The sequence below is a fragment of the Hemicordylus capensis genome, chromosome 4 (assembly GCF_027244095.1).
Source record: "Hemicordylus capensis ecotype Gifberg chromosome 4, rHemCap1.1.pri, whole genome shotgun sequence".
Taxonomy (NCBI): domain Eukaryota; kingdom Metazoa; phylum Chordata; class Lepidosauria; order Squamata; family Cordylidae; genus Hemicordylus; species Hemicordylus capensis.
The window spans coordinates 87,791,925-87,864,013 of NC_069660.1; the positions used below are offsets into that span (position 1 = coordinate 87,791,925).

Sequence of the window (72,089 nt, forward strand, 5' to 3'; positions counted from 1 at the left end):
TAGGCCCGTTAAATTAACGGGCGCTAGGAGAGTTGTGCGCTCTGGGGCCCCCGCCGCCATTTTCCCTCCCGCCACCACCAGCCTCCATGCCGTGGCCAGTCTCCCCGGCTGGGCAAGGGCCCCCCGCCACCACCGGCCTCCCCTTTCCGGCTTCCCCCACCGCCTCCTCACCCTGTCCGGCGGCCGCGGCCGCAGCAGCATCTCTGCAGCCGCCTCGCCTGGCTTCTTCCTCTGCCTCTTCCTCTTCCTCTGCGGTGGTTTCGGGTGGGGGGGGTCCTCTTCCCCCTGCCCGGCTTCGGCGGCTCTGCCGCCGCCTCGGCCGGCTTCCCCCGCCACCTCTTCCCCCCGCCCGGCTTCGGCGGCGCAGCCAGGCCTTGGCCACGGCTCCACCGCCGCCTCGGCCAGCTTCCCCCACCGCCACTTCCCCCCGCCCGGCTTCGCGGCGGCCGCTTCTCCTCGGCCGTCGCTTCTCCTCCTCCAACATGGCCGCCGTGTCTCTGCGGCCGTATCTTTCTCGGACGTTCTGGGCATGTGCTCCGCGCATGTGCTCCGCGCATGCCCAGAACGTCCGAGAAAGACACGGGCACAGAGACACGGGTAGACACCCAAGGCTTTTATTATAGAGGATATGCCAGGTGCCTCCAAACCCAGTAGACTTTAAGGATGTGCACAGAAGTGGTCCGGAGGCTAACCGTTTATGGGTTTCTGAACCAGTTCAAAGAACTGATGGTTCTGCCAGTCCGACGCCGGGGGTGTGTGCCTTGTTAAGGGCGGGGAAGGGTGCACTTACCCCTCCCACCACTTTCCCCCACCGGCGCTCCATTATTTCCCAAAATCCATGGGGCGGCAGCGTACCTCCCTGCCACCCCTTCCCCATTGTTGTCCAGATATGAAGAAGTACAGTCTGCGTGTGTGCTTGCTGTTGCGCGCACAAGCACGCCACACACGTCACGCGTCATGCACGCACACATGCTGCACATCAGCTCCGGTGGGAGAAAAGTGGCAGGAGGGGTAAGTGCACCCTCCCCCACCCTTAGAGAGCCACACACACATGGCGTTGGACCGCAGCTCCACGGTTCTGTGCATATCCCTAGTAGACTTGGCAAGATTGCTTTATACAGTTACAGATCTTAATAAAAACATAGGCCCACCAATCAGGGGCCTACAGCACACTGTCTGAACCAACCATGATAGAACAAAGTATCAGCATCAGGCAAAGTAAGGATTGTAAAGTTTCCCCCAATCAGGAGCTTATGACATAACTAGTGACCCAATTACAGTAAAGGTCAAACATCAGACCATGTAACGAATAACATTGAGAGTATGCACCAATCACCATTTACCAGCAGTTCTTAACACTCCAATCTGTATGTTGTTCCAATTCCCCCAATTCACTCCAAACAGTACAGTGATACATTATGTTACCATAGCAACCCTTGCAGCAGTACTGAAGTTCATAACTCACAGGCCAAGTTTAGTTACTTGACTAGGCTGGAACCAGACCCAAATAAAGGTTTTCTTCATCAGGTGCAATGATGGACCAGGACCCGGGAATTTTGAATAGGTTTAAAAGTGTTGTAAACTTCCAGTGGGGTGTGGGGTGTTTACTTATGAGCAGGGCCAGCAGGATCAGGATCAATCCAGTTTTTGGAATGAATCTTCCTCTGAGATGAGGATGGGTACCAAAGCCCATGCAGACTATGCCCGCTCACAATAGTGTCAGGCCATAAGCGCTCTAAGTAGAGCTGTGCTGTGCTGCTGTGTGTTGGGAAGGAGTGGGCAGGGGTATCCCAGAGACTGCTTTCCTGATCCTGGGTATGGCGGCCAAGCTGCCATGGAAACAAGCCTCCTGCCTGGCTGTCTGCACCTGTGCACAGCTGCACCCTCGCCAGCAGCCCTTGCAGTTGACCCCATTTATCTGCATACGGTGCACAGATGGAGCAGACCCAGGATTTCTGAATACATGTAAATGTACGTCCCATTGGCCCACTTCACGGGCAATGGCACATGGGGTGTCTGGATATCCTCTGGGGTGCACACAAGGATTCAGAGGGATTCAGGGGGCGGGTAGTGGAGAACCAGTTCAATTTTTTACCATAGAGAGTTGGGGGCCCCACTACAGCAGGGCTCCCTTGGGTTCATTGGTGGTTAAGTGGGCTGGCTCAACTCGTGAGCTCACCATCCATGGGCTGGGAATTGCCCTTCAGCATGCACAGCACAGCTCAGCCATATTCCCGATAGATTCATCCTCTCATGAGAAGGCTACCTGCTCAGCAGCAAGCTGCCAGACAGCAGATTTCAGATTGTTCTGCATGGACTGCTTATCTGGGGTCACCTCTTGTGACATCTTCCCTGGTTATGATGGGACAGATAGACCAGCATCCTTAGGGACACACAGACCAGCATCTCCCAAATGCCTATCCCATACTTGCAAATATGGATTTCCCCCTCCCCTCCCATACTGAAAGTGGAACCCCCACCCCGGTCCCAAAAACGACCCATGAATTCATGCTTGTGTGGTGCTTTCAGGGTGCTGGGCTACTTGAGGGGGGCAGTGCCATTGCTGGCAGAAGAAGTGCTGGCATTTCAGGGCATTTAAAGGGCTCAAAAGTCCCTTTCCCTGGTGCAGGTGGGCAGAGCGCTCCAAAAATGCATGACTATGCTCGGCACACCCCCTTCGAGAACGTGGCCAACCTGCTGATGAGGTGACGCTTTACCCACAGTCTGGCCGTGGAGCTGGCAAGGATTGGCCTCAGAGGCCGAGAAACAGAGAAGGCCCCCTCTCTCCTGAAACTGGAGTTTGGTGTGCTGTGGTTTGGTGAATGTCTGCAGCACGATTTGGAGGTCAAAATCAAAACCTTGGCCACCGTTAACCATGGTTAGCCATTATGTCTGAATGTAGCCATAGAGGGGAGAGCTGCATAGTTGGCCTTGTGACACAGTCAGGAAACATAGCAGGACTATAAGTCTTCCACAGCTGCTATTTTCACTTTAAAATGCACCTCTGACTATACATTTAATGTCACATCTAGTTTGGCCCTCAGTCTGGTAGCAGAAGTGTTTCTAGTTGTAGAAACCCTTTTTGGTTATTATTTGTGCTGCTCATGCAGCTGGCAAGAGCTTAATGGACCTGGTGTGGAAAGGTGACAAATGAAATATCAAGACTGGCAATCCTATATAATAAAAGGCTAAGTGAGTGGCCGTGGCTTTGGAATGTTGGGGATCTGCGTCCCTGCCTCCCTGGGCTGTTCTGGGCCTGCGCGAAGCGCAGGCCCAGAAGAGCCCAAGGGACACAGGACTGCAGACACCAGTGTCCCACAGCCACGGGCGGCCATCAGCTGGTGTGTGGCGGCAGGGGGAAGTGGCCGAGGCGGCGGCAGAGCCGCCGCCTCGGCCATGAGCTGCGGCACGGCGAGAGGAGGCCGAGGCAACCAGAAGCAGCCGCCCTGAAAAAGGCGAGGGCAATGGCGGCGGGGGAAGACCGAGACGGGGGACAGGGAAGCTGGGCGAGGTGGCGGCGAAGCCGCCAACGAGGCCCACGCCCGCTCACAGCCGTCGCCCCCGCCTGCTCACCCGCCCTCCCAGCTGCCCAAAATCACCTTCCCCGCTCCCCCCCAAAAAAGATTAAGGGCCTAAATGGCCCATGAGAAGGTCGCCGCCCCCGCCTATCGCCCTCCCGCCCACCCAGCTGCCGAAGACCACCTTACCCGCTCCAGCCCGAGGGAAAAGAGAGGAGCTCACGAACAGAGCTCCTCTCTGTGCTAAGTCACTGCTCAAACTGCCGCTATGGACGCAAAGGACGCCTATTGCGTCCATTGCGACAGTATGGGCAGCAGCTTAACACAGAGAGTAGCTCTGTTCCCGAATTCCTCTCTTCTCCTTCGGGCTGGAGCGGGTAAGGTGGGCTCCGGCAGCTGGGTGCGCGGGAGGGCGATAGGCGGGGGCGGCCACCTTCTCATGGGCCATTTTGGCCGTTATTCATCCACACACACACCCCAAAAGTATAAGCAAAATAAGGAAGAACAAAAACAGAGACAACAACAAAAACAAAAAGAGAAAGGGGACAAGGGGAAAAAAAAGAGACAGAAAGAGAGAGAGAGAGAGACAGAAAAGACGGGATAGAAAGCTAGCGCCCGTTATCATAACGGGCTTAAAAATACTAGTCAAAGATAAATGTGTATCATGCATTTCTTAGAAATAATGGAATTACCCTGAATTGCACCAACAACTTAGCTACGGGAGAGAAACATCAGTAATAAGTACATTTTCATGAGCTTTATGCATTGCTATGTTTATATGGCTTTACATATCAAGTTAGTCAGGAGAAATTGAATAAAAGCATCTCAGGTCTGTGAAATGAGAGAAGATTATGAAAAGCAGATTTAATACAGTACCAGTTTTGTGATGTTTATGGCACATTTCATCATGTTGCTGAGGACACCCAATTACACAGTTTGCCAAGTAATCTCAAGTGGAGTGTAGACAGAGAATTAATGCCGATTCTCCCCTATACCTTACCCATTATATACATATTTCTTTAGGTGATCTGAAGTTTACCTGTATTAAAATTATCTAAATCCGCTGTTAAACCAAGCTGAGAAATTCACAACAATCTTCTTCTCATTTCTCATAGCATCATTCTTCGCCCCCACCCATCCCCCTCTCCGGATGATTTCTGAGGATAGTTGTGGTTTTGGCAGACAATTTGGTGGCTTTTCATTATAGCAATTCAATATGAATGATCTGATTCAAATCAACTTGTCTGTTGCTCACAAACTTAATTAGTGTTTATTTTTAAAGAAGGTGCTTTACAGCATGATTTTTTTTACGATGTGCTACATACAAACTAAGAGCTGAGCATGGGAAATGTTTTCACATATGCACAGAAGGAAAGGGCAACTTTCCCACAAGCCTCAGAGACATATATTTTGGGAGGCATAGACAGCTGCAGAGGGGAGGGGAGACTGCTGAAAATCCCTTCTGTGCATGTGAGGAAGTAAGCATCCCCTATGCGCAACTCTTAGTTTAGATGTAGGCTAATATTTTTATTACTCATCTTTCAGATTAGTGTCCTCTGTGTTCTAGAGTTTCAGTTGGGCTTTGTAGCATCAACTGTTAAGGAGAGAGGGAACTGGGACTTTAGAAAAAGAAGCAAAATTTATGCTTGCAAATAATGAGAAATGTAATAGTCATTTAGGAACTCTAAAATATGAACGTTTTAAATAGTTGATTGCCCTAAAATACAAGGGTTTTTTCCAATTAAAACAGCAACTTGGAATACATTTCGAGGCAAGCGACCTGGGGAAGTCCTTCCTTCCTGTTGCAATAATATACCATCCTGCATTTCCCAGCTCTACAAATGTATTCTAATCTTCAGTCAACATGGAAGCAGATAATTCCACTGAAGTACAACTTGTCCTGATGAACAACATGCAAACAATTTTTCCTCACATTGTTTTATTTTCTGAATATGTAAACAGGCAATTTTACATAAAGTAAGACTGACACAAGTTGGGTACACACGGCATCATGCTGCAGCCTGCTTCAAAATGAATACAATTGTATGTATTTTAAAACGATCAGAATAAATAAATATTATACATGTTTGCATTGCCAGATAGTGAATCTACGGCACAAAACTGTTACATTACAGCTTAATTTTTACAGAAAATTTATGGTACATAGCTTTGATTCCCCCCACCCCCCTGAAAATGCTTTGTTCCTTCTCCAGATATGGCAGACATGCATATCAAGTTGGGTTAGTAAAATGGAATGACTCACATAGCGGATTCAAAAACCTTATTAAACCCCCAAGATATCTCTAAACTGGTTGCCCTGGCTCCTCATTAGTTACTAAGAGTTTCGAAAGACAAAGAGGGCCATTCAAATTTCATATTCCATGAATATTTTATTAAATGTGTCCTGGTTACATTACATCTCTAGAAGGAATATTTATTCTTGCCTTTAGTACCACAAGTAACAGGGAGCTTTGCCACCAGGCCAAGAAGCTGCACTCGGTTGCCAACTCGGACTGAAGCGATTGCTGGAAATTTGGGCTGACATTAATACTAGTCCTCCACGGATGCACCAGATTTTCCCATTGCAGAGCAGCGGGGGCAATTTTCAATAATCCCCACTTCCTTCTACGGTAGCCTGTGCCTCCCAAAACTGAGAGTCCCCCAAAGGTCATAATTTTGGGAGGCAGTGCTGGAAGTAGGTGTTTTTAGGTAACTAAGGTTGCCATTCTAGAAACGTTCTTCTGGGAGTAAGCCCCATTTAAGACAATGGGACTTACATCCAAAAAAGAAAAAGAAAAAAAGCCAAAACCCTCAAATAGGAGTGTTTTGTATGAGTTACACAACTTCTTCGGATTCCTAGTGCCATTGACTAATTTAGAAATTCATGAGTAACTTTGGGAGCCTATTGCCTTGCCTTGCTTAGTGCTCCAGGTAGGAATAGGGGCCTTATAAATAGGGATGTGCGTTTCGGTTTGGATACAAAACATTTTGTGCACAAAACAGGCCATTTTGGCTGTTTTGTAGCCAAAACAAAACACCCAATGCTCAAAACAGAAAATTTTGTAGCCAAAACAAAACGTCCCTGTTTCGGATACAAAATGTTTTGTTCTTTTGGCTGTTTCGGAACTCCATTTTGCTGTCAGGAAAAGTCTTTCTCCTTCAGTCTCCATTTTGAGTTTTGACATCTGTTTGAATTTCCAGCCCGCAGATTGGCCAGCGAAAGCATGGGCTGATCTGCTGGCAATTGCCTCCTTATTCCTTTTAAGCAAATTTAAGGGTAAATTTTATCCTCATTGGCTAGTGGGGCAGTGCGCATTTACCCTCATTGGCCAGTGGGGCAGTGTGCATTTCATTGGTGGTGTTGTTTTACCCTGTTGTGTGTAGATCAATTGCATTTCAGGCGGTGGGGATGTGGATGTGCATGACCTTTGGAAATCTGCCTGATTTTTTCCCAAAGCTCTGCTGTTGTTGATGTGTGATGATGTTATTTTGGGTGGATTCAGGGCAGAAAGGGGGCTTTGGGGGCAGAAGAGTGATTCAGGTGGTAGTGCCCCAATGGGTGCCTGCTGCCAACCAGATTACAAAGGAATTGGGAAAAGGGCTGGTTTTTAAAGGATTTCTGAAGTTGACATGTCTTTGGGTCAGATTTGGGGCAGAAAGGGGGCCTGAGGGGCAAAACAGTGGGTTGGGTGGCAATGCCCCAAGGGGTGCCTCAACCCAGATTCCAAAGGAATAGGGCAAAGGGCTGATTTCTTAGGAATTGTTGAAGTTTATGCTTCTTTAAGGTCCCCCCCCCCGGAATAATGGAGGTTTCAGCAGACCCATAACTCCACCTGCGGGGCACTGGGGTGACCAGGAGCAAGTGGTGGTGTAGTGCACACAGGATGCCAACCACCCCCATGGGTTGCTAACCCATGGGGTGCTGGGTTCTGTTGTTTCTGAGGTGTTCTGAGTGTAGATTCTCTGGTAGCATATGAGAGTTTCAATGACAAACCATGAATCCACTCTCATTTGCTACCAGAGAATCTGAATCTACACTCAAAACATCTCAGAAACAACAGAACCCAGTACCCCATGGGTTAGCAACCCATGCGGGTGGTTGGCACCCTATGTGCTCTACACCACCACTCGCTCTGGGCCACCCTGGTGCCCCCCAAGTGTAGTTATGGGGCAGGAATTATGGAGGTCCATCATTCCCTATGGGGAAGAACTTTACAGACGCGCAAACTCCATTACATCTTTAAAAATCAGCCCTCTGCCCAATTCTTTTGAAATAATTCTGGCAGCTTCCTTGCCCCCACTGGGCACTACCACCCACCCTACTCTGCTCTGGGCCACCCCTTTCCCCCCAACATGAAGCTATACTTTTGCTGAAACCTCCATTCTTCCCTATGGGAAAAATCCTATACTTCAAAAATTCACCAAAAATCAGCCCTTTGCCCAATTCCTCTGAAATTTGGGTGGTAGTTTCCACCCATCGGGTACTACCACCCCCACCCACTATTTTTTTCCCAGGGGCCAATTTTTTAAAATCCAAAACGTTTCAGATTCAGATTTTGCAATTTCGAACAAAGAACAAAATGGGGGTGTTTCGGATTCGGGCCAAAAACAAAACAGGGGGGGGGGAACCCGCACAACTCTACTTATAAATCAGCTTAAGTTACAAAGAAGTTGATATCTATATATATAATTCTCCTGGGTGTGCCCAGGAGAAATGCGTCCCGGCAGCCCAGCTGATTGGCTGGGCTGCAGGGGGTGCCTGATTGGCTGGCAGCACACCCAGGAGAATTCGCTTGCTGGGCGGAGGCAAGGTGGCGGGCCCAGGGCCGTGGCGGCGGAGCCCAGCAAGGCGGTGGGCCCAGCAAGGTGGCGGCGGCGGCCCCGGCCGTGAGGCGGGGCGAGGCGGCGGGCCCAGCGCGATGGCGGCGGGCCAGGCCGTGGTGGCGGGGCCCAGCTAGCGGCGGGCCCAGCGAGGCACGGCAAGGCGGCGGGGCCCAGCGAGGCGGCGGGGCCGGGCCCAGCCGTGGAAGCGAGGCGGCGGGACTGGCCGGGCTGGGCCCGGCCGCGGAGACAAGGCGGCGGGCCTGATGGCGGCACTCTGGGGCCGGCCGCGGCATCGGCGGTGGCACTCTGGGGCTGGCCAGGCCCGCTGGCGGCGGCGGCCTCACTCTGCCCCGCCGGAGACGGGGGGCGGGAGGAGAGAGAGAGGTAGCCTGGCCTGGCTGGGCCCGGCCGCGGAAGCGAGGCGGCGGGACTGGCCGGGCCGCGGAGGCGAGGCGGCGGGACTGGCCGGGCCTGCCTGCGGAGGCGAGGCCGCAGCGGCCGCACTCGGCCCCCGCAGGGCGGCGGCGGCCGCACGGGTCAGCTAGTACCAATGTATTCCGTTTATGTATACTTGAAGACCACATATCCTTGGTAACCATTATATAATGGCCACCCACATATGTACTTCACATGGCCAAACAAAGGCAGCCCAGGTTACACTGTAATAGCAGAGCTTTTTACTTGTGCAGAAAGATGTGGGCTGTTCTTCATCTTTGGCTGTCTTGGGCTATCTGTCTTTGGCTAACTTTTCTCTATGCAAATATAGAGAAAGTCCATTTTAATTACTACAAGTTACACCTTTGACCAGAGAGCAGTGTGGTCCTTGTTACACATTTTCAATGCTTTTTGAAGCAAGCAAACAAGAGAACCTGTCGTGGGGGGGGGGGACAATAATCTTAGCCTTTTTTATTCACAGTTGAGCTTAACATGGGCACAAAGTATACCTCCAGCCTTAGCATGTTTACTTGGAAGTAAAGCCCAATTCTCCCATGCAGCAGCTGAGGTTATTTTCACATTGGTTCACTTTAGCCTGTAACTGGGAGCTCTCATTGAATGAGTCTCCATACACGTCTATTTCCTGCACATAAAAAAAGAACCTGTAAGGGAGGAGTCGTCCAGTCTAGCCTTCTCCTTCATATTTAGCTTTAGATGTGCAAGGATTTTTTAAAACGGAGGAATTCAGTCATGTGAATAAATTCAGTCATGTGGTACAATCCAAAAACCATTTTACATTCTAATCTGCTGTTTGTGTGGACTAGTGCCACTGACTGACATCTAGAGTAGCATTCCAAAGATGCAGCAGGAGCTGCATCCTCTCAAGGAGAAGTTGCTCCTAACTCAACCAGAGTCTTCCCAAGCAGCAGAGCATGTGCATGAGAGGAGGGATTTTTGATGCTCTCCCCTGCAGCCATAAGTGCTCTTTGTCTTCCAGGAATATGTCCCTGAGGGCTGTACAGCCTTTAGGGACACATATCTGAAAGCTAAGGAGCACATACTGAGGCAAGGAAGATCAGCAAACATTGCTCTGCTCTCCCCCTACACATGTGCTCTGCTTCTTGGGAAGACTCTGCCTCTTGTATCCTTGGAATGCTGCTCTGGATGTCAGCTACTGCATTTAAAGAAATGTTAATGGTAAGCTTAAGGTTACAACTATGATGATGAAGAACCCACTTCTTTTAGATTTGGATCTGATCCTTCAAGTGCTCTCCAGTTAAACTTTAGGATGGGATCTCTGCATTGTGCATGACCCTGCTTTCATGACAGTCTAAAGCATTTATTGATGATCCAAGCAGCAGCCTCCACTTGCAAATACTCAAGCAATGGCTCTACTAAGTTTACAACTTTTAAATTGTACAAAATAGGACTTGTTATTCAGATTGATTATTTTCCAAGCATGGTGGGAAATGTCTATCTAGATGATATCGTGAGAAATGGTCACTTTATTTTGAAATGCAATCTTTTTAAAATAAATCTCAAAATTGCCTGTTTCTATGGGAAACCTGATTAATGTATATTAGAATTTACTGGTTAATTTTTTTCTTCCCAAATTCAAACAAGTCTGTAACAAAATTTGTACATACAATTTGATAGTTAAATAACTCTTTTAAATGTCTTACTTTGGGGCTTGTGGCTAGTGTGTGTATGTTTTCTTTCTTTCTCTGTACCAATATTCAGGAAATTTGTGATTCAATTAAAGCTTTTGGACCAACAGAAGTTTTACTAATTTGGCTAAGTAGACCTTGAGATATAAGAGAAAGGAGTTAATGCAATAATTGCAGGACAGAAAAACAGTTCATACTTTGGAGATCATAAGAAAGAACTAATTGCATTGTTTGCCACTGAGCATTAATTTTGCAAGGACAAGGCCACAATCCTATACACACTTACTTGAGAGTAAGTCCCATTGAACAATGGGATTTGCTTCTAAACAAACTGGCATAAGAATGTGCTTGTTATGATTTTTGTTGTGTTTACAACATGTGGCTATTCTCACATGCACCCTAACCCAGGCTAGAGAATCCCAGCCTGGGTCAGGTTGCACATGAGAATTGCTGGGAGAACCACTAGGATTGGGCCTTATCTCAGTGAGGCAGTGCCATCTAGAACAGCTTTTAAACTCAGCTCATTGCTGCTGGGGTTAAGGGCTCAAGTGAGCCCTTAACCCAGGCTTCGGGATAGTGTGTTCACTGGGGCTACTTTCAGCCCCAGGGAACACAGAAATAGGCGCCTAGAGCACCCATCTCCTGGGTAGCTTTTCCTCCTACCTTGCTTCCACACAATCACTTCTACCCAGGTTTCCCTCTAAACTTGCTTCCACACAACTGAAAATTGGGAGCACACAGAGCCCCCAAACCCGGGTGGAACACAGTTTTTGATAGTGTGAATGACTTCCATGTGCAGCACTTGCAGCAGTTTCCAAGAGTTCTTACTCAGAGCAAGTATTAATTCCAGAGTAAGGGATGCTGTGGATTCAGCCCTCTATCTGTTTTTAAAAGATATAAGGATTATACAGAAATATGATGACAGAAATGAGAATTTTGCACAAAATAAAAGTGGTAGTATGTTTACGCACCACAGTATCAGCCCTGCAACAGACCAATCAGAGGTTTTTCGAACACGTTGGACGAAGTGAGACTGGAAACACAAGGCAAGATGTTGCTCATGGAGCTGGTTCAGGCAACTGGCTGTCTTAAACACGAAGCTGAGATGTGTGGTCATGCACATTCCTTCCACAGGCATTTAAGGGTCTGAACCGGCCCATGCAGAATGGAAGGGGAAACTTATTTTACAGCAAAGTAACCTACAAGTTCATGCAGATTTTAGGCAACAGTACTGCCTACATTTGAAACAATGCTAGCAAGAAAAACAAACTCACAGTTACATTCTTTTAATGATATAAAGCTAAAACAGCTTCAGTGCTTGGTCCTTTTTAGAAATAATGAATATGTTCATTCCAGTATCTATACTTCTGTGCACATGTCTTATCAACTTTCCTCATTTCCAAACAATTATATGAAAATGAATAAGACAATTTATTTTTGATCATGGTGAATGGCTAAGGAAAAGCAGTTCCTAGAAGGAACTGAAACAAAAACATTGGATTTCCAAGGCAATTCCCATCTTAAAATGTCAATACTTATTAGGCAGATGACTTGTTTACTTACTGTATGCTGATACAGAAGTCTAGCATTTTCTTTTAGTTGACACAAGCATAGTAGAGAGGGAAAGATCAGTACTGTTAGGAGAAATATAGCAGGGTGGAGGGAAGTGAAACCACTCTTTTTCTCTCTTTTTGTTTTAAACCCTAGAAACAAGTTGAAAAACAATGTGTGTTTTTAAAAAAGGAAACCAAACAAGTGAATCCCTGTACAGATTAATTACTTGTAAAGTTGCACAGGTGTATTGCTTCTGCTTTACAGAAATGATGAGTTTGCTACACTGACAGAATAAATTGGAAGCAACATGTAGTCATCAATGTTGACCTGTCTGGAATCAAGTGAATTTAGAGGTTTCACCACCCTGGTCACTGTTCACTGACACAATATTAATTTAATGCCTATTGCTAGCCTCCTTAAAAAGTCCTTCCAGAGCAATTTTAAAGGAATTCTGACATTTCTGCCCTTCTGTGTTTAAATCAGTCTCCCATCTCCATGTTATTGTGAAGTCATAAATCAGGAACTTTTGTGAAGCATCGGTCTTAAGAAGGTACAGTCTTTTGCAAAGGCCTTTTGGGATATGATATATAATGAGTTGAAGAAAATTTTTTAAATGACATTTCCTAAGAGGCCAAAATCCTTCCTGCTGGGAATAACGCAAGGAGAGTTTTCCAGAAGAAACTTAACATTTTTTATGTATGCAACCACGGCGGCCAGAATAGTATATGCGCAGAAATAGAAGGACAATAAAATGCCCTCAAAAGAAGATTGGTTGATAAAAATTTTGGAATATGCTGAGATGGCAAAACTTACAGCGCTGATAAGGGATGAAAACTTGGAATGTTTTAAAGAAGATTGGAAACCATTCTTACTATACTTAAAGAACTATTTTTCTAATATGGACCTTTCATCAGGGTTTGAAATTTAGTAATAATAGCAGGTTGGGTAGAGTAAAATCAAGTTTGCAATGTGTAGGATATATGTTTTGAATTACTATAGCAAGGGTTGACTTGTATAGTTAATGAATCGCGCAGATTGGTGAGCGGGAAGTCAATATTTACTTAATTAGATGTAACGGGATTGTTAAGATATTGTAAAAACCAATAAAAATTTTAAAAGGAAAAAAGAGAAGGTACAGTCTTTTAAAATGATGAGCAGGTGATACTCCTACATTTGAAAAAAGTTGATTACTGAGATTATTCTCAAGGATCACATAGGATTTATATATCTTGCATGTGTGGAGAGGGTGGAAAAGACAATACTGCTTTGCTATGTGCCGTCTACTGGAAGGGATAGCAGCTGCAGTTCAGCCTATAATGTATGTATCAAGGAGAACACTTAGTTCTCCTTGATACATCTTTGCCTGAATTCCAGCTAATCAGAACAAAATATAATAGAAAAATGTTCCTGCCTTGCAGCTCTAATAAATGTTCTAGCTGCCTTGGAAGTTGTTCCTGTCTACCTTTAGAACCCAGTAATGGTTGGTAGGCATAATGTATTACAAACCCCAAACAAAAGCAGCCTTGCTCTTGGGTATCTTTCTGTTCAGCTTTGTACAGGCATTTTAAGGTGGCCAAATTAGTTCCTAGCTGGTTTCCAGTTAGTATGTAATAGCAGATATCACCATTCACTTACTAGCATAAAATAAATGCTGAAAGTGTTATAATGAAATTCAGCCAGAACTTTCCCCTTGAAATTGTGTTGTAAACTTGGGGGGCGGGGGGGGGGCGGGGGAGTTAATGTAAAGAGCGAAATTTTTAAGATTTGCTTGGGGATATTAATCTTTCAGAAAAGTGACCTTAGACTGTGAAAAAATGAAGCTCAAGTGTTCACTGAACAAGTTTTCATACAAGTTTTTACAATGTTGGTTTGGTTTTAACTTTAAAAACACACCCCCCAATGTCCTGTTTTCAGCTAACTCTCATTAATGCTATTTAAGGTGTAGGAGATACACTTTTTTTAAAAGGACCACAAGACTAATTAAAGTACAATTAGGATAACAGAAAATAAAATCGCTTATTAAGTGCCCCTTGATGTTTATCCCAATGTCCGTTTCTGTCCTACAAGCATGGGGGTAGATTTTAATTACTGGTTTCCACTCACTCCCCCCTGCTCACTTTTCACTTCTTGGTCCCATACTTATCTTAAATCTATCCTTCTGTTCAAAGAACTGTAACTTGCAACTAGTAGGAAAGCACTGGGAAATGACAAGTACAACCTTTTAATTCATTGTCCGAATTAATCTCAAAGGTTTTACACAAAATTTATACAGTGGAATGTGTGTACACTTCAGAAGACAATAAAGGAGAGAAACTAGATTTAAAAAATCTTTGGAATTTGTAAAGGAGGTTTGTAAAGGAAGTTCTAGTGCTTTCATTTCTCTCATTCATTTCATTTGAAGAAGTGCTCCAGCAGTGGATACCTTCCTGCTACAAGTGCTTAGGCAGGAAGAAACTCTTAATAAGCTCCTGGCATTGATAAAATGTGGCTACTATGGAGAACATGGGGAGAACATGGCATTGGGGGTTCAGAATATTTTTCTGTTAAACCACACCTGCAACACTGACCATATAAAATCAGCTGACAGAATTTGGCTTTTTTTATTACAGTGTTGATTCTACCTAGTATATAAGAATAAATGTAAAAGAAAAGGGAAGGGACGTGCTTCACAATTCTGCATAAGGCAACACTGACGTCAACACACAAGTGAAGGAACGTTTCCGACATTATATAAACTATATACAGTATGAAGCAGGTCCTTCTCTCCCTCCCCCCACCCCAGAGAAACAATTCAATCAACACATTTATCATGGCATCATCTAAAGAATCTTTCCAAATATTACATATTTGACTCAATTTCACATTTAAAACATCTTTCCTTTCTGTAGGTTATTTTTAAATAGGTCAGTGGAAACAGGCAGAGTAATACCCCAATATGGAAACCAGAACTACAGGAGACGTAAAAGGAGTTAATGTTTCCTTATGAGTGGAAGCACCTTGATGCAGGGCAAAGTTGAGAACATGTTGCATGTCAAAGGGCAACCCGTCCAGTGGCAAAGACATGGTGCGTTTCCTTGTGGTCATCCATCAGTTGAACTCTTACCATGTTTATGCCTGCCACTCAGTTTGGTAAAGTGTCCAGTCCCAGAGAAGCAGCATGTTGCTTTGCTCGCAGCCGTAGGTTCTCGATACTCGTAGTTTTACTGTTCAGGCTTGGAAGGGAGGAGGAAGCCTGCAGGATAGGAGAGGACCACACCTGCTGGGCATGGGAAAGCGACTGGTAATAGGACTGGCAGTGCAGTGAACTTAGGGGTGCCATGTTGACATTCATGCCCAAATAAGGCATGGCAGAAGGGTTCCCCATTTCAAAGGAGGAGTAATGGACCAAGTTGTTTGTGGCTGCCATGTGCTGGCGGAATTGCTCTTGTAGGCGGAAGAGGCTGAGTGGTGAGGAGGAATAGGAGTGGGTCTGAGATACACTGCTGCTGGAAGATGGTGTGGCTGTGGCACTGAGAGGTGAATCTGTTGTTTTTTTAAAGGGAGAACAAAACAAAGTCAACAAAACAGAATTGTACTGGGAAATAAGTTTAGCTCCAGAAAGAATTATTTCATTATTATTACTCCAAATTACTCTAAATTCAGGGCAGCTATGAATACTGCAGCATGCTGGGGCGGGGGCAGGGGCAGGGGGAGCAAGGAGAGAACCATGAGTGTGGGAAGGCAGTACATTACTCTTCTTGATCAATGTAAAACCTAAATTCTAAATGTCTTCAGTTTGTTCTGCGCTGTCATTTACACGTAGTACAAAGCGTATGAAGATGTCCTTTAACGTCACATATGAAAACTGTTTTATCTTTTCCAGTTCTGGACATTGTTGTCCAGATTGCAGAATAAGGCTGTCATAAAGCTAAACTGGAGGTTGGCTATTTAAAGCAGATATCAGAGAATCATAGGGCTGGCCAGGGCCTTGGAAGCCATCTAGTCCAACCCTGCTCAATGGAGGAAATCAGAGCTAAAACATTCCCAGCTGAGTTATCAGTTCTTACACTAAGGATAGAATCCGATAGGCCGCTGGGTTGGTAAAATTTCTCACTGTGTTGTACAGAGATTTCATATGCTCTTTTTGCTGCTGCTGTTATTAACTGCTTCTGCATATGTGATACGTATCTACTGAGAAAGGCTATATTGTTGTTGTTGTGTGTGGAGGGTCTTTTACAAGAAACAAAAATAATCCCTGTTGCCTAGTCAGAGCTGGAGGGGATTTTGGAGGTCATTTTTTTCAAGCTCTTGCTTGATGTAGAAAATTCAGAGCTTGAGCATCCCCAACAAGTGACTATCCAGCCACTGCCTGAAGCCTCCAGCAAGGGCGAGCCCAGCACCTCACTAAATACACCCCCCCTCCCAATAAATGTATGTATTTGTCAATTGTCAAAAAAATGTTTCTTCTAATGTTCAGCCGAAATCTACTCTCTTGCAAATTAAGCCCATTAAATCTATTCCTGGAAGCTATTCTCATGACCAGAGTGGGTAGGAGAGGGTTATCCCAGGTAGCTCTGGTTGTTTGGGGAATCGGGAACCCTCCTGACCCAGACACTCCATCCCTGGGTAGCAGTAGCAGACCAGCTCCTGGGTGGTTGGTGGCCACGTTAATTAGAGAATCAGGGGCAATGAGGGGCCAGGCAGAGCAGAGCGGCTGTAATCATGACGGCAGCCACTCCACTGCTCACACAGTGCATTGTGGGATCCTGGAGGACCCAGGGCAAGTTTTCCCACTTCCGTTTGAGCTCTGGAGGTCATTGCCATGCTGCTTGCGTGGGTGTAGGAGGCTCATGCCATGTGGGAGCAGGAAGATAAGAGCCTACTCATGAGTAGACCCCCAGCTCCAGGGGGTCTCCCCAGTATGCCCTGCATGCTTGCGCAGGGCATACTGGGACTTGTGGGGGCCACGCAGCCCCCGCTCCCCCCACCCCTGCCGGCTCCGTCACGGAGCCAGCCATCGTGTGGGCAGCCGATCCAGCCTCCCAGGACTCCCTGCCCACTCGTAAGCGGGGAGAGCGGGCTTAGCCCGCTCTTCCCGCTCACCCAAGGAAAATGGGTCTCACTGATCATGAGACCCAATCCAACAAGTCTTTGTCTACACCTATGATACCCCCCCACTTCTCTTCTCCAAGCTAAACATACTTCAGTAAAAGGCAGTCTTCTCACATCTCCCGAAACTCATTGCAAAAATATCTCCCACCCCCCAAAAGTGATATTTGTTAGCTGCCTTGAAGCTTATGTGAAAGATGGGATATAAATAATACACAAATGCTGATCTGTGAAATTGAGAATGCCACAAATTATTGCCGATTCTCTTTTCTCTAATATAAGGGTATTCACATGCACAGCCTTACTCAAGTTAAAATAGCCCAGCCTGGGTTAGGCTGCACTTGTGAAGTGCTGGGAGTGAGGTCCCTCGCCAAGCCCCACGTTTTGACCTGGCATTTAGCAGAGACTAAGCGGACCTGTGGTTCGCATACTTGTGGTTCACTTAACCTCGGCCAGCGATCTTCTGGGAGATCACTGCTGGGTTAAACGGCTCCCCTCCCAGCCTGCCGCCACGTCCAGCAGTGAGCTGGGCGGGTGGCGGAGCGGGGGAGAGCAGCAGCCGTGCCAAGTGTGGCAGCTGGTCTAATGAGAGCAGCCACCGCGCTCATGCCCCAGGGCACCTGGGGGTGCAGGCGAGGGGAGAGTCTGCCCACTCCCAACATCTCCCTCCACTGCACCACTGCTCCTTTGGGCACGTGGTGCAGCAGAGGGGTGGATGGATGCAGCTGCTCATCTGCTGGAGAAGACAGAAAGCTCCCGCCTTTTCCACAGCCCACCTTCCCTTCCCGGCAAGGGCGTCTGAAAGACCTCTTTGTTTGCACAAGCCAGTAGTTAGGCAAACAAAACTGAACAAATCAGAGTGTTTTTTGAAGATCCTGAGTACAATGTGGCCATTCTTTTAGGATCAGCTTCTCACAAAACCCAAACCCTTCTGTCATATGAAGCAGGGAATGTTGTTCATGGTAACTTTCATTCTTCCAGAATGTTTCATTCTTCTCTGAATCTAACCTAGGTCTATAATTTTTGGTCAAATCATCCATCCCTCAATTAGAAAAAAAAAGTGGGTCAATGAATAAGGAAACCCGAGTTCAAGTCCCTAGTCAGATATGAAACTAGAGAGTGTACTTGAATTGGCTTCATCATCCACATCCCTGTTCTAGGGCTTTTATAGATTACACTTTTCCTGCTGTCTTTTCTCCACATTTGGTGGTCCCACTCAACTCACTAGGTCAGGGCTGAAAAACTTTGGCCCTCCTGCAGATGTTGGACTACACTTCCAATAATACCAGACTATTGGTCACAGTGGCTGGTGATGATGGGAGCTGTAATCCAAAACCAGCTGGAAGGCCAAGGTTGTGCAGTCCTACACTAGGTACACAGACATAACCCAGTGTGTATTGTGGGTTGCATGCAGGCTGCACAAAGAAACTAGATTATGCTTTTCAGACCCACACATGCATGTACACTCTACTCAAATGCTACATCCATGTGCAGGGAGAAGATCAGGGTGAAAGTACTGCCTGAGCAGATGATTAAATCACCTGAAAAACTCAAGCTTATCAGGTGGCATCTGTAGGTATCCTCCAATCATGCAATTATATTAACTGCCACCATCTTTCCCCTTCCCTGGATTTCTGTGTGAGGGCAAAGGGACAGAAACACTGGGCTTAATCGCATAGGCAGCCCCATCTCTTCCTGCAGTACAGGCATCATGCATTAAGCTTTTAAGTAGCGATTGGAAGGCTTCTGCACTGCCAGGACTGAAAATACCCAAGGATGAAAAGCTTGTGTGAAATTACCCTCAGCCATTCACTGAGAGCAGAAGTTGCCAGTGAACCTGTAATGAATTGTATTTTGAAAAGCGCATCTCATCATGGGGGGCATGGGGAAGCTTCTAGCAGTGAATAGCTGATTCGCCAAAGGCATGTGGCATATTGAAAAATAGTCCCCAAAGTTGTAATTAGTATGACTGATCTGCTTCACCATGATCTTTCGGGGGTGAAATATATACAGAGTATAAAGCATTTTGACCTTTGAAGAAACGATGCCAGTTATATACACAATTATGCATTGGGATCCTCCTGGCATATATCCCTGCAAAATGATGCTCCTAATTCTTCAAGCTTGATTGAATTGTGAGAATGTGGGGTCTCATTCTTAAACAATAGTCCTTACATGGATTTTAGAGAAAATGGCGTGAAAAACCTCAGAACCACCCAAAGATCATATCCGCATAGGCAATGACTGCATGGTAGTTGCATGAAAATATTTTGATTTCTTTGCATAATGGCTCCCAGCATGTAGCCAGATTGGTAACTACTACAGAAGTAATGTTTGCAGCTAAGAATCCTGTGCAGGATGGTGGCTCCCCATCACATATAGAGACTTCTACCTTGTGCCCATCATATGAACAGAACAGCCCTGTGGCCATGTTTTTCTGCACAAGTCCAATTTATGGCACTTTTTATTTTCTTACTACTACAAATTTAGGGCACAGCCTTTGAGTTCTTTGGCAGCTGTGGTCTTGGGGAGCTCATGCTATGATAAATCCTAAGTCTGATCTTCAGTTGCCACTACATGTGTGGTTTTGAAACATCTGGCTATGGTGTATGTCCTGCGCATTCAGAATCCAGATTTTTTTCAGATCTCATTGTTACCACAGACCTGTTTAAAACAGTCTTGGTAACAATGTTAAATTAAGTGGGTAATGACTAATCAATTGGGTTGCATATATTACAACTGAGTAACTCATGCCAGCAAGAGGGGAAAGCTGGCAGAGGGGCATATGATCACTTTTCCTCCAATACAGAAAAGGCTCATTCTCACAACCAAAAACTGGAGAAAAGCAGCATCCAGCCAGGTGCCAAGGGCCATGAGCCCTCCCAAGAAATGGTTGTGTGTTGACCAAAACTGAGGTAGAGAGGGGAGTGATCGTGCACTAGCTGTGACCTGGGTAGGGTGGTCGTGGCCAACCTACATCATTTACCCAGCATTTTATCAAACGTGGAAGAAAAACTCATTCCGCGCTGTTCTACCCCAGATTGTGGCTAGCACACAACCACTTTCCAGTCCTCCACCTCGATTTGCGATGACACAGCAATTTCTTAGGAATGCACATGGGGCCTGGAGCCTGACTGGATGCTCCTCGTACACAGCTTTTGGTCATGATAATGGGCCTAAGGTATGTTTGCGGGGGGCGGGGGGAGTCAATTTTTAGAGAAAGAGAAATATTCATCTGCACTCATTCTTGGGTTCTGGAGCTGACCCAGAGTCCTCTTAGAGAAGCAAGCCTCACCTTCTTCCTCACCTGCTTTTGGGCTTGCCCTCTTGCTGTTGAGAGTCTTGTTTTCAGCTCCTGGGCTCTTGTCTGCTTTATTCTCCTCCAGCAAAATCTTGAATTCTTCCTCCCGGTCAGTCTGGTCCTCGGCTGCTGACTCGCTTGCCGACTGCTCTGACAGAGTCAGGTTGAGCTCTGCATTCCCCTCACTAGGCAGGCTCAGAGATTTGTCTGCATCGGGAGTTGGTGTCTGTGTTTCTAAGAGAGGAGCATCTGCTTTGCCCTCACTGTGGTTGGCTTCAGAGTCTTTCTGCTTCTGGAGCTGCTCTTTTTGCAGACTGCGCTGCTTCTTCCGAAACTTGGCTCTTCTGTTTTTAAACCAAACCTTCATTTGGCAGAGAAGAAGGAGTCAGTGAAAATATATTTAGTATCCTATAGTAATAATATAGGCTGTGCGGGTGGGTTTTTTGTTTTTGAGATACCTTATAAAACTAAAACTAGGAATACAATCGTGAGAACTGTAATTGGAGCCCACTACAGGGAGCTTATACCAGAAACCAACTCTGACAGAAGCTACTCATGGAGACTATTCCCCTCCAATATTTTTCACAATATACAGCTATTAAAATCTCCACCATTGCTTTCAGTAATCACCTGGAGATGGGTGCTGATTCCTAGAGACTCCAGGCCAGTCCTGGAGGGCTGATAACCCTACTGGGAATATTATATTACTCGAAACCAGTGTTGTCTGCCTGTTTGCTTTGGAGCTCAGTCCAAAGTGTTTGCATTTTTATTTATTTATTTATTGTTACATTTATATACCACCTTTCATTAAAATAATCCCAAGGCATTGACTTGTAAAGCCCTAAAGAGACTAAGATATCATGGGATTGCTTTATGGGGTCTCATGAGTTTAGAATAAATTCCCCCCAAACTTTCAGGAGCACTGTTCTCTTTAAGGCGTGCGCACACTAGGGATGTGCATAGAACTGGTGGGGGCTGGTTTGACAGCTGAGTGTGTGTGCTGCTTTAAGGGTGGGGGAGGGTGCACTTACACCCCCACCCTGCTGTGTTTCCCCCAGTTATCTAAAAGTTCATTGGGGCGGCAGCATACCTCCCTGCTGCCATGTTTTCAGGATGTACCTGGAAGTAGCGGGCACAACTGCGTTGCGCGCAGGTGCACCTTCTGGATACATACGGACAATGTGGCAAATGGGGCGGCAGGGAGGTACGCTGCCACCCTGATGGGCTTTTAGATAAGCGAGCGCCAGTGGGGGAAACACACCGAGGGAGGGTGTAAGTGCACCCTCCCCCGCCCTTAAAGCAGGACCCGCTCGCCATTGAACTGGTGGAACCACCCACCGTTTGAACTAGTCCTGAGGCCCATAAAGGGCCTCGGTCCGTGGACATTCCCAGCACATGCTCACAAGTTTTTGGATGACCGCTCTGTTCATTTTAGATTCCGCTCAGGTTGAATCAGGAAGGCCCCACTCTGAATACATGTGCATGCACACTGCCTTGATACTGCCTCTCAGAACAAAACCCATTCCACACAGAGATGAAAAACCGTAGAGAGACCACTGCTCAGGAGCCTGAGAACCATCATGAACTTCCTATTATTGAGCTGAGAGTCATACAGGAAACAAACTCCAAAGAAGGGTATGATTGAAAGGAACAGTACATCACAACCACCCTCCTCTTCTAAATGAGATGGCCCACTCACTTTGGTCTTCAGGGAAGGCCTACTTGCACACACACGCACACACGCGCACACACACCACACACTATCTTCAGTGGTTATGCAGGTAGGTATGAAGGACAGGAAATATCTGGATATTTTTCTAACAGAAAAATGGAATGTCAGTATTTTTAATTAATAAATAAATATTAGGCAGTTTAATAAGCTCTTCCAGTGGGCAGATACCCATTACATACATTGTTGCAATATATTGCAACATACATTGCATACATTGACATATAATGCATGCTCAGATTGTGCCTAAACTGTTGTTTTCTGGGGTGGGAAGGTCCTCTAGCATATTTTGAACAGAGAACACTAAAAAAACAAAGCACAAGAAGCTCTTTGCATCATAGCCCACAGGTTGAAAGTAGGCACCAGCTGGGACCACAGTCACTCTCAGACATTTGAAACTCCTCTAAGAAAAACCAACAAATGCTAGTTCCCGCCCTGCCAGAAAATGTATTGTGATACATTTTCTACACTAAAAACAGTGAAATTTCAAATGTTTTTAAAAGCTTCTCTCTCTGAATTCTAACTAACATCCTAACATGGCCACCAAAAATTAGATTTCAGCACATTTTAAAAGTAAAGTAAATTGAGGTTTCAAGATTAAAAAATAAGGTTACATGCTTTCAATTTCAAGATATGCAGATGTGTATGACTTGAAGAGCAAGAAGCTAACTAGAACATTCTTTTATATTAGCACAATGTGAAGCATGCTGTGAACTATGTATACAATTTTCAAGGGGGACAAAAAAGCTAACATCTGGAAGAAGGGTGAAGACAGATGTAACAGTTTAAGTATGCTGGAAGTAATTTGAACACAAACACACATTCTGAGGTATTCTTTTCAGAGAAGAAATGTGTGTTCAGGCCACTCCCATCACAATGTAAATGTTACATCTTTTGTCACCCTGAGACTTTTCATGTGAGAAGTACTGAGTTTTGGGTACCTGTACTCTGGCTTCTGGCAAATTAGTGCACATTGCCAATCTCTCCCTCATCACCACATCTGGATAGTGGGTCTTCTGAAAGGTTTTCTCCAGGGCTTCCAACTGCTGGGCTGTGAAGGCTGTGCGGCTTCTTCTCTGTTTGCGATGCTGGGAGCCATAACGGGCCTCCAAAATGATGTCTTGAAACGTACAGCCGTTGGAAGACAAGAGAAGTGGCCAATTTAATTAGTGTAATTTGTGTGCATCATACAAAGAAAAACAACTGGGCTGCTAACAAAGTTAAAAGAAACAAATAGGAAGGCTTCGGGTGCAGGGCCTGAGAATACGTCTCTATAAGATTTCCCCCTCTTTCATCTCACCTAAGATGAAAAGAGGACCTGTGGTTTACTAAGCTTGTTGCTAACACGTGGTTTACTAAGCTTGTTGCAATGACTTTCAAATAGGTGGTTCTTATTTAAATAAATAAATAAATAAATAAATAAATAAATAAATAAATAAATAAATAAATAAATAAATTAATTCTTATCCCTGTTTTGTAGATGGGGGATCTGGATCCTCTAAGAGATACTTGAACTGGGTTTCTCAGATTTATGTCCAACTCTTCAGCTCTCATGAAAGAACATAATTGGACAGAATTGGAAGGTAAGATACTCAACTACAACAAACATTACAGTGTGAATATGTCCAACTTTACTCACTATTTTGAGTATCTTTTGTAAAAGTCACACGTGTCCAGAATGCTCATTCATTCCAGTTTGTGCAGTTATGCAAACTGCCACTCCAGCTTTAATCTGGGCTAGTCTGCAGATATTTTAAAATTCCCAGTTCTTGGATCTGCTCATGATTTGGTGTCATTCCAGGAAGATTCAGGCTGCCATTCTGTACAATTCTTTCCCAATGCAAACACAAAATCCATAAGTTGTTCTTACCAGCCAGTCTCTCTGCCAGGGTGAGAGCATGCACAGAAGGCCTGTAGTCTGGGGCATGCTGAGCTTGTTGTGCTGCCTGTTGGTGCAGGTTATACATGGCGCTCAGGGAATTCATGGCATGAAGAGAGTAACCATTCACGCCATAGTGCTGCATGGTGACATAAGACCTGCATCAGAGAGATGAGAAGGTGGCCGTTTTAGAGTTTCTGATTAGAATTAAAGCTTTGACATGAAACACTGTATTAAAAAACCTAATTTTATCCCACATAGAATTCAGCCAGTCTTTCCTTCTTTGAGTACAAAAGACGCACACTTTCACTTTCATCCCTGCTCAGCAATAAAGCTTACTAGGTGACCTTAGGCCAGTCAGAATTTCTAAGCTTTAACCTATCTAATTGGCTTGGGAGTGTGTGGGACACACATGCTGCCCTGAGCTCCCTGGAAGAGAAAATAAAATAAATAAATGGTCTCTATTTGCTATACACCTAGCTATGAGGCTGCTAAGAGTCGAAACCGACTTGACAGCACTTAATCAATCAATCAATCAACTTACTGTGTAAAAAAAGTGTTTTTCCTTTTTTATGTAGATTTAACTTTTAGCTTCTTCTACTCACTATATTATATTTTAGGTAATTTTATAGAGATTGCCTATTATCTTGTAGGAGTAGATTGTCTTAACTGTTTTTTGTTTACATTGTTGTTATGCCGGTCAAAGACTGAAATAAAGACTTAGACTGGTTTTTATACAGGTTGGCAATGAATGCTTATTTTGTCCTTGACACTGGAATCTATTTGCTAGTTTTCTGAGAAAATACAATCTGCCCTACTTGGAGGTAAGTAACAAATTGAAAATCCAGAACATATTAGAGTTTGCCAGTGACAGTCATATGTTGTGGTAACAAAACACTACAAGCTTCAGATCTGAAATTGTACAAAGGTGCTTTCCGGGCAAGAGAGATTTTGAAGATGGCTGACATGCTACACAGCCTTAGGTGGAGAGTGCAAGAGCTCCACCATTGCAAGAATCTAAGTTATAGCACACAAGGCTGGCTATGCAGCTGTAGTTTGTAGGGAGGGGGAAGTGATTTTCACTTTTCTTCCCTTCCTGCAGCCCTTTTCACATCCAGGAAGATGTCCATGAGGGTTGTGCAACTCTCATCTTCCTGGATACAAAAAATAATTTGCTTGGAGGAGAGAGAAGTGATAAATTGCTTTCCCCTCCCCTCCCCGTGAGCTGCAGCTACATGGAAAGCCTTGTGCATGTTACTTAGATTCTTGTGAGAATTGAGCTCTTGCTCTATCTTCCTAAGGCTGCACAGAATGTCAGCCAATATATATATATATTTTTAATGTTTGGCAGACATCCATACCACCATTTTGTGTACCAAAAAAACATTTTGCATACACAACAGTGGAGATTTTCACTGATTTCCCCTTCCCTCTGCACACCACTCTGCCTTCTAAAAATAGGGTTGCAGGACTCTCAGCGAAATATTTTTGAGAGGCACAGTGGCTGCAGAAGAAAAGGGTTTGTGATGCAAGGGTGGCTCCAGAGTGGGCAGAAATGTGCGCAAGCACCCCCTCAGAAAAGTAGTTGCCCCCCAGCTTGCCCACCCAGAAATGCACTTTGCCCTATCTATGTTCCCCTCATTTGTGTGCACACATGTGTGCGTGCATGCACATGCGCATATGTGGAACCACTAGATTGGTAAAAACAGCCCTTCCCCTGGTATACACAAATATTTCTTTTCCTGGCATGTGCAGTGTTAGTCTAGATATCAGCCTTTGACAATATGTGTTTACATGGCACTGGCAAGCGTAGTTAGCTTGATTGCTTGCAACCATTTGATCAACTCCTTGTTAAGTAAATGGAAAACTGTTCCCATTAGCAAAGTTTCCTCCCCTCCCCTGCCCTCCCCCTCCTTCCACAGAGGACCTAAAGCCCTTTGTAGGCCCCCCTCCCGCTGCAAGTTAAGCATCATCCCCCTACACACACACACACACACACACACACACACAGAGAGCGACAAACGCAGCATTTTTAAACACGTGGGGTATATTTATGCAAAAATTCATTAGCAGGAACATTTCAACACACAACTTAAAATATTCCCATCCCACATATTTCTATCCCCACTCTGTCTATAAAGCACCTGTCACAGGTCATAATCACACTCGGCCGCCTGGCACAGTGTGGACCAGTGGCAACCACGCCACCCAGGACAGACTAAAGAGGACTTGGGGGGCCCCCAGGGGGTGTGGAGGCCCTGGACTTTGGCCCTGGGGTAAGAGCGCCACGGTTAGAGATATGCTTTATCATCACAAAAACAACTGATCTTCTGAAGTTATATCTTTCATTTGTATTTTTCATTGTTACAATGACCTATGGTTTTTGATAGATTAATAAACTGAACTGCACTAAGAGTAATGCTGTTTTCCTCTGTCAAGTGTTGGTGTGCATAGGGCTGCTGGGGGAGGGGGAGTTGACTTTCACTAGATGTTTTCACCAGAAGTGAGAATGGCATATTTCATTTTTAACCAGTCATCCTCACTCATAGGAAAATGGGTAGCCTCTAGCCCTAGAAATCTCATTATTCTTTTGAAGTTTGGCTTTCATGATTTTTCTTCAACATTTCAGGCCTTTTCACATGAGGGGGTGGGGAAGACGGGAGCTTTCTATCATCCAGTAGGCGCCCAAACTACTTTAGCCTTCAGATGATGCCCTGGGAAGGCTGTTTCGATGACAATAGTGCAATGTCCCAGTTGTACATAATTGATAGTGCTGCAGAGAATGGATGGATAGCTGTGTTGCTGTTTGCTCCACTTTAATTTTTTTTAAGCTGGCTACACAAGCACTCTGAAGTAAAAAGAGGAAAAAAAGAGCACCCTAAATAAAATATACAGTCAACTCTAGAGAGTACTTCTGTATCCATTGACACAGCATAACTACAATCACACAGAAGAAACAAAACATAAGCAGGTTATAATACATGTATGTCCCAACAGTCCCAAAGGATAATGCACATGTATCCAAAGTGTCCACAGGAGAATTACAAGTCCTGATGAACAAGCTCTGGATGTTGAAGAAACACTATCAAACAAAACAGAATGAAACTCTCCGGCATACAGACATGTCTTGACTCAAAAAACAAGTTGAAGGCTACTTGCAAAGAATATACACCTCCAATCGAATTCAGTAAGTAATCAAAATAAAACGAAGTTTCTTCAACAGAATGTGAACTTCTTTCATAATAGGCAGCTTAAGCCTCTAAAGAAGCCCGTTTCAACCAAACCTTAGGAAGGAGAATGCTATCCCGGGTAGGTCAGACTCAATATTTATATGCCAGGTTTAGAAGTACAGGATAACTGCAGATATAGCAGGCTAAGGTTGCAACTGCAATACACCCAAACACATGAAACTGTGTTTATGGGCTGAAGGCTAACTCCGTTTTGCCTCATCAAACTGCATTTGGAATCCTCAATTTTCTCTTAGCTTCGCCGCCGACAACTGTGGTTTGGCCGCTGAAGTGTTACACTCGACGGCTGACTCAGCATGGGTTTGCACCCATTTCCAAACTGCAGTCATAGAGGTGGCGGCACAGAACCTCCTGAGGACATGACTGCTCCATGCTTTCAGCAGTTCTTGCTGCCAGCCTCTTGGAAAACCGGCCATGCCCCTCCTGTCAGCCATGCAGCTATGGACTTTCAAGGCTGCAGGGATGCCACCACATCCCATCCCAGACTGGCCAGCCTGTCAAGCCACACAGCCACTCAGGGGCACCCCTGATTCCCTCTCTGCTCCCTGCCACCTGGCTTGCCTCGGTAGGGTGAGGGCACGGGATGACAGGGTGGGCACTCAGTGCTTTGCTCCCCACAGTCACGTATATTCACAAGCACGAACACTGCAAGTGGCAGCACAAGCAGGGCACCCCATCACAGTTCTGGAGGGGACTAAATGTCTGGGGGGCTGGAAATATGAAAGGCAGACCAAGCAGGGAAGCTGAAGTGGCCACGTTGTAGTTTTTAAACAGAAAGGGTGGGAAAGGGGGGCTCAGCCCATTTGCAGGGACATAGCAAGACCCCTGGGGGCCAGGGCACAAAATCTTCTTTAGGGGCCCCCTTTGCGCGCACAAGGCATGTGCACCCCCAGCATCCTACTCTATGCCCCCTGCAGCTGACATCAGATGCAAGTGGCGGGGCAACCAACATCTCCCTGCCACCTCCCCTGCCCTGCCCCACCACCGCCCTCCACCCCACTGCCTCTATTTCTGATTACCTCTGGAGGGTGGGGGGTGAGCTGGGCGGCAGCGGGTGCTGTATCTGGCCAGCCGGCCTCCGGGTGGCCTCTCCATCCAAACTGTGCACCTGAGCAGTTTGGACACTGACACTGAATGCCCAACGCAGGCATGCCCGAACTGCAGGTGTGCAGATCGGCTGGAGAGGCTGGCCAGAGAGCTACAGAGCCCACTGCCACTGCTTGGAGGCCCCCACCCCCCTGAGGCCGACAGAATAGCCACAGCAGGGCAGCAGCGGTGGCAGGACAAGGGAAAGGACCGGGGTGGCAGCAGCAGCAGGGGTGGTGGCGGCGGGCAGGGCAGGGGTGGCCTGCTTGGGGGTGGCCTGTTTGGAGGACCCTCTGGGCCCAGGGACATTTGTCCCTGTTTGTGCAATGGACGCTACACCCATGCTGGGTGAGAATACTTGCTCCCTAAGTCTTCCTCATGAGAAGAACCATCTGTCAGCACTAAATGCAAATTTACTCGTTGGTACTCGCGTAGTATGGGGATGGTCCTCTTTATGCTGAAGACTTAAGCCCATTATCTCACAGACCACTCTCTCACGAGTGTGGCAGACTAAGGGGAGTATGAAGGAGGATGCTCTATGCAGGAAGGCTACATGGATGGGCACTTGAGAAAGTGCTGTCTTGGTCTCGGCAACTGCTGTCAAGCCACGGTCAAACCCTGAGTCCTGCCACCCTGCATGCTCATGTGTGGGTGTGTGCCACTGCCTGAGGCCCTGAAGGGTGAGCCCACCATCCTAGGGAAGCTGGAAACCTGGGCTATCCACTCCTGGGAATCCACGTGCCGGGAGATCTGCATACGGTGCCACGTCAGACCCACCCAGGAGCTCTGAATGGGTTTAAAGGTCCACGCCTGACCCCGTGCCCATACCGTCCTTGCAAGTGGGTATGCCCTGGCAATTGGCTCCCTCATGGCAGGGATAGCCAGCATGTACAGAGCATCCCCTCTCTGGCCAGGGAGCAAATATTCCGGGGAGCGCTTCTGTCCTGCACTGAGGGGCTGCCATAATCAGGGATTCAGAAGCAGCAAAGTTCTACTTTTTTCACATATTGATTGGCAAAGGGAGAGCCAGCCCATTCCCCTTTGGGGGGGGGGGAGTTTGCCCTCCCCAGGTTTATTCATGATCAAGGCCCATCACCAGGGTCAGTTTTGAGTAAACTGAGATCCTTTTTAAAAGATCCAGCCACCGGACCTGTGGCTCACAGGTCAGGGATGAGAGGGAAAGCCATGGGGACACCACCAGACAACACATGAGAAGGACCATTGTGGGTGGGTGAGAGGGAGAGAGAAATGCCCAGAAAAATAAGAAATGATTCAAGAGGGCAATACACCCCCTTTCCCCAACAACATCTCCCTCACAAGAATGTCAGGCTGTTAGGGCTCTGAATAGGGCCAGGTTACCATGTGCAAGCTGTGAGTCTTGGGGAGGGCTACCCTGGAGATTGCTCTCCTTGTCTTGGGGACCACAGACAGGCTCCTGCAAAACCATGCCCCCCACTAGCATGCCTGCCCATGTGTACATTTGCACCCTTGCCAGCGCCCCAGAATGGCCGCCCTGCTGTCCCACAGTGGCCAGAGAATGGGGGTTCCCTTCTCGCGTGATTCCCTGTGCATGCAGATCTGCATCTGGCACACAGATGGAGCAGGACCCAGGACTGTGACTGGGTTTTAAGGTGTGTCCCAGTGCCTCCCCCCACCCTGGCAATGACATATGTAGTGTCCAGATGTCCTCTGGGTACATGCAAAAATCTGCACAGGGAAGGAGAGAGGGGAGGTTTAGGGGGATCTGTTATATATATATTTTTTACAAAGAAAGGGTGAGGAAGTGGGGCCCAGCCACTTCCCATGGGTGGTGTGGTTTTACAACCCTGGCCTATACATGAGCAGGGCCAGCGGGATAAGAATTGCTCCAGTTTTGGGAGCAATACTTCCTCTGTGATGAGGGTGGCTACATGGACTATGCCCGCTCACGAGAGTCTCAGGCCATGGGTGCTCCAAGTAGAGCTGTGCTGCTGTGGGTTGAGAAGCGGTGGGCAGGGGTATTCTAGAGACTACATTCCTGATCCTGGGTATGGCAGTCAAGGTGCCTCAGAAACAAGCCCCTGCTTGGCTACCCACACCTGTACACAGGTGCACCCTTGCCTGCAGCCCCTGCAGTCAACCCAGCTGCCACAGGTCCAGGGGAGCCTAGGAAAGTGCCCTCTCCTGTGATTCCCCATGCCCACTTATCTGCATACAGACAAAGCATCCCTGGGATTTTTAAATGTGTGTAAATGTGCGGTCCCATTGGCCCACTTCACGGCTGTGCAGGTGGTCAGGCTTTGGCACATGGGGTGTGAGGGTGTCCTCTTGGGTGCATGCAAGGCTTCAGAGGGATTTGGGGAGAGGGAGGTGGTGGAGATATTTTTCTATTTTTTAAACAGAGGGTTGGGGGCTGCACTAAAGTGGGATTCTTTGGTGGTTAAGTGGGCTGGCTGTGTTCGCGAGCTCGTAGTACACAGATGGGTGCTTGCCATTTTATGGGCAAAACCAGTCTACATCCCCAGTAGACTGGCCTTCTCACGAGACTGCCAGCCCACCCAGCAGCAAGCTTCCAGACAGAAGGAATTCATTTGGGTCTGGATGGGCTGCTTTGCCAGGGTCACCCCTCACGACATCTTCCCAGGCTATGCTGGGACAGACCCCACAGCATCCTTTGCCCTCCTCCATCTGCATATCCCATTCTAGTGAATGTGGGGCTTCCCCTCCCCTCCCACACTGAAAGTAGGATTTCATCCCCACCGGGCCCCCAAATCCCCCCAGAATTCAAGTTTGTGTGGGGCTTTCAGTGTGTTTGTCTACTTGAGTGGGAGGGAATTGCCATTGCTGGCAGAAGCAGCGCCGCATTGCAGGGCATGTAAAGAGTTTCAATACCCTTTCCCTGCCGAGGGCGGGTGGAGTGCTCTGAAAATGCACGATTGTGCTTGGCAAGCCCATTCAAGGTTGTCACCAATCACGGCTGCCACGGGGACACAGTCATGCTTTGCTCACAGCCTGGCCATGGAGCTGTCTGGGAATGGGCTGGGAGGCTGAGCGGCAGGGAGTGGCTCCTCTGTCCTTCAACTGAAGTTTTGTTGGCCGCATTTTGTTGAACGTCTGCAGTGTGAATTGGAGTTAGGAATTGTAACTCCAGCCATGATGAACGTCAGCTATCTTGTACGTATGAACTTGTCTATAGACTCAGTAGCCGGTTTATTTACTAAAATCGGTGTATTCTGCCTTTCTCATGTGGATCTATGAAATGGCAAGCAAGCAGAGCATAACACCACAACAAAAGAGACAGGATATACAATATCAGCAACGCAATCAGCAGTCCTAAGCAAGTTAAAGAAGTTGTTTTCACAACCTGCTCTACCTGGGTTGGGGAGCTGTAGCCAGGGTAGGGCTGGTTGTGAGAACCTCCAGGAGCGACCCCAGTGCTCCTCCATGAGGTAGCCCAGGGTTTTAACTCAGGCTAGAAGTGGAGTAGGATGGTGCACACATGCCATCCTACCTCATCACCCAGTTGAGTTGAAGCTTAGGCTGCTAATAGCCCAAGCTTTCACAGAATCAGGTGGAAGGAGCAACCCAGCAGTGGAGAATACCCCAGTGCATACAGTTCCTCACTTTACCCCCACCCGCTTCCCTGCATTCCCCCCACTGTTTCACCGTTCAGGGATCGCTCACGTGCCAGTTGTATGTGTGCAATGAGGCAGAGCCCAGGAGCAGTGAAAGAGCTGAGGAAGGTAGGTAGTGTCCTGCTCCCCACAAAGCCCTTCCCAGCCCCAGTGAAAGTGGTCACGTGAACGACCTTAGAAACTAATAATCCGCTACATCCAAATGCCATATGAAAGAGCAGCATCTTCCCTTGCCACCCAAACTCAGACAATGACAGAACTAAATGTACCTCCCTTGGGAGGGAGTTCCACAGCCTGGATGTCACAACAGGAAAGATCTAATCTCATATAAGCAGCCACACAATGCAATACAGAGCAAGACCTCCAGTTGTGGTCTGAGTGATGAAGTTAGCTCATATGGGAGAATGTGGTCCATGAGAGATCTTAATCCTAGACCATTTAGAACTTGGAAGTCAAAACCAGCACTACTTTGCATTGGGCCTTGGAGGTCTATGAACCTGGTACAAAATTGGAGCTAAATGCTCTGAATGGGCTGCCCTAAATTAGTAGTATGACAGCTGAAAGAGGTAGGCCACTCAGTTTTTAGTTCTGTAGGCAGACAACAACATATAAGCTTCTGCTCTGTGACTTCTTGTGTTGGGATTTGTTACAGACTGTGAGCCAAGTCTCACGATCTGTGAGACCCGGTTTGGGGCTGTGAGTGGAGAGAGAGCCCTGGGCAGCCAGACTGGCCACCCACACAATTGCCGGCTCCGTGACGGAGCCGGCTGGGGAGCTCGGGGGGCCGCGCGGCCCCCGGAAGCCCTAATATGCCCTGTGTGAGTGTGCAGGGCATACTGGGGAGACCCCTGGAGCCAGGAGGTGGCTTTTCACCTCCCCTCCAGGGGTCTACTCACAAGTAGCCGCAGCGTGGCTACTCACGATCAGATAGCCCGGGTTTGCGGAGCACTCGCTCCACAAACCCGGGCTAAGGGGAGGGCTACTTGAGCAGGTTACCCGCTCATAAACCACCGGGCTCGCCTGCAAGCCCAGAGGTTTACATGATCAACAAAAATCGGGCTAGACTCTCCTAGCCCGATTTTTGTTGATCGTGGGAATAGCCTCATTGTCTCAGTTCTTTATATGGGGCATGCTTCTCTATTTGAATGTATCTATGTACTGGCTTGAGGGTGGAGTCACAGTTTGTTTGTCTGCTCCTTACTTGCTGCCTTGAATTCAAACTGAGAGGTTCTCCCTCTCTCTGCATAAGAGTCTGCTTACTGTTTTCTTAGCTTATGAGGCTGTTCTCATGAACAGCCTAGCCCAGCCTATGGAAGCTTAGCCAAACCTCCTGCCCAGCCAAACCTTACTTTTAAGCCCGGCTCTTAGCTGAGGTTAAAGGAGGGAGGGCTCCCTGAACCTGGCTGCTGAGCTCGTATGTCTCCTGAACATGAGTGTCCTGCTTGTGTGCAGCCCAAGGACACAGAGATGGGCACCTAGAGTAACAGGGGAGCCCCCAATGCACTGTGCTTGGCATGTAATGCATTGTGGAATACCCGGAGGCCGGGATGCGTTGTCCCGGCCTCTGGAGCACCATGCTGCCTGGTGCAGCACTGCTAATCTGGGAGCGTGTTCCACGTTCCCACCAATGTTCAAAGGATCATATGTGGGGGAAGGTAAGGTTTTGCACCTCCCCCACCTACCCTCCTGAATGGTCATATGAATAGCTCCTATGTTTAGTTAGTAATAAATTTCTGAGGTGCTTCACACGATTGCTGTGAAATGCCTCAATGTGGTCTGTGGGGAGAGTGGGTTTAGCCCGCTCTCCCCACAGACGAGCAGCCGCTCGTAGCTGGGCAGCCAGATCAGCCCCCCACATGGCTGCCGGCTCCATCATGGAGCCGGTGGGGGCTGCAGGGATTGGGGTCCATGTGGCCCCCAGAAGTTCCAGGATGCCCTCCATAAGCGCACGGGGCATCCTGGAGAGACCCCTGTGCCCAGGAGGCTGCTTGCAGCCTCCCAGTCAGGGGCCTACCTGTGTGTCACTGCACACCGCAGTGATACACAAACAAACAAATGAGGTTAACGGAGTGCTTGCTCCGTCAACCTCATTTAAGGGGCGGGGGAAATAGGTGGGCTAGCCGCCTTGGGAGCACTGGGCTCACCTGTGAGCCCGGTGGTTCCCACAATCCCTGGAAAGTGAATCCCTTTCCAGTGATTGTGGGAATAGCCTCACAAACTGTTTCTCAGTTTAAAGAAGCGGCTTCTCTGCTTCTTGTTCAATTACTTATAGAGGATAAGTAATTATTTCTGCAAGACCTCACAGGTCTTGGTGGGCCACTGTGAGAAACAGGATGCTGGGCTAGATGGGCCTTGGGCCTGATCCAGCAGGGCTGTTCTTATGTTATGTCTTCATTATCTTGCATAACATTGTCCAAAAAGTGAGCAGAGGGAAGCCTGGAATCCTCAGCCAGCCTTGAATGCAAAAGAAATCATGATGTGGACAAAGACTAGTTGTTCAAATGGCAGGTGATGCGCCAGCTTGAGGGGATGGTGCTTTTTTAGGCTCCTCCCATCTTTTTGTGAGGATCCTTACTCTTGTATTCTTATGCTGAAAGAATCCTTTGCACACATAGAATCATATAATCTATCCTTTAAGTTATGTCTTTTAGGTTGCTACGGTCTGCTTGAAAAACTGTTCATTCTATGGATGAGAATTCAAAAGAGGGAGAAAACCTCTACCTTTTATTATCACCTTCATATTCCACCCTTCCTTCAAGGAGCTCAAAGCAGTGTATATGTGGTTATTCTATTTTAATCCATGCCACAGCCCTACAAGATAGCCCATAGTGAGCAGTCAACTCTTTGTTAAACTACTTTTCAATCAAAGCTTTCCCCCATGACCTTCTTTAATGCACAATTGAATGTTAAAAGTTTAAAAGTATAAGATATTCAAAAGTTTAAAAACTTAACTAATCCACAGATGTAGCAAAATATAAAACATTTCAATGTAAGACATCATCCTCAGTGCTATACAAAGGTGGCTGAGGTCATGTTCTTAAATACAACTCCACACCATGATTCAGCTAAAGAACTGAAGGCAATCGACCAATCCTGTGCAGCTCCCAATATCACATACAGGAAAAAAGAATGGAAGGAGGGAAAAGAACACAAAAGCATGATGAAGATCATACACTCAATAACCAATGAATTTCATTGCCTCCCTCATTTCCTCTTTAACAATCTTTTCAGTCAGTCAGATGGTAATTACTGCTGTGCTATAAAAAGTTTGTGCAAATAATGTAACTAAACAACATACATCATTATGTTTAACAATAGTTGTTTGCATTCATTAGGAAAAATGCTATTTAAATAATGAATTATTATTGTAAATGCCTTACCAACAGAAATACCAACTTAGTCACTAAGATATTAGGCATACCTGCAATTACCAGTAGAGAATGTGGCAACCTTCTTTCCACTCCAGTAGGTCAGTATGTAGCATTTCTAAGGGAGCTGATGGTGTTCAGAATATTCTAGCTATTCAGCTTGACCCCAGGAGAGAGATGTTACAGCAGAGGAGTGGGAAGGTTCACACAAAGCTTGTGGTTTACAGGTCTGCATTAGTAGTGAATAACGGGTTATAACCTATAAAGCCCTAAACAACTTGGGTCTTGTGTATTTAAGAGAACGTCTTCTTCACCATGAACTGTCCACCCTGCATTGAGATCATCAGGAGTGGTTTGTCTGCAATTGCCACTGGCTCATCTGGTGGCTACTCAGGGACAAACCTTCTCCATCGCTATGCTGAAACTTTAGAATTCGCTGCCTGCTGAAATAAAAGCCTCCCAATCTCTGACAACTTTTTAAAAGTCCTGAAAGACACATCTGGTCACCCAGGCTTTTAATTAAATACTGCTTTAATAGTTTAACATTGTTTAAAATTTTAAATTGTAACATTTTAACTTTTTTCTGTTGTAATCTGTATTGTATTATTGTCAACCACCCAGAGACTGTTTTGGGTGGCATACAAATATATTAAATTAATTAATTAAAATAAATAATGATAGAAGTATAAGCTAACCTCAGCCTGAAACATCTCATTCCAGAGATGGAAAGATAGATGCCTGTATTTGACAAAAAGGTTAAAAACAGCTGGGGGTTTTACATACAGCAGACTTTACTGCAATTTTACTGGGAGGCTGTATTGTGAACTTGAAGTTGTCCGAAAACCCCAGATGCAAATAGTGGATTTTTTTTTTACCCTGGATATAAATCGAGCCACACAACAATGTGCAGTGAAAAACCCTAATTGTGTGTGAACTGCTTCCCGATATCTCGCAAGGACTTCGGGGTAAATCTAGTCGATTTGTGAATGCACCCACTTCATTCCGAAGGAGATGCGGGTTAAGGGACTTTAAAAGCCCATGTGAAAAACTTCTGGCCACAGCTGATGAACACTTAGAGCTATGAGTAGCCACCTTTGAAAAATTATTGAAGAGAAATAGACTGGACAAAGACAAAATCAGAGTTTGTATCTATGAGACAAGGCAGTCAACATAAGGAAAATTCACTGACAGCAAAGAGAACTAAAGCCACTCCATCCAATGGGAATATCAAAAGCAGGAGGAAGAAGACCTGTGACATGAAGGAGTTGCTATGAGAAACTTAATAGGGAAAATAATTATTTTTAAACATCAAGAAGAAAAATTTAGATTACTGAGAGGGGGGAACCACTGATTAAAAAGATATTTTCTTTCTTTCTTTCTTTCTTTCTTTCTTTCTTTCTTTCTTTCTTTCTTTCTTTCTTTCTTTAACCACCCCATCGAAAGGCTCTGGGCGGTATATTGACAAACCAAAGCTACCTTCTTTCTTTGGCAGGTTAGTTGGTTTGTTAGAGAATACAATTGATGTAATAAATATTGACATAGAGTAGTCTCATAAGCAAACTAGAAAAAATGAAATTCCAAATACGCTGTTGATCATATCTCAGAAAAACACTATGTAGAACAGGTTACCCAAGGAAGTTAAGTTTTTTCCTTTGGAAATGTTAAGGAGATGGCTGGATGAGCATCTCTTGGGGTGAACTAAGTCTGGGAAACCCTACTGTTAGAGAGGAGTAAACTAGATTATCCTTGGACCTTCTTCCAGTTCTAGGAATGAATCCATGACCAAATATAAACCACCTCCTGATAAATGGATCATAATAGAGACATTCTATTATAAGTCATCATAAAATAGCTTCCTGCACATTTTTCTATCTCAGTTAAACTAGTGAGGTTCTTACTCTCAACAGTACTTCTGTCGAGAATGAGGATGTCAGAATTTCAGTTCTTTGTTGGTTAGAAATCTTGTTACCTCTGCCTAAATTTAATAATGGCCAACTAAGAACCATTCATTTTTTGAGCAATGCAGGCTAACACAATCACACTCAGTCACAGTTAACTTCCCATTTACCTCTCCACATGTTCCGAAAAGAATAAATTAAATATTTAAAAGACAATATGCAGCAATTTTCTTTTGTAAATGGTGGAGGCCATTTGTCAAGCTGCAGCAGTGTTTTGCAAGCTGTCGAATTGTGCTTACATTGGTTAAAATAATCTTTATATTTCATTAAGCAACCAAATAAGCTGATCTTCCCCACTGGCTGTATAGATGGTTTTAATTTTCAAAATCTGCAAATGCATCTTTTATGTCGTTTGGTGGCTGGAGGGCATTGGTAATGCTGCAGCCAATTGAAGAAAAAGCAGTGGAGTTTGATTAGGTGGTATATTATATAAATTAACATTGTGCAATGAAAAGAGCATATCTTAAGTTGTCCTTGATACGATGGGGGATTGAACTTTCACCTCTCCTATTAATAATGTTAGTAGCTCCAGTATCCACTTTGCTGCAGATTTCAAGAGGGTCAGAATCAGAGGAAAGCTCGTGAAGGGATGTTAATAGGAAACTGAAGCAGCTGCAATTAATGCAAGTGAGATTAGGATCAATGTTGAGATGTTAAATGAATACTCAGAACTTCTGCTTCAGGGAGTGGCTCCCAAAGAAAAAATCCATTCATTATTTTCTGCTAATGCTGTTAGGCTTCACTAAGACTTTGCATTGCAAGCATATTGGAAGGAACTTCTTCCTACCAATTGTTTTGCTGCCCTTAGACTTAACAGTTCTATGAAGATATGGTTGATGCTCATTGTTTAAGCCTCTGCTGTGACTCTACGAACATGGAAATTGAGGTCAATATGAACGATGGGGGAAAAAGTTTGAAATCAAGTATTGGCTGTGGAATTATACATCCATTGACCTTAAAATAAGCACAATCGCTATGGCTGACATTCTGTGCAGAGGAGCGTGGGTGTTAAGGTCCCAGTGGGACTGCTGCGCAACTTGAAAGTCAGTCCCAGTGGTGTAGCGCAATGGGGCAGCTGTGGAACGACTAAAAAAACCCTTCCAGACAGTCACATACTGTAGCGCTACTTCCATTGATAACATGGAAGTAGCACTGTGCGACTGCCCCAAAGTGGTTTTGAGCTGTTCTGCAGCTGCCCCATTGCACTGCAGTTTGGGGACTGCCTTTCAAGCTGCACAGCAGCCCCACTGGGTCCTGAACACCCATATTCCACTGCACAGGATGTCTGTTAGTGTTACTATGATTAAGAAAATTGTATGGCATTCTTCATGATTCCGATGAAAAAGACCTGATAGAATCCAGAGTAGAAAGCACTTTAGTAGCCCTTTTGAATTGTTGCAGTGAACTAATAGCTAGCGCTGTGCATTGAACCGATTTTAACGGTTCGGCTCAAATCTGGACTGGATCTAACTCTCTTCATTTGGCTTAGGCTTGGGCTCGATTTAGCCAGGCCCCAGTCCGGTATCGAGCCAGCTCACGAGCCAGCATGAGGGTATACTTGTAGAGGGGAATCCAACAAGGATTTCCCTTTAAAAGTAAAGGGCTTTCAGGAAACTAAACACAGGGATGGGGGTGAGGGAAAAGGTAGTCTTTACCTTTTAAAATATGGTGGCAGTGGGGACGGTGGGGGCTTCTCCAACCACCCGCCCCAGCCTCAGGCCTCTGCACTTGCACGGCCACCATTAATAATAAATAATTAATAACAAGCAACTGTATTTGTTAGCCGCCTCATAACAAGTTGTCCTCTGGGTGGCTCACAACACAGCTCACAACAAATCGTGTGGTGACATAAATGGCCTCTACGCATGAACAGAGGCTGCTCTAATGGTTGCCACACATGCACAGAATCCCGAAACGGGCCAAAGCCACCCTGGCCTGTCATTTGGGAGGCCGGCGGGGGGGTGTGTGTGTGTGTGTTGGAGGAGGAGCCCCTGACTCCGCTGTCCCCGCCACTGCCACCTCCACCATCACATTTTTAAAAAGGTAAATACTACCTTTTCCCTCCCTTGCCCGCCCCTCTCCCTGCATTTTGTTTCTGGAAAGCCCTTTACTTGTAAGGGGGAATCCTTGCAGATTCCCCTTTACAAGTATATCCCTTGAGCCAGCTCAAAAACAGGTTTTTCGAGCCAGGCTTGGCTCTAATCAAACTCGGATCAGCTCCACTCTTTGTGGGGCCGGGCTGTTTCGAGTGTGAGCCTTCGAGCCAAGCTAGCTTGAATTTGAGCCTGGCTCAGTTTGAGTTGCCTTGCACACCCCTACTAATAGCCTGCTGGTAGGAGGAGCTTCAAGGACACCCATGTCAAGGAGCCAGCTCAAAATAATGGGCTGATCAGTGAACTCCTCCTGACACAAACAAGAAATCTTTGTTATTACCCCTCTTTTTGGGAAAATCTAGGAACTGCCAAAAATGCTAAAAACTTCAGCTTTTAACAACATTCAACATGAGAGACACAAGAATCATAGCCAGACATTGTCTATACACATATACATTTTTGTGTGTGTCCATGACTTTACAAGTATTCATTCTAAAAGTGAACATGCGTACAGGCCCCCACAAATCTTCAAATGCAGAGTATAGATACTACACTACTGTATGGGCATTGAACATATAACGTATGAATAACTTTTGGTACATACAGATCTGCATTTGTACATTGTGTGTACAATTTTTTCATGTGCTGAACATAACACGTGAATAGGGCTAAGGACCTACATCTTCTAAGGTGGCTCTCAAGGAAAATGGAATATTTTAAAAGAACTTTCAAGATCCTTTCATCACAGACTTTATTGAACTTTTTAAAATAACAATGCAAAAGGAACAGGTATTTCATGAATCCAGCTGCCTTATGTGATATTCATACAGGAGTTGCTGGACCCTGGACAATGTAGTTTTCCTAGCAGACAATAATTTTATTTAGGCATTCCAATGAATGTAATTTCATAGCAATTTGTTTATCCTAAGCAATTTGTTTCACAGGGCACTACTCTCTTATTTATAATGCTTTCCTCAAAAAAATATAACCTCAGCCTCTCACCTTCCATTTTACTCCCATTGCCTCTTCCCTTCTTGTCTCAAACTCTAGGGAACAGTTCTCCATCTTTTGTTGCTGTTGACAGCTTTTTAAATAATTGGAGATGGCTATCCATACATTCATCAGGTTAAATATACCTATTTTACTTAGCTTCTCATGTGACACATATGCTACCCTAATAATCTTTCTTCCATTCCTCCAAATTATTTCCAGTTTGTGTACATTTAAATATAACTCGACACAGAACTTCAGTTGTAGCCTGGCCAATACAAAACAAAATGGAGCTGCTAGTTCAGGAATTATTATTAAGTAATTTTGAAAAGGACTGGGCTGAAGACCAGATCCTATGAGATATTACAATGCTGTCTTCCAATTTGGCATTGATCTATTAATTATTCCTTAGTTTGTTGCTCTGCACTCATTTTGTTATCTCAATAGTCCATGCACCTCAAGTGGACTGGATACCATTGCCCTGGTTATGGAACACTGATCTAGAATTTCATTAAAAGCAGGGGTTCTTAATGTGGAGTCCGTGGACCCCCTGTGCAGGTGCAAAGAATAGATCCAGGTGGTCTGTGGAGAATTTTTGCTGCAGTGAATTTAATTTGCTTCCTGATAAAGTAAAATAAAGTTCTTGAAAATATTTTCTGATAAATACTTTCATGATTTACAGCCTACCTGGACAGCTGTGTTCCTGGGTTCACCACCGGAAGTACCATTTACGGAGAGAAGAGAGATTATCCTCCCTCCTGCATGTCTGAAATATATGATTCCCCCCCACTCCCAGACCTTCTACATGAGCACTGATTATTATGAAGTACAAACATTGACTGACGTCCAGACTAACATTGCACACATTATAGGGGAGTGTTGATTTTTGCTAATCTACCTTTCCCTTTGCAACTCACTGTGCCTCTCAAAAATATGTCCCTGAAGGTTGATCAACTCACCAATCCCTTTCCCATGGTACTCAGCTACAAAGCCCATCTCAACCTCACTCAACAGATTTCCAGGCTTCTTTCTATACCACAGCAAACACACACACACACACCCTCCCATTGTCCCTATGAATTGGAGTCACTGGAAGTGGAGTCACGGGAGATGGGTTTGATCTGCCTCTTCTGGATGTGGTCACACTTCCCCAGAAGGAACAAGTACACGTGTTTCTGGATCCGAGCCTCTCCCTCGTGTCCTAGGTTGAGGCGGTGGCCAGAGGTGCCTTCTTTCAGCTACAGCTGATACGCCAGCTGTGTCCATTTCTTGAGATAAACGACCTCAGAACAGTAGTACATCTGCTGGTAACCTCCAGACTGGATTACTGCAATGTGCTCTATATGAGGGTGCCCTTGTAAGTAGTCCAGAAACTACAGTTGGTTCAGAATGTGGCAGCCAGGTTGGTCTCTGGGTTATCTTGGAGAGACCATATTACTCCCGTATTGAAAGAGCTATACTGGCTGCTGATATGTTTCTGGGAAAAATACAAGGTGCTGGTTATAACCTATAAAGCCCTAAATGGCTTAGGCCCTGGGTATTTAAGAGAACATCTTCTTCAAGAACCCCACCACCTATTGAGATCATCAGGAGAGGTCCGTCTGCAGTTTCCACCATCTCGTCTGGTGGCTACTCAGGGACAGGTCTTCTCTGCAACTGCCTCGAGGCTTTAGAATGTGCTCCCTGCTGAAATAAGAGCCTCCTCATCTCTGACAGCTTTTAGAAAATCTTTAAAGCCACATCTGTTCATCAAATTTAATTAAATATTGTTTTAATAGTTGTAATACTGTTTTAAAATATTATTTTAAATTGTTGTAATGTTTTAACTTTTTTGTTGTTCTTCTGTTTTGACTGTTTTACTTTTTCTGCTTTTACTTTGTTGTAAACTGCCCAGAGACATAAGTTTTGGGTGGTATAAAAATATGTGAAAGAAAGAAAGAAAGAAAGAAAGAAAGAAAGAAAGAAAGAAAGAAAGAAAGAAGCATCCATTTTATTTTCTGGAATGGAGCTCCAGATCCTTTTTCTCTTTTGTCTGAACCTGGCTGCATTTTAACAAACAGTTTCTAGGCCAAGCTTTTCACAGTACAGAAGTAATGAAAAGCCACTAATCTGTGGGTCAAACAGATTTGGCCTATGAGCTTCCAGTTACTAACTGTGACTGTGCATACAGCTCTGGCATGATCATAACATGCTGTTCTCTGCTTTGGACCAATAAGTTTGATTAAGTGGTCTGGTCTGTCAGAAAGGTAGAGGGGTATGTGTGTGTGTGTGTGTGTGTGTGTGTGTGTGTGTGTGTGTGTGCGCGCACGCACGCAAGTAACTCTGCATCATTCTGCTTTGGCATGGAACCTGGTGACCTTTTGGTTCCTTTCTAATGTGTTAAACATAATCACTTGACAAAATAAAAATTGGATCTCTCATTCCACTCACCCATGTGTTAAAAGCACACTCTGTCCAGGGACCTGAGTTTTTAGTTTATATATGCATGTGGAGACAGTTTCACATATATCTGGGAGGGCTCTAAATAAATTATTTCTGCAAGATATTTTCTCTCATTTTCTAACAGTATTTCTTGAATCTTTCAGGTCCAAAAGGCTCCAAAATTCATATAAAATAAATGAATACTGAGCCATAAATCAATTTTGTTGTTCCTGGGAGGACACTTGATGTCTATAGAAATATTCCCTTTTTCATAATTGATGTAGACATAAATATTGCAACTTATCCCTCAGATTCATCCAAAAATCTATTGACACTATATGCACAATAAAATAAGGGTCAAAAGATTTCCTTTTTAAAAAAAATTGAATAAATGGAAACAAGGCAGTCAATCATCTAAATATAGGTTTAAATTCTAAATTTTCCTCCAGCAGAAACGAACATATTGAATTTATATTAATTTACCTTTTAAAAAAAATGATAGTGGCCAACATCCTGGACAAGTTTATTTGAGGAAGTCTCACTGAAATTAAAAAGGACAAACTAGGTATGCCTAACTTATGCTTCTAATTCCATTGGGACTTCCTTGAGTAAATTTAGTCACGGAATGCCAGCTACTGTATTGTAATCTTTGATTATCTTGTATTCTAAATGGTTTTGGAATATGGTCTTAATATTGAAATGTTGTAAGAAAAGAGTGTTTAGTATTTCATATGACTGTCATTAAAACCTACTACAAAAGTCTGCAAAAGCCCACCAGAGTTCCTATTGGCATTCTCTAGTTCCACTGGCATGTGAATTGCAAGATCTAAGACACTAGCCAGTGTGTTAATTTCTTAAATGAGAAGTGGAAGGCTCAAACCTGCTTTCTCATTATTATGTCCCCTGTCCTGGAGATTCTTCTTTCTAATTTTAGATATGTGAGGCTGCATGTGCTTTATCACCAGTGATGGAAAGATACTCTGAACATGGTCAAAGACATCCCACTGTTTGTCATTACTTTACCTGTTCTTGGACTAAACTTCAGCATTCAAACAGGCTGTTATCTAAAGCCTGACTCAAAATAGCTCCTGGGACTTACACTTTCTGCATCAAAAGACAATGTGTGCCAAGCAATTGCATTTAGCATCCTAGTCCTGCAGCTCCAGTGCCAGCAGCATAATACTCCATCTACACATAATGGAGGAGAATGTATCTGTGCAGTGAGGGTTCATATAACCTTCTTATTTATTTTATTTCTCTAAACTGGGCTGGATGAACACTTCCAGACTGTCTTTGAACAGCAGAAAAGTGCATTGCCCAAGAAGATTTCTAGAAAAGGAGAAAAATATTTCTGAAATGATGGTTAATAGTAGGCAGAAAGCATGTTGCTTTTGGAACTTTTAGTGCTGCATCATTTTTCAAGCACTGAGAAATCCTTCCAGAAGGATTGCACATGCATGTGTGTGCGCCTGCATATGTGTGTGCATGCACACACAGATAAAATATACATACATTCACAAAAAGGCACAGACATGGAGAGAAGTTATCACAGTTGCTGTACAATAGTGGAAAAGTGCCTGTTGCCACACAACGAAGCTCTTCTCACGACTGGTGAGAAGAGCTTCTTCTGGGTCTGCTTGGAGAACGCTCTCCCTGCAAACAATCAAAAGGCAGCCCTGGGCGGCTGGATCAGCCGTCCACATGACTGCTGGCTCTGTCATGGAACTAGTGGGGCAGTGTGGGCCCTGGAAGTTCCAGGGATGCCCCGTGAGAGTGTGCTGGGCATCCTGGAGAGACCCCTGAGCTTGGGAGGCTGCTTCCAGCCTCCCAGTTGGAGGTCCACTCATGTGTCGCCACTCGCTGCAGTAACACACGAGCAAAAAAATAAGGTTAACAGAGCGCTCGCTCCACTAACCTCATTTAAGGGGAGGGGGAATTAGGTGGGCTAGCTGCCTTGGGAGCACCGGGCTTGCCTGAGAGCTGGTTGTTCCCACCTTCCCTGGAAAGTGGGCTAAGCTCACTTAGCCCGCTTTCCAGGGATCGTAGGAATAGCCTCAACAGTTACAGAATATGCACTATGTGGGTTGCACTTTCCCAAGTACAAACTATAGCACCTTAAGTTCTGGGGAAATATGATATCCCTACATAGCCTTAGCGTGACATCAAAGAAAGCTCGAGCTAAGGTTAGTTATCTCATTTAAATCAATGCAACCAATTAGTCATGATCAACCACCCACGGTTTTCAAAGGGATTTATTAATAACTTGTTTTAGTTGGATTAGGACCATAGACAGCATACAAAACAAATGCACATTGGGTAACAATTGTACATTGTTACCCATGGAGAACAGCTCCTGTGGAAAGGTCCACAGCAAAAATTATTTTTAGCTAGAAATGATGTGAGAATCAATTAGCAGTTCTCACTTCACTCCAACATAAATGTAATACTGAAGCACTGTGTAGCCAAATCAGTGTGAATACATGTACAAGTTGAGTCTAGCCATTTATTTAGAGCATTTTTTAGAGTGGGGGACTGATCAGCTGTTCCATTTTTTAATACCAGGAGATCAACATGCTTGTACATGCTTTGGCTTAGTTCCTAGTTGTAGAAAGTGCCGTGTGATTTTCTAAAGAAGTACACAGCATCACCACAATGGAGTGATGGCAGGGCTCCAATCTGTGCTTGTTATCTGATTAGCTTTTCCATACTGCCCTCAGACAGAGAGGCAAAGAGAGGTGGCGGGCGGGGCGGGGGGAGAATGCTGAAGTCTTTTTGTGTTAAGCATATCTTTATTGTGGGAATTTGCTACTCCATGCTTAAGGCTGTCCAAGGTTAATTGTAGATGGGACTTTTTTCTGTATCAGGTCTCATGAATACTGTTGCATCAAGAAAACAAGCAAAGGAGGAGGGGCATTAGTCCAACTGGAAAAAAATGGGAATAAAATGATATAAATCTGAAGAGCCAAGATTAGGTTGTTTGTGGATCATGGCAAACTACTGTCATGTCAGTGCATTAGTTGGGACATAGGCCATCTAGCTGCTTCTGTATGGCTTCCACAAGGTCACAATATTGCCTATTAATTTTGCCCCGTAATTACTTATTTAGCTTCACTCTACTCCATCACTGTAGACCATGTCAACAAGGTGGATTAGGACCCATATCCAAAAATCTAGAACAGGGTCTGCCTCTATGACATTCTTGTACATTTGGCAAGACAAGCGAATCTGAAAATGTGATGCCACTGATCTCATTGCAGCATTAGAAAATAATCTGAGGTAGATAACACACATGTGTACCTGAATCAAGACATACAGGTCCAGCTCTCACCCAACATCTTTCACATGGTGCATAGTGTGCATGTGGCCCAGTCCTGGTTCCTATCACATGAAGGATGTGCCTTAAAGCCAAGGTCTGAATCAGGCCATAGACAGTCTGGAGAACATACTGCCTATCCACCTGAAATATTTCTGCATGTACATCACCTTAAGCAATTTAAAGCAGGCCTACAAATCTGCTCTGGTGACCCCGTATGATTCCTTGGTTCCCCATAAGCAATAGGATTCCATGTGGAAGTCTATGCTGTGAAGAGCAGAACAATGGACCTGCTCTTTGGGGGGGGGGGGGGGGCAATGGCGATTGCATGAGTTTTCTTTCCCAGGAATTTTGTTCCAGAAACCCTGAGGGTTCCATAGACGCCCATCAGGATTCCACAATGGCAGGCAACTTGCTGCCAGTTTGTCTGGTACTCTCAATTTTTGCTGCAATGTATAGTCACAGGTTAGTACAGTGCTGTGCCTGTTTTCTGGCACAACATCAGTCCACATAAAGCAATAGTGAGTGCCCAACAAGCCTTCTCAATGCCCTGTTACTCAGGAAATGATATTGATCTGCCTGTTCTAGATGGGGTCACACTTCCTCAGAAGGAACAGGTACGCAGTCTGGGAGTGCTTCTGGATTCACACCTCTCCTTGGTTTCTCAGGTCGAGGCAGTGGCCAGAAGCACTTTTTATCAGCTTCGGTTGATACGCCAGATGCGTCCATTTCTTGAGATTCATTGAGATTCTTGAGATGTACTCTTACATCTGCTGGTAACCTCCAGACTTGATTACTGCAATGCGTTCTATGTGGCGCTGCCTTTGTATGTAGTCTGGAAACTACAATTAGTACAGAACGCGGCAGCCAGGTTGGTCTCCAGGTCATCTCAAAGAGACCATATTATTCCTATATTACAGGAGTTACACTGGCTGCCGATATGTTTCCAGGCAAAATACAAAGTGCTGGTTATAACCTATATAGCCCTAAACAGCTTAGGCCCACAGTATTTAAGAAAGCGTCTTCTTCTGCACGATCCCCATTGTCCACTGAATTCATCAGGGGAGGCCCATCTGTGGCTACCCTCAAGTCATTTGGTGGCCACTCAGGGATGGGCCTTCTCAGTTGTCGCTCTGAGACTTTGGAATGCCCTTCCCATTGACATAAGACTCTCCCCATCTCTAGCGGTTTTTAAAAGATCTTTGAAGACTCATCTTTCTAATCAGGCCATTTAACTTCTGTAATTTTAAATATTGTGAATTGATATTGTTTTAATCAGCTTTTGGAATTTTAATTGATTTTAATGTTTTATTTATTTGTATTGTTTTATAGTTGTGAACCACCCCGAGACTTGGGGTGGTATATAAATGTATTAAATAAAATCAATCAATCAATCAATCAATCAATCAAATAAATAAATAAATAGATGAGAGTGTCCCAAGAATGTGCCCTAGAATTATTTGCCATGTGCTCGAATTTCAGAGCAGGTAGATCAATGGGGAAAGGACTCTGAGGTAGGAAATCTGAACTCTACTTCTATAAGGAGTCAGGGTAGATCAGCTGTTCCACATGTACATCTCAAGTGCAAAGTGAAAGGGGCTACTGGACTAGGAAGTATGCTTATTGGCACTGACCCCCCCCCCCCCCAATAACCCCAGCATGTAATTTCTTCATGTAAGCTGTTAATTAATTGTGGCCCTAAATATGCAAGCTCAGACTTGGCTTTCTTGAAAGAAAAATAGAAAGGGATTTTTTAAAATGTAAGAAAACTAAGATATGCAGGATATGCAAGCTACTCTTGCTCTTTTTATTCTTCTGTCAATTTCTCTTCAAGGTGTGTCAATTAAATGACAATATATTTGTTAAGCATTTGAGTTCAGTGTGGACAGTAAGGGCAGAGAGAGATTCTGGACATGTTAATGGATCAGAGAGAAGAACCTTCTTTGTTCTGAATGTTTGAACCTTTTCCTATTCTTTAATTAATATTAGGTTCTTCCTTTTTATGAGACAGTTTTTAAGCATTAACAAGTATGGTGAACATACAAATGAATGAGATGTGTGCTGGTGCTTTCATCTTTATTTTCTTGCCCCTGTTAACATGCAATGCAGTAACACAGATGCTAAAATTTAACAAATATACTAGGACACTTTACTTGAAAGTAAGTCCCACTGATATAAAGCATTTAGGATCAGGGTGTAGGTTTGCCCAGAGAGTATTTTCTCCAGTAAAAAAATAGCCTAGGTAGAAAAGTAGTATCTAACAGCAGACAACTAAAAACTTTAGAAGAGGCTGGCTGTCCTGGGGTGAAACTATTATATGGTTCTTATATGACACAGAAACAGTATAACAGTGCTTATATTCGTATGATATATCCATCAGCACTACAGGAACTGAGATGAAGATGATAATACACACTGCCAGAATAGGCTTGTTTGCTACATCGTAAGGCCATTCTCATGACCATTACTGGGGCAGTGAGGGTGGTGGAGAGGGGAAGGCAGGGTTGAACCTACCTCCCCACTAGATTATTGGTTGTCCTCTGTGTGGTGAATGGCTCATGCACCAACACTATCAGCACTGCTCAGAGCAGAGTGGATCTTTGGAGGCTGGGAAAATGAAGCCCGGCCTCCAGGTATCCCTACATGCACTGTGTGAGGAGTGCAATGCATTGAGGGATTTCCCCTCAAGCTGGGTGCTCTAGGCGCCTAGCTCTGTGTATGCTCAGACTGTGTGCAGCCAGAGCATACACACGACTCAGTGCCTGGGCAAAAGGGTGGGTAAAAATCCCAGGAAGGCAGCTTGGGATAGGCCTCGATCTTGGTGCTTCACACATGCAGCCCTACCTAGGACTGTTCAAGCCTGGAAAGGGGTGCTCATGTGAACAGCCTCCTTATCTTAGAGTAATTTTACACAGCTCAATTTTAGAGGGACTGCTTCCTTGTGGTGATAAAACGATATTTTGCATCCATACACTGCATTTTATTGTTGTGATTGATGGTGGGACACACACACACAAACACACCCACATCTCTATGTGCTTCTAGAGGTATTATGCTATAATAAGGACATCCTGTTAGGGAGATGGTTTGGACAGACCCAGTGCTACTTCTTTTCATAGGCTTTGGGTTTCGGCCTGTTAGAGAGATGAGATCTGTTTTCTGTAACCTGATACACAGCAATAAATTCACTTTGGTTTGAAATGATTTATAAAACAATCTTTAGCACACTTACTTGGAAGTAAACTCCATTAATACCAGCAGGACTGAGGCTGCACATAACTTAGACATTATTTTTCTCTTTGCATAGTAGTTACCACTGAGGAAAAACACATACAATGTATGCAATCCCAGAAACATGCTTCCACCATTATTTTAAGACTATTGTACACGTGGCATGCAGAAATGTGTTAGTGTAATAATAATGAAACTTGTGGATCATGGTTATAAAGACGACAATATGAAGTGATTGATTTAAAAATTCGTAAGTAATCAAAACAAACCTGTATCGTGTTAAACGCCTGGTACAATTCCATGTTCACAGCAACAGTAATTCATACGTTGATTAAATATTTTACACATTATTTACAATTTTTGTTGACATTAGGAACTAGAAGCTTAATTTAAAATGACAGAATTGTGTCAAAAACCTTTGAAGAATACACAGGAATTTGCAGTTTGCCATCAGCTGCAGTTCAGCAGACTCCTTTGAAAAGTAGGCCCATTACAAAAGAGTCATTATCTTTTATAGTATCATTCATAATATTTTGGCTTCTTGCACATTTTTATATACGTACTCCATGCAGTAAAATAAATAAATAAATAATCACTTGCTTCAAATCCTAATGTAAGCAACACCAAGAGCAGCTAAATAAATGAGAAATAGCAAAAGCTTTATCACTTGTGTTTAGGTATCTTAACAAGCTTTGGAAAGCTAACTTCAGGCAACTGATCTTGAAGTTTGTTCCAGCAGTCTTGTTAATGCAGATGTGTTTGCCTGTTTGGCTTTGATCAATTTGATCTTGACCCTCATACAACATGTCTAGCTACTATAGCCAGAAGTCTTCATTTTGGTTTGGACACTGCTGAATTTGTTTCTCTGGCTTTTGTTATGATGTGTTTGGTGTTTAGGAGAGATTGATGACTCTGGGGACAAAACCCATTACAGTTATCCACAGGCTACAGAGACCAATGCTATGGCAGGGGGGCGGGGATGTTCCTGGCTTCTCCTGCCAATGTCCACTTCCCCTGACTTGGAAGGAGCTTTTTCCAGGATTGTCCCTTGAGGGCTCAGCTAATAGGCCTTATGTTGTGACAGGTACCATAGACTCAGCAAAGTGGACATTGCTCTATCCTCTCTTCATTGGCACATGCTCTCTAGACAGCAGCCTCACACTAATGGTAATTGCTGTTAGCATGGACTGTGGTGTGTGTTTATTTTTCAAATTTGTAATCCACCCCAAACTTCCGACTCTGGGCAGTTTACAACATAAAAGAGATTAAAAATGAAAACCTTAGAACTAGTTAGTGTTTAAATTTTATAACAAAACCTTAAAACAATTTAGAACTGCAGTCCAGCTAAAAAGCTGGGGTGAAAAAATAAACCTTTAGAGATGTTTAAAAACTTGTCAGAAATGGGAAGGCTCTTATTTCAGCAGGGAGCACATTCCAGAGTTTAGGGGCAGCAACAGAGAAGGCCCTTCCTTGAGTAACCACCAGATGAGCCAGTGGGAACTGCAGACGGACCTCTCCAGATTATCTTAACAGGCGGTGGGGCTCATGGCAAAGAAGATGTTCTCTTAAATACCCACTGCCTAAGCTGTTTAGGGCTTTATAGGTTATAACCAGCACTTTGTATTTTGCCCAGAAACTTATTGGTAGCCAGTATAGCTCTTTTAGTATAGGTGTAATATGTTCTCTCCAAGATGACCCAGAGACCAACCTGGCTGCCACATTCAATACCAATTGCAGTTTCTGGACTACGTACAAAGGCAGCTCCACATAGAGCTCATTGCAGTAGTCAAGTCTGGAGGTTACCATCACATGTACCACTGTTCTGAGGTCATTTATCTCAAGAAACAGATTGCAGCTAGCATATCAGCCAAAGCTGATAGAAAGCACCTCTGGCCACCATCTCAATCTCAAGAGGTTTGGATACAGAAGCACCCCCAGATTATACATATGTTCCTTCTGGGGAAGTGTGACCCCATCCAGAACCAGCAGATCAAAACTATCTCTCGAGTTCCAACCCTGCACAATAAGTACCTCCGTCTTATCTGGATTCATTCTCAGTTTGTTATCCCTCATCCAGCCCATCACTGCCTCCAGGCAGGCATTTAGGGAGGTTATGCCTTCTCCTGATGATGTTGACATGGAGAAATAGATCTGGGTTTCATTAGCATACTGATAACAAAAAACTTGACAATCACCAAATCTCTTGATGATTTGATCCCAGCAGTTTCATGTAGATGTTAAAAAGACAATATGGAGCCCTGGGAGACACCATGGAGACAATATGGAGCTCCGGAGGACAACATATAAGCGTTCAGATTTTGAAGAGCAACAAGGGACACCATCTGGAATCTGATCAAGAGGCAGGAGCGAAACCACCACAAAGCAGTGCCTCCTACCTAACCCATTCAGACACTCTAGAAAGATACTATGGTTGATAGCATCGAAATCTGTCAAGAGATCCAAAAGGACCAGAGTCACACTCCCCCTGTCATTTCCTAATTGGAGATCATCCATTAGGATGACTAAGGCAGTCTCTACCCCATAGCCCACCCCAAAGCCAGTTTGAAATGGGTCTAGACAATCCATTTCCTCCAAGACTGCCGGGAGCTGGGAGGCCATCACCCTCATGTCTCTGAGCACATTCCCAAATAATACCACCAGTATCAGGACTGTTTTGAAAGTGCTCATGCAGATGAGGTATGAAATCAGATCTGGACATTTGACCGATGGCAACATGGAGATCAGATTTTTCAGGAGAATATTAGGCTATTTTAGTGGTGAATAGCTTTGTCATTCTGGAGTATTCAGTAGTTAATCAGGGTTCACACTAGTTTAAGAACAATTCCCATGATACATCTTTCTACATGCAGGTCCACACTTGTGCATGCAACAGGAAAGTGGCCAACTGAACATATCCAGAAGCTAATTATCACATCTGCAACTGCTACTCAAGGTATGTATTAAATGCTGTAATAAAATACATTGACGTATTTTACTGTCCTCACAGTACACAATACCCATATTTTTTTACACAAATGTGTATCTCTCTGAACAAAATGTAATGTGAAAATCTATCTTTAATCAAGTCCTGGTATTCTATATCAAGACAGCACTTCTGCCACTCAAGGATGTTTGATGAAGTACATGAGGCATGTGATGTTAATGGTGATTATTATAATCCACATTTTAAGAGTACACATGTCAGATTTAAATAAGTCATTAACGAAAAGAGAGAGAGGGACTACTCATTTTTCAGTCTACCCTCAGTTGTTTTCATGCTTCTGGCTCTTTGTGTGTGGCACACCCTGACAGGCAGGCATGTTCCAACACAGGGAAAACTATTTTAATGTAGGGAGTTAACCTACTCTCCAACATGTGGCAAAGTTAACCTACTCTCCAACATGCTGGTTTGTGTGTAGGAGGTGGGGTGGGGGGTGGGTTACATGGAGATGATGACCACAGTAGGATAGGGAACAAACCAAAAGAGCAAGCCACTTCCACAAGGGTATGGCCCACCAAAGAAGTTTTGAAATATTCATGTCATTTCCAAACATGACAGTGCTGGGATGGTTGTTTATCACATGATGATGCCCATTGTTATTTCTCACAGCCCACCTTACTCTCCCAAATATTAAAATATTTCAAACTTCTTGTACACACTAACAAAGTTGTGAGATCAATTCCCATGCAGGTCAGCCAATACTGTGCTTGTGAGAAGTGGTATGATGGACAAAAGCAGAAGTTAGGTACAACTTAGCAACCTATGCAGATAATGAAAGACAGTTGGATGGTATATTAGGTAAGATATATTCTAGTATTTTCCTAGGATTTTGTACATAATTACAATAATTCATTCTCCTTATTATACTTCCAGCTGACCAAGACTGCCATCCTTTCTAGCCTTTGCAATTCTCACTTGTCTCCACAGATTCAACTAAAAGTAAATTTTATTTTTTCATTTGCTTGGAGCAGAACAGAAGAGAAAGGCAAGGAAAGGCGAAGTTGCCTTTGGGGAAGCTAGAGGCTACTTCCAGACAAAACTGTTATCCATTAACATCCAATTATCACTTGGTCCAAGCCATTAATTATAAATCAGCCTCCTAATTGGGATAATTAGCTCTCTGCTGCTTAATGTAGTGTGACTGATGCGTTTGGAGAGAATGTAATCACTCCATTTGTTTAGCGTTAGGAGAACAATCTCAACTCTGATGCTTTAATTTCAGACTTATCCCCCACTCCACACACCCCCCCCCCACTCGGTTGGCATTAAGAGCGCTTTATGAGCCCAATTAATGGTTTGAGAGTCGAGCCACTGATGGACATGTGTCAGTTTTCCCTCGAAGGAATAAACAATCCGCTCCAGGGAGACAGTATCATTCCCCATCAGGAGCTTAAAAAGCAGGACCGTTTCATTTCAAATAAGTGTTCAGTTTTCTGTGTTTCTGCATGGCAAGTGAAGAGCTATATATATATATTTATATTTATATTTTTAAAATTCTAGATTGGATTGGTTTTGAAACAGGAGTTAGTTTCCTTTTCGATGGTTACCTAGTGTGGTCTCTCTCTCTCTCTCTCTCTCTCTCTCTCTCTCCTCCCGTCTTGTTTTGTTTTGTCTATTTCTCGTTTCAGTTCTTGCTTTTGTCTTTCGATCTACGGAGCTTTCCCTACCTACTTCAGACCTGGTATTTTCTCCTGTGGGTAGCTCCGCTCAATAGATGCAGTGTTGGGCCATTCTGCGGGTGAAAGATCAGGCAAGTCTGATGAAGAAGACACAACGCTGCTCAAATCCAAAACTTACATTGCCCTACCCCCCACCCCATCGGGTTACCCCGAGCGTTCTACCAGTTATATATATCCCTAATGGCTCCAGTGGGGAAGTAACCTGACTAGAAAGCAGGAGGCTGTTTGTTCGAATCCCCGCTGGTGTGTTTCCCAGGATATGGGAAACTCTTCTATCGGGCAGCAGCGATATAGAAAGGTGCTGAAAGGCATCCTGCGTGGGAAATGGCAATGGTAAATCCCTCCTGTATTCGACCAAAGACAGCTACCTGGCTCTGTGGTCACCAGGAGTCGGCACCGAATCGGCACAACTTTATACTTCCCTCCCTCGCAGCTCCCCAACCAACAGCACCTAAACTGGGGCACTTTAAGAAATCTAATCTGCCTAGAAACTTCTCTGTGTTGACACCCTATCTCGGAAGCTCTCGCTGAATGCCACAAAAGTGACAGGTCTGAAACCATTTACCGAAGATTCTCAATAACGGCTTTGCAAAACAGACGTGGCAGGATCGATCAGGAAGTTCTCCGGCACAAGGGCCATTGGTTGACATCCTGACTAAATCACGGGGCGGAAGTCCCATTGAAATTAAGTAGCCCATTGGAGTAACTCCTGTAATACTCTTGGATAACTTAATCTGGACGTCAGCCACAGAAATGAACGGGAGGTGCACAAGCCACTCTGGTAGATCCAGTGAGGGTTACGCAGGAGAACCTCCCGGTGGATTGTGCGACTATAGTGCTTTCCGGCCCTCCTCCCGGAAGTCTGCTCAAATGCCGGTTTCTTTTAGCTGAGAGTTATTTCCTTCCATGTACGCAATCATGGCTATAGACTATAACTAGGCATGAAACAGTGTCCGAAATATATTATTGTTGTTGGAAGACGAACTGGGCACTGCCTTCTGAGACTTTTCCACGATCTCTAGTGAATTGGGGTACTCGGAAACGGTTTCTCTACAACGCCTGGAAAAACTTTCTCCCCCCACGGCTTGATGTTTCATTAATGAGGGCTGCTCAGAAAGCTGAATGTAGCTGCGGGACATGATTAGATATTTATTACTGTCATTTACATGGAAAATTTGAGGAGTCAACCAAGTGGAACAGAAAGGGAGGGAGCGAGCGGAGGACTGGATGGGAAATGGATGTACAATAGGAACACGTCCGTCCTGGTGGTGTTATCCTAACAGCTGGGGTGAGGTGACAGGACTAGCTAGAGATTTAAATAGGAACAAAACTGTGCGAGAGAAGCTACTGGTGAGCTTGATGCATTTCATGGATCAATGTGTTACAAAGTTTCTAATCCCATTCAAAGGTGTGTGAGTGTGTGTGTGCGCGCGCGCGCACGGTCTTTTCTGCCACTGCACACACTTCTCACATTTAAAACCTTGCTCAAAAGGAGAACTCTTTTTGAGTTTCCGAAACTTGCCATCCCAAGTCACTTTGTGGAAACAGAAAGTCTACTGAAAAGAAAGCGATGACTTAAAAAAAAAAGTCCCTGCGCCAAAAGTCGCTGCGTCTTCCAAAGATCCTCAGTGGCAGAAGGTACTAACTAATACTTTGTATATGCCTCTTTCAAAACACGGCTTTCCCCAAAAAGTTATACCAGCGAGACACACACACACCCCTCCCTGCCATGCTACGCAATTCCCTTGAAGATGCTGAAAAGGCTAGCAACGGAACTTCAGGGCTAATGGCCAAGATCAGCCACAGATCTGTAGAGAAGAGTTTCTGGATCTGTTAAGTTGGCGAACGAGGGGGCATAATGGGGATCTATTTTACCATCCAGCTCCAAACAGACAGACGGAAAGAGCAGAGGGTTGCACTAAGATTTGCGGCGAAGACCAAAGCAAGAAGTTAAATGGAGACACACTAGATATTCACGACCGTACATGCTTTTGTTTAACCCGTGCATTTCTATAAACAGATCTATTGATTCCTATTGTTTTGTCAACAAACGAATATCATCATCTCTGTAGTTTCATCTAGGAATCCCCATATCACGCAGGGTTTTTGTTGTTGTTGTTGTTGTTGTTTGGAATATGTAACATAATATGTAACATAACTATCACAACCAACTTTACCTCCTCAATTTAGTATATTATTGCACAAGACTAACCTCGTTTATTGAGCCCAGTCCACAATTCCATAAAACCAAATCCTGGGATTTGAGTCTTTTGTTTTTTTGTCGCCAGAGTAGGACCAACCCAAATTACATTCAAGTAGTTAGGCTTAATAGGGTTGCGGACTGTGTTTAACTTTCTTTTGGATCCAGGTACGATATAGTACCATGAGATAGATATATTAATGGTGCTGAATTTCCACTGTTCTTCCACGCCTAGGAATGTAAACTAACTAAATCAGTTTAAGAGTCACATATCTCCAGTTCAGCTTTTGCTTCACTTTTTAAAAAGGAGGGATCCTTGGAAATCAAACACCTACACTTCTTTTGTAAATCTGTTGTTCCAAGGAGGTTTTTCTTCAATCCTCAGTTAAAACAGGAAACAGTGGGTTTCAATCCAGGTAGAAATACTAAGCATATTTATTTGGGAGTAATTCTGTTGAAATCCATAGGGAACTTTTTTCCCAGTTTAGGATTCCTTGGTATGCGAATACAGCCTGATACTTTTGTGACAATTTAGTGCGAGTTAGGAGCGTCCCATTGGCACCAAAGTGTTGGCCAGTGGGCCTGAATCTAAATTATTCGAGAGCGACACTTGGCAGTCTATGCCGGGACGGTGGATTTCTCTTTAAGGGGCCTTCGACAAACACATTCCACCAGCCCGATCCTAGTTAGGTTTATTCGGAAATAAGTCCCATTGGTTTCAGTAGAACTTATAACTTAAAAGACATCAGTTACAGCCTTACACCCGCATCCATCCGTAGAAAAAATAATTCCACTGAAATAAGTTATACCAAGTAAATGTATTTCTCCCCTTCCAGTCTCCGGTCTACATACATGACTGAAAACTTTTCCTCCTTTCGTCCTAACCTCCCACATCCCTCCTCCTTCCATTCATCGCCCCTCCCCAGAGTATTGCTTAATTCAACTGCTCAGGAACAGATTGTCTTGGACCAGCGGGGCAGGGGATGGGAAGGAACGATTTACTTTTTGTGCCATTAGCGTTGATCAGAAAATAGCCAGATGGTCTATTTTTAAACCATTTCCTTTTCCGTTTTAAAAATATCACAGTTAACTTAGTATACAGTTGCACGATTTCTATTCACCCTACACTAATTTCGAAAATAAAAGTGGCCCCTTAGAAATCCACGTGCCGTCGTATCTTAAGACTCAGAAGTAACCACAGCCGAGTTCAATAGCGCCTGCTTACTCCGTAGTAAGTTGGTGGAGGATTGTTTACCCGGAAGAAAAGCCCGTGCTTATCAAGAGGACCGAGATCGACTTCAAAAGAAAATATTTAATCAACATTTTAAATAGGGGTGCGGTTGCAAAGGTGCAGACAGAGGGAAAGCTTGCGGAGAAACTTCCCACTTAATTTTTTTCGGGGAAAAGAAAGTTTTTGGGGGGTATGTTTTGGGGATTGAAGATATGGGTTATAAGTTTGGGGGTTCAGTGAAATGAGGGAGAAAGTCCTCAGATGTTCAGGGGCGGGAACGGGACTCCACCTCTCAGTAGCCGGATCCAATGGATGTCTCTGAGACTGTTCACCACAGGACCTGCATCTAGGTTACCGCGATGAAGAAAGACTGTTTCTGGAACTCTTCCTCTGCCTGGATCCAAACAGACCCATCGATTTCCTACAAGGAAGACTCCGCGCACTTTTGGTCTGCGGCAAGTGGAAGTTGATTGCGGGGCTGCTTCTTTGAGTGGCCTAATTACCAAGGGGGGAAATCGTCCTCGGTCAAACATTCGCTTTCCTTGGTAACAGGGACGTAGCTAATGAAGAGGGGCCGTGCTCACTCCTCTCTCTGACGGCCCCTTAGAGCTGGGGGTCCGGCTTCTTTGAACCCCTTTGCTCAATTATAGCTACACGAGACCAGTGCTTGGTGGCGGTGGCCTGAGCTGGGCGGCCCCTCGCGGCCATCCTTCTCCCAGCCTCGCCTCTCCGCTATCCCCTGGCCCGAAGGGGGACTCTGGCCGAGTTGCATGACGTCTCTGGCGGTTAAATATGCGCGCGGATCTCCACACGGGTTCGCAGCATAAATAATAAGAGGGCGCAAATGGATTTCGAGGGCGGCACAGCCGCCGCCCTTTTAGCAGAGATCTCGTGGCCCGTTTCACTATGAATCTGGACAGACCTTTCACAGGAGACTGGCGAGTATCGGGGCAGACGAGGGGAGAGAAAGCCCCCCCCCCCGCAAGTGAGGCGGGACTGGCTGGCCTCATAAGGGATTCAAGTTAGCAACTGCAACAGTGAGAAAGTGACAGCAGGAGAGTGAGTGACGGCGAAGTTTCGGGGTTTCTTTCTGCCCATGTAGCCCCTTCGAAATCAGCTCGCATGGTTCTGCACAGAGACTGCAACCTTCCCTTAGAAGGAAGCCCCACTGAGCTCCGCGGCACTTGCTTCAGATGCAGTCGGTTTGGGCTTCCCCGTCGTCATAACTGGGTGACTCATCAATCCGAACTGGCTTGAACCCCCATGTGGCTTGGGTTGAGCGTCAGCTGCATCAGGAGTCCCTTTCATGTTAGGACCGTGTCCTAGCAAACAGTAAGATCGAGGGATCTCAAGGCCACCTAGTCCAGCCTCCTGCGCTGAGGCAGCGTTTTCCACGCCCGCTTTAGTTACTTACTTGCCTTTTCATGCTATCCAAACTTCTACGCGCGCCACCTCCTCCTCGCCTTCTCCTACTATCAGCATCTTCTTCTTCCACCAGCCCCTGCTCCTCCGTCCTCTGCTGTCTGGAATTGCTCCAACTTCCCCTCGCCCTCTCCCCCCACGTCCCTCTCTCCCTTGGCTTCACCAGGCTGTTCGCTTATTAAAACATCATTATGTAAATAGGGGTGAAATTTACAATCTACCACTTTGATGCCTATAAATGAAGAGATGCCTTGTTAATGGCGTATGCCCTTTGGCAACCCAACGGGATGCAGGGAAAGGAAAGGAGAGAGACAGAGGAGAAAGTTGTAAAAGGGAAATAATGTAAAGGGGGGGGCATCTTGACCTCCACTTTCCCCTAAAGTGTGAATCGGAGAGTGTTCAAAGGGGAGCGCAAGAGACTTGACAAGTTTGAAGGTTGGAAGCGGAGTATTAAAACCATTTGTGGAGCACTACCGCCTTCTTGTCAGTAAAAGCCTTTAACCAAACGAATCTGTGCGCCTGAAGTTTATTCCCGTAACATCTGCTAAAAATTACATTTGGAAAGCCAGGCAATAGATTTGTCTCTATTTAGTAAAGGAAAGGGGAAGCAAAAGAGAGAGAGAGACACATTTATAAGACTAACTAATAATATATTCCAAATGAAGCCAAGTCAGAGCAAACAAGAGAAGCAGCTCACTCCAAAGAAAGGGAAGAGAGTTGGCGGAGTGGAGCGGTCCGGCCATCTGGCAAGTGGTCCTGGATGGGGCCGTGGGAGATCGGAAGCCTTGGCTAGTCTCTGCCATGCGGGGTTGCTCGCTGGCTGCCATGCAAGAGATGAAAGGGCCACCCGAAGTTCACCGCTTCCTTGGGAACTTTGTTGCGAGAGGCCAAGAACTAAACTCCCAGTCCAGAGCTCGCAGCCCCGGAGACAAGCACTGCAGCCCCGGAGACATCCCCCTGCCCAAGACCCGGTCCCCTGGATCTCCCCCTCGCCCCTTGCTTACCTGTCGCTCGCCAGGCTCCGACATCCGCGCGCCGGCTGCTCAAGGAAAGAAACCGATGGCCAAAGTTTTGAGCGTCGCCGGGTGGGGGTTACAGAGAGGGAGGGGCAAGAGACATACCTCTCGAGCGGGGGCTTGCCTCTCTTGGGTTGGCTGCAGCCGGCCTGGGGGGATTCGAAGTCTCACTCTGGAGCAGGGAGCGTCCAGAGAGGGACTTGAGATTGAGAGCGGAAGGGGAGCGCTCGCTTTACTCCAGTCTCCTCCTGCCTGGGCTCCCAATTGTCTCTGGGTCCCGCAAAGCTGCCATCTACTGGGGGAGGAGGATTCAGGAAGGATTTTTAAAAGGAGCTTCACACAGACCTGGGAGCTCCCCTGCACGATTTTCAATGGTCCTTCATCCTGTCAATCAAAGGAGAGGCTTGCTGATCTCCCCCCACCCGGCGCGCCACTTTTACCACCACCACCACCGTCTTCCCCCACCCCACCCCACCCGCCTTTCTACCCTGCTAATAACAACTTAACAGGGCTTCCCTCCCCCCCCCCCAAGTCATTTACTCCAAGCCTAGTCAGGTGTAAAAGTCTAATTGAATCCCTGGCAGAATTAATAGCAAGCCAGGCTGGAGGCGGGGGAGGGAGAGCGCTGGATTCGTGGCTGGAGGGAGGGAGTGAGTGAGTGAGTGCGTGATGATGATGATAAAGCCAAGCCTGAGACAGGAAGCCAAAGGTGCCCATAGACTTCCAAACGGGGCTCCAAGGAGGAGGCGCCTCTTCAGGGATGATCTTTAGAAGAAGAAGAATCGGGCCTACCTTCTTCTCAGTCTTGCCATTGCCGGATCAGTGCCAGCCAGCGCTGTTCTGCCCATTCATGCGAAAGCGGGGCTCTGGCCGCCGTGCTTTGAACAGACGCACGTCTATGATACGCTTCCCTTTGGATGAGGTCAAAGCCCAGGTCAGGGTGTCGCCGGAAGTTTCCAAGTGGCCTGCCTGCCGCGGCTTCGCCCTGCCGCTCTGGACAGATTTCCAGGCCACAATCAGGAAATCCGGGCCTCCCCGCTTTCCAGCTTCTCACTTTTGGCCCAAAGGCGGGTGCATTTTCTTCATGAACCCTAAACCTCTTTCTCTTACTTCCACGGAGAAACTCGACTCTTGTCTATGGGCACAACTAGTACTACAAGTAGTATAAAGAGCAGTAGTGGAAGTATACTCGGTGAAAGGGAGTTAGAAGAATAAGGGTACTCCAGATACAAACACCCAAGTTCGGAAAACATTACCTGCTATTTCAACTTCTAATTGCCCTGAACAGAAACGAAGGGGCGCCTGTCATTTAGCCAAGCAAGAGGGAGGTGAAGTTATTTGCTTGCGGTGGTCAGAAAGTGGTTTTCCTTTTTTTGTTTTGTTTTGCTGCATAATGTGAATTTGGGTCCAACATGTGCTTTCCAGAAACTGGAGATTCTGAATGATTCATTTTTCGCAGAGCAATATCAAAACAAATGCCCTCTCCATCCTACACTCCCTCCAACCTGAACACATATTCATGGATGTGAAGTCACAGGTCCAAGTAAATGTGTTTTGGAAAGGACCGTAGAGAAATTGTGGACAGGAGGGGAAGGAACCTGAAGGCAGAAGAGTAAGAAAGCCCCAAAGTAACTCGAGAATCTGAGATCACTCCGTTGCAGTGCTTGCGATGGCCAGAAGGAGACCCCCCACCATCCTGCCCCTTACTGTGGTGTGTGTGTGTGTGTGTGTGTGTGTGTGTGTGTGTGTGTGTGTGTGTGTGAAGGGCCTATGGGTGGGATTAATCTTCGATTATTACATAATCCAGGGGATTAAGAAGACACAATGGGGAAGACAAATTCCAGAATGGGGAGAACATTTTTTATCATTTTGTTTTAATTTCTATTATCTCCCTCTCTCTTTTGCACACACATCACTTATCTCTGTCCATACACATATACACTAGCACCCTTCCCTTTCACTCACACACAAACACAACCCACTCTCTTTCACACACACACACACACACACACACACACACACACACACACACACAGAGTGTTCTTCCGCACAAGCCTTGTGAGTCCCTCTCTCTCCCTCTGCAGGCAGCCAGGGGCTAGCTTTTTGGCAGAGTTGACTAACTGAAGCGTTGGTTTTATTTGCTTTTCGGCTTTGTCATGCCTTTGCAGCCGAAAAGGGCAGCGCGTTGAAAGCCTTTGCAGGGGTTGCTAATAGATGCCAGGGTTCTTGCCTTTAGAGTCTCTCCCATCCCAGAAGGATTTAGGGTGGGATTGGGGAGGACAAGACGCCATTTCAGGCTCCAAAACACCCTGTTTTAAAATGACTGCGGATAAGAGGATTAAAACAATAATACCCTTCTCTTCTTGAGGGTTTTTTTTTTCCTCCTCTAGAAAAGATTTCTTCTCCCAGAGCAAAACCGTTTAGGCAGGAATTAAGGGAACAAGAAAGACTGAAAGCGGAGGGGGGAGGAGGAGGAGGAGAGAGGAGGCAGTACCTTTTAATTTAAGCCTGCCTGTTTTGTATAAGTTCTGACAAAAAAGGGAAGAATATCTGGAAATCATAAACTGTTATATGCTGCGCTACTTAAAAAACAAAACAAAAAAACTAAATATGATTTTAGAGGAAGGGACCAATACTTGACCCAGAAGGATCAAATCCCTTTAAACCTATTCCCAACAAACAAGGGTAAAAGAGAGGAAGGTGACTGAAGAAGAATATTAATTTGGAAGGGAGACTTTCCAAAGGTGGTGGTGGTCAACCTCTTTCTCCATGCACTCTTCTCTCTCTTTCTTCTGCTCCCTCTAGAAAAGATCTGGAAGTTTTATTACCTGGAGCACAGGTGTCCTGATGTAAAGAGCTATATATTTCTATCAGCCGTATGTTCACCTAATATCATTCTGTTTTCCTAACTTGAGGGGAAAGGAAACGGGGTCGTAGAAAAAGGTCTCAGCAAACGCCTAGACGGGTCCTTGTCAGTTTCACCTTTCCTTCCCCATCTCCCACACGTTCCCTACAAAAGGGTTTTATGCGTACATATTCCCAACAGCCGTGCGGCTTTCTTGACCTGTCAAACTTGGGCTGCGATAGTTTCACATCAGCAGGAAATCGGAACAGAACGAGATGGATACAGAAACATATGATGACAGGAAGGGTTTTTTTTTTTTTTTAAAGGCTCAACGCTTGGCTTCAACTTGCCTTGTTGGCTTCGTAATCAATAAACGTATTGAACATGTGTGGTTTAGGGCATGGGGGTGTTAAAGAGTAGAGACCTGTCCTAGCTTTAGCCCTGTCTTTCCTCTTAAGGAATCGCAATCGCCTTAATTCCCTTTCCTCACCTTTTTTTATCGCCTTAATTCCCTTTCCTCACCTTTTTTTACCGTCTCCCAAGATATCCTGCTGGTGGCGGCTGTTTGCTTGCGAACCTATAACTACCCGGAGTTTCTGAGAGTGACAGGTGGATCTGAACGGAGCATTTGCAAAAATACATAAACAGAACCCCAGCGCTCCTCTGGATTGGATAGAAGTGGGACTGGGAACCTCAAAAGCCTCGAAACTTTCCGTTTACTTCGCCTGTTGTCCTTTACTTCGCCTATGTGGGGATGGGGTGGACTGCCAAAGGGAGAGGCCAGTGGTCCAGTGGTGTCTGGAGCAATGCCACACCATTCCATCAATTCCTTCATTATTAACTCGTGTATTTTGCATTGCAAAACGATTTTTAAAAGTTTTTTAAAATTAAAACATGGGAGAAAAATGAAAATTGTCATGCTCAACTACAAAATTTGTATAATTTCTTTTTAGATTATCCTATCGTGATTTTAACTTGCCCATTAATTTGTAATAAAGCTATTCTGATTTAATATGCACCTTCTATTGAAAAAAAAATCACATTAGGATTTTTTTAATAATTTCTACACGCCAGGCAGAATAGTATAGAAAGGAAATTATTGAATCTTGTGTTTAAAAAACAAACCATAATTTTAAAGAATTTTAATGATATCGTTGTTCATGTCAATTTCCTTTCCCATCCCTTCTTTATTATGCAAGCAAATTTGATCAAAGGTCTTAACTCAAAACGTTGTAGATTTTCGTTTGAATGTTACAGTGTTTTAAACTCAAATCTCATTCATCATACTATCCGATGTGAAAGTCACTGGGTATCAATTTATCGAAATTTTAAAATCACAAATTGTTCATTATGCTAAATAATATTTGAATTAATCACTTGAGTGTTTTTTTAAAGACCATTCTAGTTTAAATCCTTATTCTAAATTTTAAAAGCCTTTCATGTTCCTGACTAACTCAGATCCCAAGGTGTTTGTGTATATGGATAAAAGAACAGTCACAGGTTTGTCCTTACTAGAATTAAATTATTCTCTCTAATTTCCAAGTCAAATATAAATTTCTTTGTCGAATTTCAGGTTTCGATGGAATGAGCTATTTTATTCTCAGTTCCTCCCATAATTATTCTTGCGAGTCTCCCAGTAATGAATAACTATTTAATGCCTCAAAGTTATTTTTCAGCTGATTGACAACTTCAAGGCCATTTTAAAAAAGAACCCTACTGTTTAAGTTTTAAACAGTTTTAAAATGATCCTTTCTCAGGCGCTCACTTCTTTTGTAAGTTACCTGTATCCTAATTAGTGACACAAGGAACGCTTTTACAGGTGATAGATTCTGAATATTTCTTTTTAATTGCGAAAGACTTGTCTGCATCCTTAGTGAAAGTTGGGGGGAAACCATCCTCTTTGCCTGTATCATACAGTTCAGCATGATGTATAAAGTCACCTCATATTCTAATGATAACAAGGTTTTAAAATAGTTACTTAACCAAATCAATACCGTGCACTTTTCTCCCTTCTTTTTTCTTATGGGGGCATCGAGTTGGTGGTTTTTAAAAAAATTTTAGTATGAAATGTCTCTCCCCCCACATTGTCCATTACTTTGTCCCCTGTGCCAACTGCATTCGTGTGAGACTGAAAGGGGATTAACTTGTGAACTTCTAAAAATCAGAACTTAAATGAGAGGCGAATCTAGGCCACCGCTCATTGTGGGAACCGTTTCTTAAGCAATTAAAGCGAGAAGAAATTCCTCTCAGCCTTTTTCCTTAAAGCAGCTTTCTGAAGGATTTAAGGAGGACTAATGTCCAGTCCATCAAGACAGATTTAAACTGCACAGTGATATAGAAAATCTCCACTGGCTGTTATTTAAAGGGGCACTATCACAATTTCCATAAGACCCTTGACATTGTTTCTTTAATCTTGTTTATAAACTTAAACAGATTTCAAAAGTCGCCCCCCCTTCCATGAATCCATTGAAAACATATTTGATGCAGTATTTCAAAAGAAGCCCGAACAGGCTGGCTGACTTTTAAGGATTTTCTAGTGCCCAAAGTCTGAAATGTGGTAGCTCCGGGTGTGACTCTTCTCCCGCCCGGTCCGCCTCGCTCCATCGCCTTTTGGGAAGTTAGGAGGAAAAGGAAACTCCGAGATTTGTGGAGAGAGGGAGGACGATTCTTTCCCCCCTTTTTGTTACTAGGTTTGTTCGTGTTCGCAAACCTTTTCTAATACGGCGTTGTCTTTCTCTTTACACCCACTTATGCACTCTCAAACAAATTATAGCATTAATTTTACAACGCCACCCATTTTAACAATGGCCCCTTCCTGAAGCTTTGGTGGTGCGAATGTCCTTAAAACTCCTGCTCAATAACAGGTCGTTTGGAGTTACTGTCTCCTCTTGCTGCGGTTTCTTTGATCCACTCCGTATTATCAGCCAACTCTCATCCCAAGTCAAAATACATTTACTCGGAAGTAAGTCTCGCTAGTTTCAAAGGAACTTTACTACTTCTGTTTCGGATCGCAGTGCCGGATCCTTTCCAGTCCCCGAGAGGAGAAGCTGAAGTTGTGCTTCAGTTTACACAAGCACAGGCAACCTGTACATCAGGCATTCTCTGGCGGGGGAAAAAACCCCCAGACCTGCTAACCTTATCCCAGGAAGCCCATTTCCCCTTAAGAAAAAGGAGAAGGTGGGGGTGGAGGAGGGGAAAAAAAACAAAACACCCCCAAACCGAACACCTTGGACTCTCCAAAGCTTGGGTGCTTACAGCTAATTAATAGCCCTAATGATATTTTGCCAACCCGATGAATACATTAGGTTTGCAATCCAAAAAGGCTTTAGCCTCTTTGCCTCTATTCAAGGGTACTTCAACATCTGCTCATTTAAGGGCAATTAATCATTTTGATATATGGTTTAAAATTGACTGCTTCCAAGGGACTTTTTTTTTTTTTTTTGACAAGAATAACAAAGCAATTTGCCAGAAGCCATCTTCTGGACATGTTATTAGCACAGACTTCATCTTAAAGAGGTCCCCCGCCCCACCTTCTTTCTTTCTTTCTTTCTCTCTCTCTTTCTTTCAAGGTACCTGCTTTAAAGGGGCTAGCTTGTGCTCTGACTTGCTCCTTTTGCACCTCTCCTGATTCACTCCTTACCCCCCCCTTTAATTCATTACATGATCAGCCCATTGCCCCCCTTTTAACAGAAAGTGGGCACCTTGACTGCTGTGTCATGTGTTTTATGATTTCTATTTCCAATGCAAGGTGATCCCAGGGTCATGAGACATAGGGGAGATTTCAGCCCCCCCCCCCCCGTGTTTCTGGTTTGTTTTTGTTTTTAAATCTTCTTACAGAAAGCTTGGAAGATCCTAAGTGGAAATTTCATTTCTGTTTATGTCATCCATGTTTGTGAAAGAAATCCTGTCATTCTTTTCTTTTCTTTTCTGCATGCAGTTAGCCTGTCAGGAAGCCCTAATTTTAGGAGTTGCAATTCTAAGCACACTGATCAGGGACTAAGCCCCCATGAACTCAACAGAACTTACTTCTGAGTACACATGCACAGGATTGCACTGTAAATCAAACAAATGTATCCATTTGACTAGATACTGGTGTCCAATCAAGATGGTAAAAGTATTTTTACATGTGCCAATAATAGATAATAACTTTTAATAAAATAATAATAATAAAGCACCTGTATTTATATACATGAATGTGGGGATGAGGCTGAAGCTCACTGCCAGAGCATGTAGTTTGTGTGCACATCTCAGTTTCAGTCCCTGGCATCTTCAGGTAGGGTCAGAAGAGATCCCTGTCTGGACATCTGTAGAGTTACTGCTTAACTGGTGGTTTAGTTTTGGTTGTCAGAGCAGACAAAGGACCATTGAGTTAGGTGGACCAATGATCTGATTCAGTAGAAGGCAACACCTTATGTTCATAATGTGGGATAGAAGAAACCGGAAGAGAACCATGTTTAAAGTGCATGAAAGCCATGTTTAAAATCTTCTGGACAACCAATGAAACTTATTTATCACATGTGGAATCAAAATCCCTGCTAACCTGGCAAAGAGGCACCTTTTAACGTGGTGATTCTCTTTTATTTAGCAGGGGGAAAGTAACTGGCCCTGTCCACCCCCAGCACAGTATCTCCAGTGACTATTGCTGGTTTCTATCTTATGTTTCTTTTTAGATTGTGAGCCCTTTGGGGACAGGGATCCATCTTACTTATTTATTATTTCTCTGTGTAAACTGCCCTGAGCCATTTTTGGAAGGGCAGTATAGAAATCGAATGAATGAATGAATGGACCTTGTTAACAGAATAAACAAATAATAAATAAATGACATAAATAAGTAATGAACAAACAAATAAATAAATAGGGCGTATTTATCATTAAATGTCTGGGATCTCATTAGAAGAGATACTTGTAGAAAAGTGTTACACTGTGAATATCTATGCTAAATTTAAAAGGGTTGCCATAGGGCACACATGTGCACAGGACTTTCTCCTCCAGGAACTGGGAGGGATATGCTCATTGGTTGTGCTCATTCAGTACATCTGATCCCTGCAAGCCACAAGCATCTTGAACTGAGCTGAGCCCATGCTGGCCCTGTGGCAGATGGGGACAAAGTATCCTGGCAGGTGGCCTCAGACAGAGCAGGCGAGACTGACATTGCACTTTAGACTGGGTGGTCAATGGAGTGTACTCCCATATCACTTTGTTCCTTCCTTATGAGATTATTATTTTTAAATTCATATTAGTTTGTCATTAAATGCTAAAGCAGAAGTGGATAAAGTTAGTATGCAAAGGCATCTTCACTTAAGCATTGTTGCTGGGCTGGGCATTGGTCTGTCAGGAACAGGAGTTTCCATGTTCCTCAGATCATGTGGGCAAAAGAGACACTCCACCCTCCTGGCCACTTGCTCAATATTCCCTACTGTGTGTGTGCATGTGTGGTGTGGTGTCGAGCCTTGCTCTGCTGAAGATATCCCAGAATTCATTGCACAGAAGATTTTGTAATTTTGCTGATGAAAACTTTGCTTGAAACTTAGGATTGATGTGTGCATTTTGGAAAAACAAACAAACCCATGTGATCCAGTTCTTCTGTGATTGTACTACCTCAAAGAGATGCTTGACCTTAAAAACAACAACAACAAAGCAAAATCTGCTTGTGGAAAACTAGCATGTCAGAGCTTTCTGCATAAAGGAAATTTTGGTGTATTTGTGTAAGAGAAATCTAATTCATATATGCATTTCTCACCTATATTCTGAAATGGTACAGTCTAGGAGGTGGGCTGTATCATGTTTTTGGGAGGGGTTGTAGAAAAGCTTTTAAAGTATTACCCTATTCTAGTGGCATGTTTTTTATATGAAGGGTTGCCCATAGATCATAGCAACAGTGACCATGCCAGGGAAAGAGTTAATAATTGGAGGATTTCCTCCACATGCTTACTGTAGTCTGTATCATTTGGACAGTTGTTTGCACAGTTGGGTGTCCATGTGATTTATACCAATTAAGCACTGTAGAAATTAGGTTCCCCCCCACCCCCAGTAATGTAAAAAAAGAAGAAGAGGGAATGGATAAAAGATGCCCATATTAAAAGATATAATTAAATACTCATGAATTTCAAACATTCAAAGAAAACCAGGTAGAAGTCATGTAGGTTATATGTGATAATGGTCCTGAAGTGTATCAGCAAAAAGCTTTTATTAGGACTAATATATTTCTAAGTAATGAACAAGCTTTGGAGTTCTCTAGAACTCTTCTTCAGGCTGAATATAAACAAAAGAAAGGGTGAGAGGGGCGGAAAGACAAATTTGGATATGATGTGGCATTTCCATCATGCTCACCTTTCTCCCCCCACCACTATTTTGCTTGACATTCAGCCTGAAGAAGAGTTCTGGAGAACGCAAAAGCATGCTCACAACAATGTAATGTTTTAGTTGGTCTTAATGGCGCAGTGGGGAAATATATCAGGCAGCAGCGATATAGGAAGATGCTGAAATCATCTCATGATGAAATCATCTCAGCATCATCTCATACTGCACGAGAGGAGTCAATGGTAAACCCCTCCTGTATTCTACCAAAGAAAACCATAGGGCTCTGTGGACACCAGGAGTCAAAGTCGACTTGACAGCACACTTTACCTACCTTTACCTTAATAATGTTAATATCCTGTTTGAATTTTTGGATTTCTTTTGTAGTGGACCAACATGGCTATGTGTGATTTTTGAGCAAAAAACTTATCTGGAGTTTCTAATCTTTACTATAATGTGCTGAAAGGCTCTGATTCTGATGCACCCCTTGGCATTTTTGGAGTCCTTGGCTGCACTGTGTCAGGGAGGAACAGGTCCCTGTAGGTTATTTTATAACCACCTCTGCTGTTCTGTAATGCAAGATCTACAACATTAATTCCCACAAAGCCTACTTGGCAAAAGTTTCCAGTAATGAAAGTGGGAAATACTGCTTTAGATAACTCAACAAGTGCCAAGAAACACATGGCACAAATGCCTTATCCAGAAATATTTGTCATCCTTTCTTCTCTCTCTTTCTCTCAGCTGCATATAACTCTATCTCTAGACTAATAGAGTATAAAATATATTTTACAAGAGTTTTACCTACAGGTGACTTGCTCTTTATTACTGGATATAGGCAAAATCAATACTTCTGTAACTAGGAGATCATTTATTTTGTTTTTTGAAGCATTTTTCAGCAGTGGGGCTGCTGCTAAGCCTGCAAAGCTATGATGAAGAATTATGGTGCTCTAGCTTACTCTCCCTTCCTGCTTCCAAGCTATTTATGGAATTAAACATGTGGATTTTCAAACCCAGTCTAGTGCACCACATAGCTCATTTTGTATTATTCATAGGAGCAAACAAATATTTTAATTTGTACTTTTTATGGGGTGGGGAATTAACATAATATAAATGGATTTGGGCAATATGGTATGTGAGCAGATTAAATTGCATTGTAAAAGCTACAGGTGCAACAATCCATAGATCATTGGTAGAGTACATGGTTTGGATACAGAAGACCCCAGGTTCAATTCCTGGCATCTCCAGGTTGGGCAGGTCTGACCTGGGATTCCTATGCAATCCACCTCAATTCCTATGCAATCCACCTCGAAGTTCTCCTATGCAAGGCCCATTTGTGCAAGAGGGCTTCACCTTGAATTGTGCTAGAGGTCTTCACCTTGACTCATTGAGAAAACATGGGAGCTCCAATTGTGCATGGAATTCCCCTTCTCAGAATGGTCTCCCCACTCATGTCAACACAAAGAACCAACCCATAAATGCACCATGGAGGGGCTTTTACTTCTGAACTGAAAGAGGATCTATTTGGGGATCCTGGTCCAAACTGAAGGACACATAAATATTTGAATCAAGACATTGATGGGAAAACTTTCTAATAATAGGTTTTATAGTAGAGATGTGCACAGACTGGTGTTCAGCCGGTTCAGGGGTGAGGGGGTTACCTTTAAGGAGCAGGGAGGGTGCCCATAACCCCCCACCACTGCATTTCCTCCATTGGCGCTGATGCTGAAACAGGTGCCGCGAGGCTGCTGTGTACCTCCTTGCAGCCCCATTAAGCAGTGAACTGGAAGTGGCTGGTGCACATACATGTGTTACTCATGCGCTGTCGAACGCTGGACCTCTGAACACCCTTGAACGTCATGCTGCCAAATGCTGGACCTCCGAACCGGTTTGGCAGTCCATAAAAAGACTGACGAACCGGTTTGTGCACATCACTAGTTTATAGTCAGAAGATTATGATATTTATAAAGGAGAGAAAAAGGAACACAAGCAACAAAGACATTTGATGTTGAGGAAGAGATATACATTCAGAAAATACCTGAAGGAGAAAAATAATGAAATATAAACTTGCAACACCTGGATTTATTCTTAGCATTGTTACATAATTTGATGTCTGGTCCTGGCCACTGATCTTTCATCCAGCCTGAGAAGCCCACATACTCACCGGAGCTAGTAAGATACTCAGGTAGCAATTTAAACACTCAAGTATGAATTATTTGAGAGTTGTCTTCTCCTTTAGGGGTGTGCACACAGGTTCATCCCAAACCGGTTTGCCTCAAACTGGGGCCAGTTTGAAGGTCACTGACCAAACTGGGGGCGGTTTGGTCCATGATTGAATTGAACTGGATCTGGTTTGGGTGAACTGGTTTGGGATGGGAAAGGGCATTCCCAAAGTGGTGGCAGCTAGGAAGGTGAGGAAGCTGCTTACCCTGTTATGGGCACCACAACATATTAGACTGAGAGGTACCAACCCAGAAGCATAGGGAATTCAGGCCTGTGTCTGATTTCATTTTATATTAAGAGTTCAATTAAATGCCTGAACTTGAGGTGAACATGATGCCCAGATCTCATGACTGCCTGGTAAATGATTTGTAGAGGCAGGGGTAATCTAGCATTGTTTATCAGTGTTTGTGGAAACTCACAAGAGACACAATAGGTCAGGCTTGATTACCAGTCTCACACTGCTGGAATTAACCTGCTGTCCAGTAATCCCCTTACCTCACTGACAGGATGCTTCTGCCTTAGTCAAATGTGTTGATTAACTTACCTCACACATGTACCCCTTTTTATGTTACTTTAAATATTCTCTTGTTCTAATTACACACTAGATAGAGGTACACAAGAAATAATGTAATTGCTGTCTCACTCAAATAGAACTAATTCCACCCCTGCTAACTGGGCAAAGAGGCAACTTTTACCATGGTGATTCTCTTTATTTAGCAGGGGGAGAGTAACTGGCCCTATCCACCCCCAGCACAGTACTTCCAGTGACTGTTGCTGGTGTGTGTCCTATGTTTCTTTTTAGAATGTGAGCCCTTTGGAGACAGGGAGCCATCTTATTTGCTTTATTTCTCTTTGTAAACC

At 44.6% G+C, this 72,089-nt stretch overlaps 1 protein-coding gene across 1 annotated transcript; it reads right to left on the minus strand.

The window, feature by feature from the left end:
* Positions 1–7,626: 7,626 nt before the first annotated feature.
* Positions 7,627–60,123, minus strand: DMBX1 (diencephalon/mesencephalon homeobox 1). The gene is made up of 5 exons (XM_053242455.1): positions 59,972–60,123; positions 23,987–24,153; positions 23,058–23,236; positions 20,394–20,748; positions 7,627–15,520 (listed from the first exon to the last, which is right to left on the minus strand). Exons 2-5 carry the CDS (start codon positions 24,138–24,140, stop codon positions 15,120–15,122), a joined length of 1,089 nt encoding a protein of 362 aa, XP_053098430.1. The 5' UTR covers positions 24,141–24,153; positions 59,972–60,123; the 3' UTR covers positions 7,627–15,119.
* Between the last annotated feature and the right edge of the window lie 11,966 nt (positions 60,124–72,089).

Bases quoted from the DNA above. Each gene is read 5' to 3' on its own strand.
- DMBX1 (XM_053242455.1), bottom strand. From the start codon at position 24,140: ATGCAGCACTATGGCGTGAATGGTTACTCTCTTCATGCCATGAATTCC. The intron at 20,749-23,057 runs GTACCCAAAACT...TGCCAAATGAAG, and splicing joins TGCCAGAAGCCAGAGTACAG to GTTTGGTTTAAAAACAGAAG. The intron at 15,521-20,393 runs GTGAGGAAGAAG...AAAAAACAACAG, and splicing joins GAGGGCAAGCCCAAAAGCAG to ATTCACCTCTCAGTGCCACA.